The sequence below is a fragment of the Aquarana catesbeiana genome, linkage group LG10 (assembly GCF_042186555.1).
Source record: "Aquarana catesbeiana isolate 2022-GZ linkage group LG10, ASM4218655v1, whole genome shotgun sequence".
Lineage (NCBI taxonomy): Eukaryota > Metazoa > Chordata > Amphibia > Anura > Ranidae > Aquarana > Aquarana catesbeiana.
The window spans coordinates 57,852,501-57,924,589 of record NC_133333.1 but is presented as its reverse complement, the minus strand read 5'-3'; positions in this window follow the sequence as shown (position 1 = coordinate 57,924,589).

Genomic DNA, 72,089 nt, shown 5'->3' with positions numbered 1-72,089 from the left:
TGTCATGCTCTGGAGAAAAGGCTGGGGATGGGGGGGGGGGAAGGAGGGAGACTGGTAACAAGATTTGCCTGAACGGCTATCTTCAGAGATGGTGGCCATTAGGCCACAGAGCCCGGGTGGTATAACCACTTTCTAGACCCCTGTGGCCCCTCTCTAGCCTGGGGGGGGGAACATTCAAACATGAGAAATCCCCCCATCCACCTTACCTGCTTGCAGCTTGCTTGATACGCTGGGACATACACAGCGATTACAACACCTGAGACAATCAGTCAGCATGTGTAGGTTTGTGCTCTTGGCAGCCCCCGGTGGTCACAATAGGCATAGCATGCATTTACCTTAAAGGAGAAAAGCCACTAGAACTCAAAAATTCTGTGGAATCTCCTCTTACCTTATCCAGCCGCAGGGTGCCGTTTACACAGACCCAATCTTCACCTCTCACGGTGGGCTCCGTTTGAAAAAACCGTCAGAGACTGGGGCCCCCATCAGTAGGGGGATCCAACAGTTCTGGGACCGTAAAGCACCTCGCCAGAAATTAGGAAGTTTAAAGCCATTTTCTGATCTGCGGGGTCCAGCTCTCTAAAAAGAGAAGCATTACGGGTAAAACCTCGTTTCTTCGGACACGAGGCCCGGGTACCATTCAATTCGGCCATGAAAAGACACTTTGAATGGATCCGGTTCGCCTGGCTTGCCCCAGTATAGGATCTTAGGATATTCCCTTTGGAGCTCAGCACAGGACATCTTTACACGTCCATCACCTAAGACACTGGCGTAAAAACTGAGGTATCCCTGCAAGGGGGAGGGATTATATAGGGGGTTGAACTTCCTGATAGGGTGTGCCAGTGTCCAATCACCAGTGATACCTATATAACCCATCAGTAATTACTGTGGCTCTGTGTCCCGTGATGTTCGAGAAAGAAATAGTGTTTATTCTAATGTTGTGCTTCCTTATCTAAGTCGAGATTGGTTTCTCCCACCCTGGCTCTTGAGCCTCCTTATTGTTCCTTTATTGTAATGGGTAGCCTCAATGACCAATAAGAATTGGCTGGATTTGCATGGTGTGAATGCGCCCTTAAGTGTACTGAATCTCTATTGAAGTTTTTAGTTGTCTGTACTTCCTGTTACTGTAAGCTACTGTATTTTTCATGTTTCTGCATTCTGTTTTACTAAAGGTTTTATCCCTCACTATCGCAACGCTAACACACCAAAATAAGCAACTGTTTTTCTAAAAAAATATAACAGTTATTTTTAGTTGCATAAGAATAGGAAATTACATTCACACAACTAAACATAGGCCTTAGGCTAGCTTTAAAGATTTGTAAATCGAGACTTGAGATCTTCATGCTTCTCCACAAAAGATGCTACCTCTATAAGGGGTTATGGGACCAGATTTAAAAAATGCAGTGGATGGACTGGGATGAAGAATTCTTCTAGATGTGCTGTGATCTGCAGAGTAAGAAATCCACTTTTCTTCTACATTCAGAACAGCAAAATGAACAGCAGTGGAGCAGATCAGAAAGGCAAATGCAATGATATAGGTAGCCATACTTGCATAAATTCCTTTTGTTTAGCCCAGCCTTTTTCAATCACGGTGCCTTGGAAAAATGCCTAAAAATTGCCCAAAAATGTATACAAGCCAGCAGGTGGATAAAGCTTGCCTTTTGGTTAAACAAAGTCACAGGATTTTATTGTGCACCAGTTCAACCTTCCAGCCACTGGCATCCTAAAAACCAGCGATGTCATCAGTGTTGATAAGAAGGGTGTTGATCACCTGCACAGCATCCTTGTTTGACCCCGCCCCTCTCCGTCAATACTGGGGTGACATTAGCTGAGTGATGGAGAGAAAGGGAGAGGAGAAACACTGGAATACTAGTTGATACTAGTGTGCAAAAGTGTATGTGCTTTTGAAGAATAAATCACCTCTTAGGTTACATATACAGTACATAGTTACATAGCAGGTGAGGTTGAAAAAAGACACAAGTCCATCAAGTCCAACCTATGTGTGTGATTATATGTCAGTATTATATTGTATATCCCTGTATGTTGCGGTCGTTCAGGTACTTATCTAATAGTTTCTTGAAACTATCAATGCCCCCTGCTGAGACCACGGCCTGTGTAAGGGAATTCCACATCCTTGCCGCTCTTACAATAAAGAACCCTCTACGTAGTTTAAGGTTAAATCTCTTTTCTTCTAATTTTAATGAGTGGCCACGAGTCTTGTTAAACTCCCTTCTGCGAAAAAGTTTTATCCCTATTGTGGGGTCACCAGTATGGTATTTGTATATTGAAATCATATCCCCTCTCAAGCGTCTCTTCTCCAGGGTGGACAACGTAACTCTATTACGAAACGCGTAGGGCTGAGCGACACGCTTGCGTCACCTCTCATCACTGTTGTTGTTACCAGCAGGACGTTTTGTTTATCAGGGTGTTGCCAACAGGACAAAGCACAGAGTGAATTTAAGCCGATTCACCAAGAATCAGCCAAAATTTGATGTTTGGCCAGATTTAGTTTAGTAGTGAAAGATAGTAATAGTAATTCACATAACACATCAAAATACAACAAAGGGTAAGAAAGCTTATGCAAATGCTGCATAAACATGTTGACTTTAAACAGTAAGTTATATTTACTAAGAAAACTATAATAAATGACACTTGGCAAAAACTAGGAAATGCAGGAGGATCTGCACTGGTTTTGACTTAAAGCTTTTCTATGATCTGTATGATGTCATTTGGTTTGAGTCACTGCTGAGATTGTGAGTTATATCTATCTTGCCATAACTGGATAAGTTATAGAGATTACACTTACAATGTTTAAACTGGGGAGGCAGAACAGATACAAAGTTGCCCAATAAAGAATTCAGAGCATGCCTGAGATGACTTTGACAACTTTGGTTTCAAAACCCATCGCTGTTGTCAGAATTTGATGATTGCACTCTCAGCCTCTCAGGAGCAACACATTTCAGGGTCTGTACCCTATTCTCAAGCCACAGGCTTGAGAAAGGGGCACAGACACCAAAACACATTGACTAGTTACACTTTGTTTATTTCCAAGGCCATCAGGACACCCAAGGGATGCCTCTTGTTGTCCTCTCCAAGCCAGTCCTGGGCTGTCTCAGTCACTTGCTGGCTATCATTCTCTGCTGTGACCCACTGCCTCTCTGCTGGAGCTCACATCTACAGCTGCAGCACAGCCTTACTGTTGTTCAAACTTCACCCCACAACCATCTGGATTCCTCCACCATGTGGGCTCTGGACTGCAGAAGGTGCTTCTATTCCATTGCTGTTAGTCACCACTTTCCACTGCTGGATTCCACGTCTGTTGCTGACCCCCCGATTGCATTGTGACAAGTGCCTGATTGCATTCCTAAAAAAATGTTATTTTATGCTATTGATACCATTAAACACTAATTTTAATACTCAATACCTGAACCCTTCTCTCTGCTAGTCCCTCCTGATCACTATCATGAACTGTGAGGACTTGAACCTGTTTGGCAAGTCATTTTTGCCACTTTTTATTATCCTTTGCATTACAAGTGAAACATATATAATCTGCTTCTTGATTTCTGTGCAGTCCAGTGCAATTCACTCATAGTATGTCTGATAGAGTCACTGGCTCTCTTACAAATTACTTTTCCAATATCCTTAGCATTTCCAATATCAAATAGGAGCTCACAAGCTGCAGATGCAGCCATCTTTTCTGGTTCCTAAGTTTGGTGTTTACAGAAATTACGCGATCAAAGGGTCTGAGGCGTGTGCTGAGGGAATGTTGAAGTGTTTTATGATATTTCAGCAGACACTCTCTTGAAGACAATTTTACTAACTATATCAATATTGTCCTACGTGGCAATACACTTAAACCATTACATTTGATCATTGACCCCAAACCTGCCTCATTTCTAGACAAATGGAGATACTATCAACTACAATGTTTCTTAAGCTCTCTTCCTCATCCGCTTAGAGGTTTACAAGATCTAAATCGAATAGAAGATATATTCTACCCAAAAGATCCTCCCTTACATAGTATTTCTCTATTTTATAGAGCTATTATTGCCCTTCAAAATCCTGAGTTTCCACCCTTTTTAGCAAAATGGGAAGCTGATCTGGGTTCTCCCATCTCAGACAATCTAAGGGATAGGATCTTACAATTGGCCCACACCTCCTCCCTAGCTTCTAAGATGGCAGAGGTCAATTATAAACTACTCACTAGGTGGCATTATACCCCCGTTAGACTTCACCAAATGTTCCCCGCCAGCTCCCCATTGTGCTGGAGGAACTGTGGGAACGAAGCCACACATGCACATATCTGGTGGTTTTGCCCACTCATTCGCCCCTACTGGATGGCCATCTGCAACTTGATTTCACAGATTTCGGAGGTCAATTTACCCATGGACCCGTGGACTGTCCTTTTTCATGCCTCTGCAGCCTCCATAGGCCCATATAAGCGTTCACTCATTCCTCATCTTTTGAATACAGCCAAAGCTTTAATACCCGCCTTCTGGGGCCAAGCGGCAATTCCGCCTATTAAGACCTGGTTGCAGAGGGTTGATGAAGTTCAACTCATGGAGAGTATTACCCATAACAGCAAAGGGACTTCAGAAAAACACTCAGCCACTTGGGCTCCTTGGGTAAATTTTCAGTCCACCTCTACATACAAAGATATTATTGTACAGATCTCATAAATTTACTACTTATATATTGTCATAAAAAAAAAAAAAAAAAAAAAAAAATGTTTTGATCACTCAACATTTCACACATGTATGCCAGCACTCCCCCTCACCCTCTTCCCTCCCATCTTACCCCCTATCCTATTTACTATCCCCCCTTTTTCTCCTTTCATTTTCTCTTCTATTATCAAGTTTTCTGCATCTTATGCTTTCTGTTCGCTACATTACATCTCTTTTACCTACCTGAAGCAAGGTTTTTCATCTTGTTTTTACATTTTGATTACTATGTTTATAATGACAGAAGCCTTCTTTTCTACCCAATTGATACATTGACTCTCATCCTCCTTTCTGAATATACAGAATTGTTTAATGTATCTCAGGCTTCTTGAAATTGTTTGTATATATCCGAGCATTGAAACTGACTTTGCTTCCCTTAATGTTTGAATCCAGTTTGTGACATAACTGTTTCTTTTTGTAATTATTTTCTTTCATAAAAATTCAATAAAAATTTATTAAACAAAAAAAAACTATATCAATATTTCCAGAGGGCCATGCTTTCCAGCTGACAGCCGACATATTGTTGCACAGAATGAAATCATTATTTGATAGAGATCATGATAAACATGATATAAATCAGATGCCTATATCACTTAGAAGAATTAATATGACTATTTTGTCTGGCGAACATCCTACTATAATGCTCCAGTACACCCGATCAGAAAATCGCATAAAAAGTACCGCTTTCGAAGCGATCGCACGATAATCGGATCATTAGTACAGGGCTTTCGAGAGTTGATCAGGACAGTTCATCAGCTGTCGTTCAAAAATGCAATACAAATGCATTACAACACATGACATCACTTCCAAATTTTTATTCTGTCGTACGAGAATTTTTAGTAAACTCATCAGATTCGATCTGAGATTTGCATGCAAAAAAAAAAAAAATCATGCGTTCAATAATCTCATTGTGTGTACCAGGCTTAAGCATATTTGGTATCTAACTTCTAAACAAAATTCTCCACTACGCCAAAAGTTGTTATCCTCAAACTTTTATTAAATGTTAATAGCAAAACATAGCTTGTGTAAAAAAAGCCCTGATATGTTGGAGACACAAGAGTCCCCTTTCCCAAGAATTTTCTTATACATTTAGGTAGATGCTTGATATGAATGTATTTTATCATAACAGAGTCAATAAACATGTGTGAAGTTTGAGGGCTGGGTTGTATGAGAAGGGCAGTCTCAGGTCAAGTAGAGCCAGACTCACATGGTGTTCCTTCTAAATGGCTTTACATTGGACAATTATGACACAATAGGTTTTATGACATGTTCATATTGTTGCTCCTTCTTCCTCTACTGATGAACAGCATGGAGCAATGGGTGGGATCAGCTTCTACTGCTCAAGACAATCATGCATGAAAAGTACTTGGAAAGTTAATCTGGTTCTTGGTTCAAGTGCAGAATTCATCTCTTAGAGCAGCGGTCGCCAACCAGTGGTCCGTGAACCACTGATGGTCAACGAGAAAATTTTGGTGGTCTCCAAGAGTTCTGCCACAAATTAACATTAATGTTGTTTCCAGTGTTGTCCTCAATGCACGCTGACATCATTGACTATCGTTTACACCCGACGTCTCCTCTGTAGGTCCGGCTCTTTTGAACTCAGAGGGAGGCACCGGGACTAGTGCAGAGAGTGGGATGTGAACAAAGATGGTAACAATGGCAGCGCTGATCACAGACTGTGACAGGGGGTACGGAGCTCGAGCATATGGCTAGACAAGGAGGTGAGATCCAATGATGAGTTTCTGTAAGGCAGCAGTGTGATGCAGAGTGCTGGGGGGGGGAGTGGCAGAGAGCCGGAGCATTGTGTGTTAAAGGCATGTAAAATTCATGTTACTTATTGTGAGTTTAGTGGCCCTCAAGGTCCTAAAGGTTGGCGACCACCTACTTAGAGTACGTCTAATCTGATAAAGTCACTGGCTCTCTCATAATCCTTAGCAGTTTTATTGACAAAGGAGAGATCACAGGATATATATACAGTCATCTTTTCTGGTACCAGAGGAGGGCATTTATAGAAATGAAATGTCCAACAAAAGGGTCACAGGAGTGTGCTTAGAGTGTGTTAGCGTTTTATGATAGTCTGGGAACCATTCCCTCTATCTAGTTTTTCAAACTGTATCGATATTTCCAGGTGCCCATTTTTTCCTGTCCATAAACCTATATATCATTACAAGAACAAAATCATGATTTGATAGAGATTAAACATGTTATAAATTGGATGCCTATATCGCTTATGAGAGTTAATGTGACCAACTTGCTTGCTGTTTATATAGCATAAGCATGTTTGATATTAACCACTTGCTGACCAGCCGCCAGATTTCTTCATCAGTTTAGGCCAATTTGTATTCTGCTACATATTTTTGGTAAAAAAAAAAACAATAAGTGTATATTGATTGGTTTGCGCAAAAGTTATAGCATTTATAAACTATGGGATAGATATATGGACTTTTTGTTTTTGCATTGTTTTTACTAGTAATGGCGACAATCAGCGATTTTTAGCGGGACTGCAACATTGCAGCAGACAAATCTGACACTAAGTGACACTTTTTGGGGACCAGTGACACCAATACAGTGATCAATGCTAAAAAAAAAAATGCAGTGACACTGTATAAATGACACTGGCAGGGAAGAGGTTAACATCTGGGCACTCAAAGGGTTAACTGTGTTCCATGGGTGTGCTTTCTTACTGTGTGGGGGGATGGACTGACTCGAGGAAGAGACACATCTGTGTGTCTGATTAGCAGGAATCACAGATCTTTCTCTTCCTGTCTGACAGAACTACATAAACAAGGCAGACCGCCGTTCTGTCTCTCCAGCAGACAATTGCAGGTGGCCGGCAGCCATGGTGGCATCCAGACCACTGATTGGCTCTCACTGTGTCCAATCACAGCGGGAGCATGGCTCCGGTGATGCGCATGCGTGCCCCAGAGCCGATGGAAGAAATCATGTACAGATACGTGATTTTGCGCTTAAGGGCTGCCCTGCCGCAGTATATGTACGTGGGGCGGTCCTTAAGTGGTTAAATAGGATTTGGCTATAGTGTTCCAAAAGTTCGGACACCTTCATATACAATAATAACAGTACACACCATTAGTGTACAACAAGGAGAATACACTGTTATACACAGACTCGTGACCCTAGTGTCAAGGAAAATCTACTCGATTTGATTGACAGATCATCCATGAGAATGGTCTCCACATAATTAGATTATGCTTTGGTCAATATACTTTTATGGAGCTTAGAAGAGAAAGGGGCGTTTTTTTTAATATTACCCCTTGGGTTGTTCCACTTTGTCAATATAAACACGTGTTATTTTCGCATATAAGGATCAACTTGTGGATGAAGCATGGACAAAATCATTGAGTTTGGCTGATTTGCTTGTGTAATTATATGTCGTATGCTATTGAACCAATAGATATTTTTTTGGTGTAGAAACTGTGATTATATGGAATACCCACATAGTCAGAAGGTTCAGAATCAGTGTAATTTAATCAGGAGGTCCTGTAGCAGGTGTGACATTCACTTAATTATTGTTTTACCAAGTTGTACAGTACTGACATTACAAAGCAGATTCTTTGGTGGAATCTTATAATTGCATACTTTGGTTTTTAAATTATTTCAATTATTATGATAAAGCAGGTTCACTTTTGGTTGTTGCTATTTATTTTTATCATTCCCATATAAACTAGTGAGGTAACCTGTAGAGCATATAACCAGGTATCTTGGTGTAGGATGTGATTGTGTACAACTGGGGCTCCTTGTCTTGATAGTAATGTAGCACACCCCCCTACAGAGCCACTGGTGAATCCGGTCCTATTTCCCCCTTTATATTTTTAGCATACACAGCCAGGCACACAACATTTTCTTAATTGTTTCACTGGTTCAGAAAACAGTCTAGGAGTTCTTTTTAGGTTTTTAATTGGAACAGGAACTTGGAGGGGGATACGCAGCATACGATAGCCCCATGCACTGTAACTGAAACAAAGTGAGGACTCCTCAACTTCTGGCTGTGCTTTATACACTGCTGGCTGCACTTGAGACTCCTCATCTCACGCTGCTGGCTGCTTTTGATTGTCCCACAGGATTCCTAATATTGGTAGTGACTTTTACTCCCACAGGAGGTTATAAGCTGCACACTGTCGCTTCTCTTTAGTATAGGGGGGTCATTTACTCACTTAGCGACAGTGTCACTGGTAGCCTCCTGCTGATATCTACAGGCTGTTTTTAGTGAGGGAGATGTAGACTTAAACCACCACAGGACAGTTTGACTACATCCCACCGACTTCCTCCTGGCTTTCTCCAATGAGCTTTCTCCTGACCCAGCTCAATCCCTGGACCATGGATCTTTGGTAGGCCCCCAAGCTAAGCCTAGCTGGGACCTCAATGTTTTTACACTTGCTTCTCAGCTCTCCTGTCTCAGGGCAGAGCTGAGAAGACAGGGGTCTTCTCCTGCAGGACTGGACCCAGGAACATTTAACACTGCTACCCAGGCCTAAGACTACTTATGGGTTCTCCCTCCACCTTATGGGTTCTCAGACCAGACCACTTATGGATTCTCCAGCTCCACCTCCCAAGGGATTGGCTGAAGTTCCATAAATATTCAGGCTGCCTGTCCTGCCTCTAGAAGACAGGAGGAAGTAGTAGAACAGCAGTCTGTGAAACACAGAGTGGTCCAAAGCAATCAACCTCTGCTTCACTGTTTACAGAGGAGCTAAACTATATTTCCCTAAGCAGCCTACTACTAACTAGGAAGGCGCTACAGTTTACATATTTACTGACTACGTTGTTTGGAGCAACTTCATCAATTTGTAGATATGAGTCTTGCCACTAACAATTAATTTGGTTATGAATGGGCTTAGTTGCTGACTTCCTAAATATCTCTCGGGGGCTTCAAATGAGAAATCGTACAGAGCTTCTGTCTCTGACCACCATGTCTCAGGATATCCCACTCACTGTTGCATGCTACATCATGTAAGGTAAACCCCACAGGGAGAATTAAACTTCCTTTTAATACAAAAGGCAGGTGGGAAGATTTGGGAACACAAAAAAAATCTGAATTTATGAGTAACAGTAAGAAGTGATCCTGGGTTGCTAGCCAACATTGCAAAACTCATTGCATATCCCTTATTTTGTGTGGTATACAACATATTCATCCACAGATTTTGATACATTTACTCTAGTTAGATTGTAAATAAGGTTTACCAAAAGTGGTGCACACAGAATCTGGTGCAGCTAGCTGCGCGTAGTAATCATTCAGCTTCCAGGATTTATTGTCAAAGTTTAATTGAACAAACTGAAGTTAGAAGCTGATTGGTTACTATGCACAGCTGCACCAGATTCTGTATGCACCAGTTTTAGTAAATCTCCGCCAATAACTCTTTCAGAAGGTTAAATAACCAAAATAAGTATGAGTCACAATCCATCAAGAGGGTGATTTGGGGTCTCATACCATCAATGAATTTTGTGTCTGCTACTTTTGATATGTTGTTGAGGGGATAGCAGTATTAGATAACATTCCCATAATCATTTGGAATAGTTAAGACTCCAGCCTTAATATCCTGCGAGAACTATGCAGACAACAGACCTGTCTGTCTCCCCCATAAACCCTTTCAATGCCAGAGGCCTGAAGTGAACAATTTAGCTGAGTTGCCCAGCCTTATATAGCAGTGCGACGGTTAAAGTAAAATTCAGGCTTTTCACAAAAATGAATAGAAATTCTTCTTAAATAAATATAAATTTTATCTAAAGACCTTAAGTTAAAATTATAATTTTAAGTTCTTATATGATTCTTTACCTGTTTTGCAAGGTTCTAGTGTTACGTGGGCAAAAATGCCCTGCATATCTCCTGTGGCTAGCAGCAAAATTTCAAATTACAGGGCTTCATAGCAAACTTTTTAAAACCTCCATCCTTCTGTTCAGGTTCCCATTACCCCTTTTCAGTATATCTCTGTTGTGCTCAGCATTTTGCACATCTAATAACACACGTCTTTATCACTAGTAGCCAGTGGCCTATATTACCCATATTTTTGCCTCATATTGGTTGTTCTGTGGTATCTGATGCACCTCTTATTTTCACCCCTTTAAAGAGTCACTCCACTTTTTTGAAAAAAAAATATAGGATATAAAAAAACAATGTAGCCTATACAATTACTACAAAGCTATGCTGTTATTAAAAATCGCCTTTCCTTTTCAAACTGCAACTGCTGTAATTTTTGGGAAAATTCAATGCAATATGGCACAACTCCAATAGGAATTTCAGTTTTGGTGAGGTACACCCCAAAGTTAGATGATTCCGAAGGGGTGCAGACCCTGTAGCTTTTCTTGTTAGAACACTGAAAGTGCACCAAGCGATTATAATGAACTAGTTCCTCCCATTCAGATTCAGTGCGCAAAGGACATGGTGAGACCAACAGCAACCAAAGGTAGGAATCTGCTACCCTGCAATGTACATTGATCACCCACAGGGGAATGTTTTTTTCTTAACAAAAGTAGAGTTACTCTTTTACATTCAAAATCAGTGAACAACCCACTTCCTTTAAAAAAGCTCCCTTGCACTGCTGATTATTGTAAATGCCCCCTTTACATTGGGGGTCAGTGTAATGCCCCCTTACATTATTAGTCAGTGGATAAGTGTCCCTTAATATTGTTGCTCAGAGCAGAAGTACCCCTTCAAAATGGAGGTCACTTCCTTTTCTCTCTTTAATTTATATGTATTACTCTATATGCTACAAGATGAATGAGATCCTTGGCATGTCATCTATAACCTTGCTATTTGTTAACATTTCAATAAAAAATTTGTGAAATCAAAATGGAGGACAAAGTGAAAGAATATCTCCCTGACATTGGTGGTCACTGGAAGAAAGACATAGCTAAAGCAAAATCATTTATGTTAGTGGTGACTTACCTGAAAGTGGAGGTAACTGGTAATTACAATCAACTGATGGTGATTACAGGAGCCATTTTATGCATAGAGAAACTTGTACAGTGGAACCTCGGATTACGAGCATAATCCGTTCCAGGAGTATGCTCGAAATCCAATGTACTTGCATATCAGTGCGAGTTTTCCCATTGAAGTCAATGGAAACTAAAATAATTTGTTCCGCATTGACTTCAATGGGATGCAATACCGCATGCAGCCAGAGGTGGGGGGGCGCCGGAGAGCCTCTGAATCGGCTGAAAAGGCCCGAGGGACACTTCGGCGGACCTCGGCAAACCTCGGAAAGACCCCGTTCACGAGCCTTTCCTAGGTTTGCCAAGGTCAGCCGAACTGTCCTCGGGCCTTTCCGTGCATTTCCGAATGGCGACGATCGGCGACTTTTGGCTCTGCTCGGCTCCGGTGCCCCCCACCTCAGGCCAAAAGCGGTACTGCACACCGCTTTTAGCCTGAATCCTGCTCTTTTGCAAGACAACACTCGCAAACCGAGTTAGGAATTTTAGAAATACAGTGCTCGGTTTGCGAAATGCTCGTTAACCACGTTACTCGCAAACCGAGGTTCCACTGTACTTTAATGGTTCTGTTTTTCTAAATGTCAGTAAAGAGGTAATGTAACTTCACTGATACTTGAAATGGTTAAAAATTTCCAGGAGCGGAGGGCAGGAGGCGGAGCCTAGCAGAGCAGACATGCATTGTTAGAGCTCCACACCGCTGAGGAGAGAAGAGAAGGACAAAGCGGAGCCTGCAGGCTCAAAAGGTATCCATTTGAACCTTTTTGCCCCAGGGAACAAACTGTGAAAGTTTGGGCAGGAAATATGGTACTGGGAGGAAACCGTGGCAGAAATAAAAATCACCTCACAAAGAGCTCACAGGCACTCACTGCAGCTGAAGCAGCTCCAGTCACCTCACAAGATAAAGCATCAGGGCGCTCTCACAGACAGAAAATGTCACAGCAAGACTCTCCATTTGAGTCAGATACAGAACAAATCCTCTCACAAACTTCTCCACAAGCCTCCTCAGTATCCCCAGTAATATTATTACAATTTGAAAAGATGCTTCATAAGGCTTTAAAACAAACCTCAGACCAAATAACAAAAAGCCTAACCAAAGAAATAAGAGAGCTGGGAAACCGCACCGCAGCCTTAGAAATAAAAATGGATGAATTGAAATTACAACCCAAGAAAATATAACAGAATTGGAACAATTAAAAAAAGAGAATTTAATACTTCAAACTAAGCTCGAAGATTACGAAAATAGAGCCAGACGCTCAAACTTGCGCATAAGGGGAATACCTGAAACTGTGACAGACCTGCAATCTACTATTACTGCTCTATTACAAGAACTAAAGCCAGATATCCCTATTGAACGTTTAGAACTGGACAGAGTACACAGAGCCCTCACAGCCAAAAAGAAAGATGGACCCCCACGTGATATAATCACAAAATTTCATTATTACAGAACGAAAGAACAAATACTAATTGCTGCAAGAGAAAAAAAGGAACTTAATTTTCAAGGACACAATTATCAAATTTTTGCTGACCTATCCCAACTTACTATTACTAAAAGACGATCCATGAAACCCCAACTAATGGAACTGCAACGCCACAACATTATGTATCAATGGGGCTTCCCCTTTTCAGTCAGATTTAACTACCAAGGTACAATTTACAGAAGCAGATCAGCAGATGAACTACAACAAACCCTTTTAAAATTAAATCTGACAGAACCCACAAGCAGCAACACTCCCACACGCAGAAGAATAGCGTCATCTTCACCTTCAGGCAGCACCCAGAAAATTTCAGAACAAAATGGGAATCATCATTCTCACAAAAGGGGCCGTTATGCCACATCATCCATGGACCAAGAAGATTCAATGAACTGACATCCTAATTCCTGATATCTCTTCATATATTATACTAAGAGATGGTTCTCTATAAAAAACCTATATTTATAACTGAATGTAACTGCATTCTGATAGTCACACACTGTGTGGGATCATGTTACATTCCAGTTATATTTCTTATTACTTCTGATTCATATAGCCTTAGAATATATAAGTGAAATAAGGAAATTCTTGTTCAGTTATATATTATCAGGTAATAACAATAGATTTATTACTTTTTAGGACAAATATGTTCAATAATCCAGAAGTAATGGAAGCTTTTTCTTTCTTTTCTTAAAACAAATATATTATTACCTAACTAGTTCCTAGAATTATGTTTTTGTTTATTCTAATCTGAAGCAATACAACCTCAATTTTATGAGTTAACATATCTAAACAGTTACTGTACATATGAATAAAATATGTAATTGTTTACTCTAAAAGGGTTAAAATCCCAAAATAATTCAAACTATCTTCATCAATACCAAAGTTATTAACAGTACCTTTCTAACTGAATTATTTAGCCTAGGGCAAGACTAACCATATACAACCACCCTGGAATAAATAATTTCAACAAAAACTATATTCTGCACTCCAATTAATGAAACATCATTTTGATGTCTTTTGACATAGCACTTCTCTCCTGTAAGCGGAAGATCCGTGTACCCCCATTAGCCCTCCTCATTCTCCCAACCATATTATGTGGGAGTGTGACGAAGGCACTTATTCCCCTGAGAGAGATATTTATTCTCTTTCACGGGTAAATTGTGATTACTTGCAAAAAATAATTTATACAATGTATCATCTAATCTCATATGTTTTTTGTTTACTCTTTACTCCAGAATTCACTGGTTTCTTTTCTATCTATTCATCTCTTCAGTCCACACAGGTTGATCTGCGCAGTCAGCTCTGCATAACAAAAAGTAAGTCAAAACTATTTGATCTATTGCCATGGCACCACTGAATATACTTTCCCTGAATGTTCAGGGAATAAATGTCCTTCAAAAAAGGACCAAAGCCTTCCGTACTTTCCATAACAAGAAGGCTCACATAGTATGCCTCCAAGAAACACACTTCACCAAAGATTCTACTCCAAAATATATTTCTCCTTTTTATCAACAAATTTACACGGCTTCTGCCTGTACCAAGCAAAGGGGAACTCTAATTGCATTTCACCGATCCACACCATTCACCTTATCATCAGAAATTAAAGACCCAGAAGGTAGATACCTGATACTCATGGGTTATATAATGGATACAGCAATCACGGTGATTTCCTACTACGCTCCTAACAAACAACCTACACCATTCCTCTCACATATATTACAAGTGATTAATACACACAAAATAGGAACAGTGATAATGTGTGGGGATTCGAACCAGGTCCTCCTCCCATTTCTAGATAAATCACCTTTTACACCATCCAAAATAACCTCTAGATTACCTTTTTCTCAACTTCTTTCCAAATACAATCTGGTAGATTCATGGAGAGAAAGTAACCCAATGAAAAAGAAATTCATGAGGGGGGCGTGGCCTGGACATGGCTGGATAGAGACGTGCTTTCCTTGAGCTCCTGGCCGTCTCACCCTTAACCCAGCTAATCCAGCTTTTATTACAAACTATGCACACTTCCAGAAAGAGAACGGTGAAGAAGAGTGGAAAATCATCCAAATCTACTCCGCAGCCGCCCTCCTCCAGCGAGCTAAGAAGGAGATTTCAGCTCGCACTCCTCGGCTCCCCGGAGCTAAAGATGGCGGCGTCCCATGGAGAACACGGAGAGGAACAGGCGGCGCGCGCCTCCTCATCACCGCACAGAGACACACAACGGGCGGACTCTTATGCCGGATTCCCCCCGGACCTCCGCCCCAGCCACAGTGAGTCTTTTTACTGTCTCTCCCATACACTTGGAGGAGATGCAGAGCTGCGTTCTATACTAATGGCTCTGCCTACTAAAACTGACATTGCTGCTCTAATAGCGACGGTGGAAGCAACCCACCGCAAGGAAATGCAGGCAGTGAGAGCAGAGGTTAACACATTAACCACCAGAATGGAGGTAGGGGAGAACTCCCTGGCTGCACTGGAGCGCCGAGTGATAGTGGTGGAAGGGAAACAGGACGCACAGACAGAGGCACTACAAGAACAAGCGCTGCGTTTAGAGGAGATGGAAGACCGCAGTCGCAGGAACAATCTGCGCCTCACGGGTCTACCAGAAGCCACAGGGCCTGAAGACCTGGAGGATACAGCAGTAGCCATCTTCCGTAGCCTGCCAGGTACAGACCTCCCAGAACATGTAGAAATTGACAGGATTCACCGTGCTCTAGGCCCTAAACCAACTGACCCTCTGAGGCCCAGAGATGTGATCTGCAGAATCCACCACTACATACAGAAAGAACAGATCCTGCGCAAGGCCTGGGCAGCAGAGGACCCAGAAATAGATGGAGCGACAGTTAAGATTCTCCCAGATCTTTCCCGTGTAACTCTGCAACGCCGTGCGATTTTGAAGCCGCTATTAGACCTGGCTAGGCGGAAAGGCGCTACCTATCGGTGGGGTTACCCCTTTTCGGTTACATTTAGAAAAGACCAAAGGTCTTTCACACTACGCAAGCCAGACGCACTGCCAGCTTTGTTTGCCTTCCTAGACGCAGAACCCATTGACGTCCCAGATTGGTTGGGCCCTCTTCCGAAACCGACAGGACGACCGTTTATGCCAAGAATGGGAAACAATTCCCAACCAAGACAGCAACGAAGTCGCCGCCGATCCAGAGCACCTTCCCAGGAGGACGCACGTGAGTCATGAGACTTCTGTATCGCTAATACGCGAAGTTTACCACATTTTATTTGTTTACGTTTTCGCTTGTCTCTTTTTGGTTTTCTCCTCTGGAATATTCAGAGAAAAAGTTGACTCCACAGACTGTTTCTAACTGTGTAATTGTGATCGATACCGGACTGCTGATCGAAACAAATCAATCCCTCCGCACCACTCTTGCACTGTCTCAGCAATACTGGAGACAAATTGAAGTTTCTCCTAACGTCGAAGGGAGACGCAGTGCTCTGTAGAAGTCATAAAGACAGGGAACCACCAGATACGATTCTGGAAACCTCCAGGCGAGGAACTCACACACCTTCATTTCCTAAGAGACTACCTTCTCGACTATACAAGACTGCCAGAGGGTTCCTTGAATGCCTACATAACTTACCATTTGCCAGAGCAGACTACGGCTCTAGGAAAGATGCATATAAGGGGTACTTATGTCAATCTTCTGTTGCAGGATAGTGTAGGAGATGTTCGGCAGAGTCTATTTTTGATGGCTTTAGGGGCAGACACCTCGGCTCCCACTAAGTGGAGGGAGAGGGTGTTTAGCCAACCGTCATGACACTGCACCTTATACGGTAGCATTCCCCTAAGAATAGGCGGAATACACGCATAGTATAAAGACCAATTATTGCCAGTGACCACACATGCCTAACCGGGTAGGTCAAGGCAGCGCAAACCAAGTTAGAGGGCATTAGATTGGTACTCTTAACAGGCAACGTCATGGTGGCGAGATTGTTCTAGTAGACGTTATACATTGCTGCACAGCAGTAATTGATATATATATCTGTTTAGCATTATGGAGTTTATCAGGTTATATGTTTATAGAGATGCATAGTACTTTTACAACTTAATATACCAGCCAAGCTGGGTTGGGGGAGCGGCCGGGAGGCTCTCCTTTTGAGCCTTGTCCTTCCTCCCTCCCGATTAGGTTAACATATACCCCTGGGGTGCAGATTCTGTGCCCTACGGGAGTTATATGCAAAATACAACCCCGTAATTCAAGGGGAACGTTGCAGGCAAGACACTAGGCCTTGTCTGACTCTTATTACTTGCTGCCTATTTCTTCTCTATCTTTTCTACTCTCTCTCCCCTATCTATACTTACCTCTCCCACCCTCTCTCTTCTCCCAACCCACACCTAACCCTCCTCTCCCTCCCTCCCCCGACAGAAGATACCATGGCGGTCAGTAAAATCAATGTGATGTCTCTTAACGTAAAAGGGCTTAACATACCAGAAAAACGACGTATGTTATTAGAAGGTTTAAAAAGGAACCACACAGATATAGCCTTCCTTCAGGAGACACACTTCAAAGCTAATAAATTACCATACCTACAAAATAGACATTTCCCTGTAGCCTTCCATTCTATGAACCCAGACTCCAAATCTAAAGGAGTCTCCATTCTCATATCAAATAAGATACCCTGGCAACACCAAAGCGTTCTGATAGACCCGACAGGAAGATATCTTTTCCTTAAAGGCACAATAGGAAGTGTACAGATAACACTAGCAACCATGTATGCCCCTAATGAACAACAAGCTACATTCATACGAGAGACACTAGAGAAACTAAATGAATTCCAAGAAGGTCAACTGATTGTAGGAGGAGACTTCAACACCCCCTTGATCCCTTCGGTGGATACGTCGTCGGGCAAAACGTCGATCCCACCGAAACAACTTAAACAAATAGCAAAAACATTCCATAAATCGCAATTGATAGACATATGGCGCTTACAACACTCAGGGGAAAAAGACTTCACATTCTATTCCAACGTACATCAATTATTCACTAGAATTGACTATTTCATGATCCCACACTCACAGCTACACGCAGTTGAACAGACCTCAATTGGCAACAGGACTTGGTCAGACCATGCTCCAATATTTTTAAGATACCGCTTAACAGACACTTCCTCGCCCAGACACCGATTTTGGCGACTTAATGAAAGCCTCTTACAAACCCCGGAAGTACTAGCAGATGTGACAAAGGCCCTAAACCTTTACTTCCAAGAGAATGATCAACCTGGCTGTGACCCAGGAATATTATGGGAAGCCCACAAAGTAGTTCTAAGGGGGATCCTCATCTCCCATGGTGCCCGTATCAAAAAAGAGAGAAATAAAACACTGACACAGCTTTTGCAGGAACTTGCTACATTAGAGGCCAAACATAAACATGCCCCTACTCAGTCGTCTGAAACACAACTGTCAACCCTCCGAAGGCAGATCACTGATCTCCTACATTATAGAGCAAAAGCAGCCCTGCAACGCTGCCGCAAAACGACATATGAGTCAGGGGATAAATGTGGGAAATTATTAGCCAACACCGTGAGAAGTCACAAATTAGCGTCCTATATCCCACATATCAACACGTCGAAGGGGAAACAAGTAACCCTACCTGCGCACATAACTGAAGAATTCAAACAGTTCTACTCTAAGCTATACAATCTACCGCAGGGAACCCCCTCCGAGAACATGATAGAGGAATACATTACATCCTCCCAAAGGTCAAACCTCACCCAGGAAATTAGAACAGAATTAGACTCACCCATTACCCTAACAGAAATTCAGAGTGCCATAAAGACAATGAAACCAGGTAAAGCCCCAGGCCCGGATGGCTACACGCTACAATATTACAAAACTCTATTTCCAATACTGGGGCCCCGTATGGTTACACTGTTTAACAAAACTGGAGCGGGTGCAGTCTTTGCTAGGGAAACACTGAGTGCACATATTTCTGTAATCCATAAAGAGGGAAAGGATCCGGCGGCATGTAGCAGCTACAGACCCATATCCCTGTTAAATCTAGACCTTAAAATATTCACTAAAGCCCTGTCTGTCCGACTAGCGCAACACCTCCAACAACTCATTCATCTGGACCAAGTGGGGTTCATCCCCTGTAGAGAAGCTAGAGACAGCACTACTAAAGTCCTGAATCTGTTATATATCACTAGATCCAAGAGGACCCCTTGTGTCTTTCTCAACACTGACGCAGAAAAGGCCTTTGACCGGGTCAGCTGGCCATTCATGAATGCAGTCCTCAGACATATAGGCCTAGGAGAGGTGATGCTCAACCGGATAGCTAGTATCTACTCCACTCCCACAGCGCAAGTTAAAGCGAACGGAGTCCTGTCAGATTCCTTCCCGATCACTAACGGGACAAGACAGGGATGCCCCCTATCTCCTCTCCTGTTTGCCCTTACTCTTGAACCATTTTTGTCCAAAATTAGACTAAACCCTGACATACAAGGAATCCCACTAGGCCCCTTACAACACAAGGTGTCTGCCTACGCTGACGACTTACTCTTTTCACTGACCAACCCAGTAGTGTCCCTACCCAACCTTCTAAAAGAATTCGAACTATATGGGAAGCTGTCAAATTTAAAAATCAACTTTTCAAAATCAGAAGCTATGGGTATCTCTATTCCAACCAATGACCTCACAAATTTACAATCCAACTTCAGGTTTAAGTGGACGACCTCCGCCCTGACTTACTTAGGTACGAAGATCCCAATAGACCCGACACTAATTTTTGACAGCAATTTTCCCCCTTTACTAATTAAAACCAGATTACTACTAGAGGATTGGAATACGGGCCTACACTCCTGGTTCGGGAGGTGTAATCTAATCAAAATGTGTATATTACCTAAATTCTTGTACCTCTTCCAAGCCCTGCCAATCAAAATACCCCCCACATACCTCAAACGAGTACAAACTCTTTTCACCCGCTTTGTCTGGGCACATAAGAAACCCCGAATCCCCAGATCACAATTAACTAAGCCTAAACATTACGGAGGGATAGCACTCCCAGACGTTCGAAAATATTATCTCGCAACTCATTTAGGCAGAATGATAGACTGGCACAAACATAAGGAATACAAACTATGGGCACAAATGGAGCAACATCAAACACAAATACCGTTACACTCGGCAATGTGGTGCTATGACTCACTTCCGTCGGAATTGAAAGCCCACCCTTTCATAGGTAACACCATAAAACAATGCCTTCAAGCCACGTTGCAGACCTCATTGACGACCACAGATTCACCCCTAACTCCGATATTAGGAAACCCCAAATTTCCCCCCGGGATAAGGCCAGGACCATTTCAGACACTAAGAGACTCTAACTGTGTTAGGGCTCCGCAGTTCGTAAAACATGACAGATGGCCCTCCATAGTAGAACTAATGGACCCAACAGGCCCGTTCACTCTGACATTCTGGAATGCAGTTCAAATTCATCACTTCCTCCAAACAATTGCGAACCCTCAATCATATACTAGGTCCTTAACTTCATTTGAAGAAATATGCTCAGACACAGAACCAATCACACAAATACTTTCCAGGATGTATACTCTATTAAACACACCTATGCAGCCACCTTCCCTCCCATGCATTACAAAGTGGGAAACAGACCTTCATTGTACCTTTACTGCAGTCCAGAAACAGAACATGATAGTTCTCTCCCTTAAATCATCCATCTGCACTAAAATACAGGAGACAAATTTCAAAATTTTGACGAGATGGTATTTAACCCCTAGTCGTTTACACACGATGTTCACTGACTCCTCTGATCAATGCTGGCGATGCCAAAGGGAGGTTGGTACGATGTTACACATGTTCTGGTCTTGTCCCCGTCTGACAAATTTCTGGTCTGCAGTAAGATCCATCTCCCAGAAATTCACAGACTTCCAGATCCCAAATGACCCAGCATTTTTTCTACTACACGTTTCCTCCATACCACTCAAATCTTATAAAAAATCCATATTAAGACACCTCACAAATGCAGCCAAGTCCTGCATACCCATGCTTTGGAAACAACAATCCCCACCTACTACATCAATGTGGCTACGAAAAGTGGAAGACATCAATAAAATGGAAGACTTAATAATGACAGCCCAAAACAGACAGACAGTTTATCAGAAAACTTGGACACTCTGGAATATGTTCAAATATTCAGAAGAAGGCAAAACCCTTTTTGAGAACCCAAATTAACAAGACCCAGTGTGAGGAAGTAAGCTTGCGGAACGGAATGACACCTGTTCATCACTATAATACACTAATGACCAGTCCCCTCCTCCCCCCCTGCTTTCCCCCCAACCCTCCCTTCCCCATTTCTCTCTTTCCCCCCCTTTTCTTTTTTTTTCCTCTATATACTTTTCTATTTTTCTGTGTTATACTCAGGTTGCTGCTCTCCGAGTGAATTATTTCAATCTGTATTCTATTGTATTGACAGAAAACGAAATTCTCAATTGCAGATCGATTTACATACTCACAGTAATTGAGTAGTGAGAAGTAGCACTATGAGAACTATGTATAGACTGATAATGATACCCTAGAACAACATTTACATGTTTAAGATGTATTATGTATGGATATGAGGCAATATCGGGAGGCGGCAACCCCCCCCCCCTACTGTTATGTATTTTTTCGGGCTTTGCCCTATTCCTTTGAAAATAATAAAATATATATTTGAAAAAAAAAAAAAAGAAATTCACTTATTTCTCGCACCCTCATCAAACCTTCACCAGAATAGATCATATTTTTCTAACAATAGGAATGATACCAGAAATTATTGCATCAGATATAACTCCAATTCCGTGGTCTGACCATAATGCAGTATACACTACTATAGCCTCAGCCATACCAAAAGCGCATGACCCAACGTGGTACTTACCGGACATAATGCTCAAACACCCACTACATCAGATGGCCATTGAACAAGCTTTAAAGGAATACATATCAATTAATAATATAACAGACATCTCCCCAATAACACTGTGTGAAGCTCATAAGCCTGTCTTGCGTGGTACAATACAAAGACAAATGGCACTATTTAAACGGGAACGCAAAAATCTAGCAAAAAAACTAGAGCTCAATTTTAATGCAGCCTACATATCATTTCAAGATAATCCATCTCAGAGTACAAAATCTCATCTGGAAAAATCTAGATTGGAATACGATCTATTTCTCACTGAGTCAGTTGATAAATCCCTCAAACGCTCCAAACACAATTTCTACATGAATACAAACAAACCAGGTACATATTTGGCTCGGGCATTAAATTCAACTAACAAATCTTTCAAACCAATACGTTTGAAATTATCAAAAAATGTTTACACTTGTAATCCAGTTAAAATAGTCCATAAATTTCACTCACATCTCGCAACTTTATACAAGACAAACAATGAATTTAATCCTACAGAAGCTGAATCCTTCTTCTCAAAAATAACCTTACCTGAGTTATCTCAGAATCAAAAAAGCAGTTTGGATGAGCCTATAACTATAGATGAAGTTGCTAACGCCATAAAAGACCTAAAACTTAACAAAAGACCAGGCCCAGACGGCTACTCGGCTTTATACTATAAAACATTCTCAGAAATACTCTCTCCCATTCTCACTGAAACTTTTAACAAACTTCTAGATGGACATTCTTTTCGGCAAGAAACACTAATGGCAATTGTTTGTATGATCCCAAAACCCCTTTCTGATGATACTTCCTGTGTGAATTATCGGCCTATCTCTCTGTTAAACCTCGATATTAAATTATTAGCAAAAATAATAGCAAAACGCCTCAATAGCATTATAGGAAAATTAATACATAGAGATCAAGTAGGCTTCATGCCAAATAGACAGGCCGGCGATAATATACGCAGGGCAGTGTTATTGGCACATATTGCTAAAAAACGGAAAATCCCTTTATGTTTTCTATCTCTCGATATTAAGAGGGCATTTGACACAGTATCCTGGCAATATATGCAATATTCATTACAAAAATGGGGTTTTGGACCCCACTTTTTAACATGGATCAAAGCATTATATAATAAACCCAAAGCCTATATAAAATATGCTGGATACAAATCTGAAGCCTTTAATATCGAAAGAGGTACCCGACAGGGTTGCCCATTATCTCCCTTATTATTTGCCCTTGTACTCGAACCCATGGCCCAATACATCAGAACAAACCAAACTATAACTGGCATTGAAGTAGGAGGTATTACACACAAATTATGTATATTTGCAGACGATATATTACTTTTTCTATCATCACCACAGGTCTCTGGTCCTAACTTAATACCAGCTCTTGATGGATTTGCAGCCCTATCCGGCCTTATGATTAATCCTAAGAAATGCCTAGTGCTTAATATTTCACTCACAAACATGGAATTGATCCCGGCTAGGGCTGCACTCCCATTCACATGGGCAGAAAAATCAATCCCATATCTTGGAATTCATTTAACAGCATCTCATTCTGACTTATTCTCAACCAATTATCCTCCTGTATTAAGACAGATCACAAATCTAATAAAACAATGGTCGCAACTTCCTTTATCCTGGATAGGGAAGATTAATGCAATCAAAATGACTATTCTACCCAAATTGCTTTATCTATTCAGAGTCCTCCCTATTCCAATTCCTTCCTATTTTTTGAGAATAGTACAAAAAAGAGCAACTTCGTTTATATGGGGATCTTCTAAACCACGTATACCTATACACACACTACATCTTCCCAAAAATAAAGGAGGCCTGGGATACCCTAATTTTACTAACTACTACAGAGCAGCACATTTGGCCAGTCTGTCCAAATACCATGCAAAACCGGAAATCCCATTATGGGTATTTATAGAGGCTTCAGAAAATGACCCTCTATTAATATCAAATTTATTATGGCTTGATCCTAAAGACCGCTTTAAAATTCATAATCCCATAACTAAACACTTCTTATCTCTCTGGGATAAACTAAAAACCAAATATCAGTTACAATCTCCACACAATCCTCTCCTTTCTTTTATCAGAAATCCGGCCTTTTATTCGGCATGGATCTACCCAAATTCTTTTAAAGCTTGAACAACATCAGGCATTCAGACACTAAATGACTTCATAGCATCTAAATCATTCCTTTCATTCCCATCGCTTAGAGAAAAATATGATCTACCAAACTCTGAGATATTTAGATATCTCCAAATCAAAAATTTCTATACACCATTCCTAAAGGGGGATACACCATTATCCCAATTATCCATTTTTGAATCAATCTGTACAAAAGATCCATTTGCTAAAGGTACAATTTCATCACTTTATAATCAATTATATGGAGTAGCAAATCTTAATAGACCCTCTTACGTTCAGAGGTGGGAGGAGGACCTGGGACGAACTTTAGAAGACACGGACTGGTCTAATATATGGCTCACATCTAAGTCATCTTCACCCAACATCTTGGCACTGGAGACAAATTATAAAGTCCTAACTCGCTGGTACCTTGTACCCGCTAGAGTGGCAAAATATTCACCTAATACCTCAGCTCTTTGTTTTCGAGGATGCCCAGAAATAGGCACATATTTACACATATGGTGGACGTGCCCAGTAATCCAAACCTTCTGGAAGGAAGTCTTCGTGATTGCATCTAAAATATTTAAAAAAATAATACAACCAGATCCATATTTAACTTTACTTAATCTAAAACCGGAATGGTTAACACTCTCTCAATTCAAACTTATGATCCAACTAATAACGGCTGCAAAACAAACAGTGGCCAAGGCATGGAAATCTCCTACATTGGTACTAGCAGAAACAATTCACAGAATGAATAATACAATGTCCCATGCTAAGATGGTAGCCATCGATCAAAATCAAATTCCAAAATTTGAAAAACTTTGGCATCCTTGGATAAAACAACAGTTCCTGTCAAATTTCAATGACTCTGTCCTGTTGCCATGGTAACAGATTAAATGACTTACAGAGACACCCATTCTAAGGCTTCAAAGAGAACTAAAAAGAATAATAAACTGACGAGCGGGACAACCTTGTGGACCATACCTCTACCTTTCAACCCTTTTTCTTCTTTCTCTTTCCTTTTCTCCACCTTACGATTAAAGCTCATTATCAGAATTTATTTGACCTATATACACTTTACTTGTAAACAATATGTATAGTAGGTATAAATCATTTAAATACCTACAAAAGTAACTAAGGAAATGATATATATCTTTAATTTAGGTTTACGTGAACCCAATGTTTAATATTTGAAATTTCATGATATTTACCTATATAAACCCTACTGTAAAACAATGAGCTTACTTTATAGATCCTTGTAAACTTACTTTATGTATCTTTATGTATCTTTATAACATTGTATACTCAATAAACTTCTTTTGACAAGGAAAAATTTCCAGGAGCAGTGGTAAAATACTTCTGATTAGTAAAATGCTAATCCTCAACTAATCTGTAAGTTCTAAAGTGCTACAGAAGGAGTTAGTTACCTAGGCCAATTCAACAGTTTTGTCCTTGCATCTAGACTTTGATATGCCTTACAGAAAATGTTTTCTTTGCACATCAGTCCTGTACTGCATTATTAACAAAGAAAAATAGATAATTAGTTGAACATCTTGCCCATTTGAACCATATGGATATTAAACCTTTGACACTGGACATTACCTGGGGAGATGATCAGCAGTGTCAAGATGCTCTCCATAAAAGCTTTATATAAATATCCTCAAACAAATATTAAATAAACTTTTATTATTTGTCTAAATTAAGCTTTTCTTTTTAAGGTATTCACTTCTTCAAGACAAATTGTGTCCTTTTTAAACCATAGAAAATCATTAGCAACATGGTAGAGAGGCACCAATATCTGTTTCCTTTCCTCTAAATGAACCTAGGAGGCCACATTAATATAGTGACTTATGGCGTATCTATGGTCAAAATGTAAAATCATATATTCATTTCTGCATTGTATTTCAATTATTTTTTATCTTACTCCTATTAATCTGAATGATCTTAAAGTTTCTGCACTTTGTGAAGATTCACTGTCCTGTGAAGAGGCAATGCTGTGTCACACAGTTTACAGAGCCTGCTTTCTGAACTACAGAGGTGCTGAGAGGAGGAGTTTCAGGAGGTGGAGTCAGTACTGGGATCACCGCTTACAGGCAGCAAGGTACCATGGCAGGGGCGGATCCAGGGGGGGCAACGGGGCAATTGCCCCCTCCGAGAAATGCGGGTGACTGTGAGAGCAGGGTGTGAGAGAAAGCCCGCCGGCGGGCGGCTCCGTAAGTGAGAGAGAGAGCCGCTGGGCGGCTCCGTGAGTGAAAGAGGAGCCGGGCGGCTCCGTGACTGAGAGAGCCGCTGGGCGGCTCCGTGAGTGAGAGAGCCGCTGGGCGGCTCCGTGAGTGAAAGAGGAGCCGGGCGGCTCCGTGACTGAGAGAGCCGCTGGGCGGCTCCGTGAGCGAGGGAGCCACTGGGCGGCTCCGTGAGCGAGGGAGCCGCTGGGCGGCTCCGTGAGTGATGGAGCCGCTGGGTGGCTCCATAGGTGAGAGAGAGCCGCCGCTGACATGTGCCGCTCAATGTGTTTGTGGGCAGGCTGCTGCCTGCTGGCCAATCAGGGAGCCGGCGGGCGGGGGAGCAGAGAGTTGACATGATCTCTCACCGCCCAGCACCCGCCCTGCATCCCTGCAGTTCAACTTCCCCCCCTCCATGCAGGCAGCTGCGGCAGCAGAGAGATTACATCATCTCTCTGCTGCCTGTCTCTGGGACACAAGAGACCACCTTAGCAGGTGGCAAGTGACAATCCGCAACATGTGGCAGGCGACGTGGCAAGTGACAATCTTAATCTGGTGACAGGCGACGTGGCAAGTGACAATCTGCATCTGGTGACAGGTGACGTGACAAGTGACAATCCGCAACATGTGGCAGGCGACGTGGCAAGTGACAATCTTCATCTGGTGACAGGCGACGTGGCAAGTAACAATCTGCATCTGGTGACAGGTGATGTGGCAAGTGACAATACGCAACATGTGGCAGGCGACGTGGCAAGTGACATGGCAAGTGACAATCCGCAACATGGCAGGCGACGTGGCAAGTGACATGGTAAGTGACAATCCGTAATGTGGCAGGCGACGTGGCAAGTGACAATCTGCATCTGGTGACAGGTGACGTGGCAAGTGACACACTCGGGGCTCCCACTGATTCTGCATTATGGTGAGTTAAACTATTTAATTTTTTATAACAATGTAATTATAGTAATAATGAGCTTCAGTCATCCTGACACCATAACAACCATGGTGCCGTGATGATTTCCCCGATAGATGTACCCCAAAAAAATATATTTTCTGGCAGTGCCCCTCCCGAGACTAGCCCCTGTACCATGGTTTATGTAGTTCTTTGAAATTGAAAATAAACAGCAGAGGAAAAGCTGCAAAGCATGCAGGGAGTCCTGGAAGATGTGGAAAGAGAAGGCCACCAACAGGCAGCAATCACAGCATGAAAGGAGTTTTTTCTTTCAGCTTATATTGGATATAACTTTTGGTTGTTTTGTTATTACAATGTTGATATTTTAAATGTAAAGACCATTCTGTGACCATTGAGTCGGTACTTGCATCACCCATCTCATGTGGTACTTGCATCACCCATCTTTTTGAAATTTGCCTGACTGTTATGCTGACTATGTAACTATGTAACTCAAAGTTTTAAAGCCTGAGTATCACCATGACAGCTAGGCTTCTAAAGTTTTCATGAGAGTTCAGTAATGGTAGCATACACATTTCTATTAGTCCTGGTATCCTTTAAGGCTTGGAATTCACACAGGGATCAAAGTCTGCTGTCTGTACTTCAGCTTTTCACAAATGCATATCTGTATTGCACTAGTCTACTCCATTACCTTCTCATGGTAATCTCAGATTCTGGGTACCCCCTTCTGCTTACCTATTGTAACACAAGTGAGGCATTTTTCCCAAATACACCATATACAGGCTTTTTGCTGTCTCCTAAATACAGAAAAACTGATGCAAATTGTATTTACTAAGAAGGATCTCACAGACACCAGTCACATTCAAACCTACCCTGGAAGCCTGAATCAGGGTAGTGATACAAAAAAAACAAGAGAGAGAAGAAATTATGAAGTATAGCTTCAGGATGTACCCTCCCATGTCACATGTGTGAAAAAAATCTGGCTGCAGTGAACCACATAGATTTTTAACTTATTATTTAGAACCATATTTATGGTCAGTCCACCCAAAAAGAATATTGGTGGATGCCAAACAGTAAAAGCATGAGCTGGACACACGCTACTACGCTCGAGGGAACAGTGGCTGTCCTTGTTGCTGGAATCCCATACTACTGTGTTCAAAGACATGTGGTGTTACTTCTGGCGTTTGTAAGTTTTTAAACCTTAATAAATGTCCTTTTATCAGCGGTTTTACACTATGTGGAGCATCTTTTCTATTATATCCACATCGGTCTTGCTGAGGGTATTCCTAGTGGAGTACTGGCTCCCTGTGGGCTGTGGGTGCATGTGATGGCAGTTAACCAGCTAAATTTCTGGCATTTTCTGTGGAAGAGGGGAGGTTGGAAGAGTGCCCTTTCCTTGGATGATTTCCTACTATGCGCTTTTGATCACTCTTTTGAGGCTTACAAAATCTGGTAAGCCTTGTGTATGACCATAGACTGGGAGACCTTTTAAGCATCTGATGGTGAAGAAGTCCATCCTAATTTTTTTCAACGCTGCTTGTGGGACTTATTTATTTTCTCCTTTATACCCTGTTCTGGGGTTATATACCTCCATATGAACTCTCATCTTTTTACTCTGTTGTTTTTTATATATTGCTCATGTGTATATTATCACATTTTTTTGCACTTATATTGTCACAGTATTGAGTTTATGTATATTTATTGCTTACACATTTGTCACAGTATGCAATTGATGTTTAGTGTTTTACACAATTTTAGTGTTGTTTGGATGAGATCCTGATGATATTAGGAACTAAAACATATATTTCTTGACACTTATTAAAGAGGATGTAAACACTGCCTCTTTTTTTTTGTGACCTGCAAAGTAAAGGTATAATGTGATAGTATGCATTGCATACTAGCACATTATGTGAAACTTACCTGCAAACAAAGCCCTCGTCGTCCCCGCTAGGGGCCACATCCATCTTCGCCCGTCTTCTTTCCGGGTCCGCGAACTCCGGCTGTGTGACTGGCCGGAGCATGTGATTTCACTCCCGTGCATGCGTGCGGGAGCCGCCGGTCACGGCACAGGGCTCTGAAGAATCGACACGGGCGGCCGTTCCTTCAGAGCGCATGCGCCTATGACATCATCGGCAGTGTATACAGTAAATATCTCCTAAATGGTGCAACTTTAGGAGATATTTACAGTACCTATAGATAAGCCATAGTATAGGCTTACCTATAGGTATGTACAATCAAGGGAAGTTTACTTAGTAAAAGCATTTTCTTATATCTCTCAAGGACTGTTTCTTCCTTCAGTTTGTAAAAAACTGCTACCAACTGCATGTGTGGAGCTATGCAGAAGCCAAGGAAGGACTGTAACAGAGGAAGTAAGATTAAACTGAATTACAAGTGGAACATTTTAAATTGGTATGAGACTGCTTGTGAATTTTCAATAAAAAGGGCCATGGAAGGGCCCGGCATGCTGTTGTATCTGTGACTACCACACTTCATCCATTCTGTGCCCTCAATCTCCACCTGCAGTACACCATTAACACAAAATATATCTCTCTACCTTCTCCTTTTCCATGGTACTTAGAATTTGTGTATATTACACATGGTTTCACTCCATAGCAATACACAAGGCCTTCATTTGTAACAATGTGTGTAGATGGTGATACGAATAGTCTCTTTGTGGAGAAACTCATGTTGTGAGGTTTCACCACTAATCTCCTCCCCTTTGTGCTCTTGCTGTTTCTACCTGTCAAAATACAGTATCTGTTGACTTCCACGAAAAATCGTTAAACACCAAGACAATGACCAGGAACAACCAGGGGAGATATCCAGAGGACTTACTTGTGCTGCAATAGAATGTTTTCTACATCCTACCTCCATTACATTTCACCAAGCATAAACAATTTTCAATGGAGGTTTTCTTTTTTTTTTAATAATATTTATTTTATTTCAGTTTTGACTTTAGATACACTTTTATATATTTTTTTAAGAAAAAAGCAACAGGAAAAAAGCAACAGGAATGAAAAGAATAAATGAAAAAATAAAATAAAAAGCAAGTGAAAACAAAATTACATTTCCTATCTACTTTTTTCTTAGATTTCCAAAGAGAATAAAAGTGAAAAGGAAATAATAGTTAAAAGGGAAAGGAAAGAAAAAATGGACAGTTTTTAAGAACAACACCACTTTCTAATCTTTGGTTTTGAATTTATTGCCTATAAAATGTATCCACTTAACGATAGCTGTACTTTACGAATCACAAAGTTATTTAGTTCTCCCATGAGGTGAGACGGCTGTGATGGAACCATAAAGTCACATACAGTGCAAGGGTGGGTCTGTAACCTTTCTTTCACTGTCTGTTTAGGATTAATTTGATATCCTCCTGTCTGTGCCTTAAGGAGATTCCCAATCTATTCCACCGAAAGAATTACTGGCATTATGATCTGTCTTGTGCCCCGGCCATTAGTACATTGCAGGAACAGGTTTCGTATAAGGATGCTGCAGACATGTTTAGTAGGGGACTACCCTGCTTGTCCGGCTGGCGTCCTTCATCCCCCAGGACGTTTAGATTGTCCCAGTTTAAGTTGCAGCTTGGCATTTGAATTGCATTTTTAATGGGCATGAGATTTACAGACTGATAGTAAAAATCTAAAAATGATTGAAGTGCTTCAATACAATTGCTTCTGCATTCATTCAAAGCTTTGTGTTTTTATTGTATCTAAAAAAATATGAACTTTAGCTATGGCTATACTGAACATCCTAATATCATTTATAGTTTGTCTGATGGTATATGTTCAATATAAATTTAAGTAAAAGATTGACAGCTTATATTTTTTTAACACGTGACGCAAGATAAATAGAGAAAATTGAATATTCATAAAACATTTTTAGCTTTTACATTTTTGCTGCCATTGCCAAGTAAACAAATACAGAAAATCAGTTTTGGTGCTGTTTGTGTCAATTTCAAACTCCTTGGCAAGATCAGCCGTCAGGTTATGGTTGGGCAGACCACAAGATAACAAACTAAAATATCCTAGGTTTTCAATGTATTTATTCATGGAATATTTTTTTGTTAATCTGACTATGTAACTATGTAAAGCTTTGCAAAGTACATTATGACATCCTAGAACAGAAGATATTTATTTGTCACTGCTCCTAACACAAATCCCAAAAATGGAAGGTTTATAATTCATTTTAGGATACAGGATGATAGAACCGTAATGTCTTTATGCCCTTGTAGCTAACCATCCAATCAATCCAAAACTGCTGGTATATAGCACACATAATTTTCAATCATTTATTCCTATTTTCAGAGGATATTTTAAGCTTATTGAACTTATCCAGTACAAGGCATGGTACACATGACTCTAAAATTAGGAGTTCAACTTAACCTTGTCTTAAAAGCCCAACTCAGTGAAATTTGAAAACTCTCCCATGCTGTCAGGAAAGGTTTCACCGGCTGGTGGCGCTGTCAGTTCTTTCGGCTGCAGTACTGGTGTCCACCAGCGGGTGTCTTCCGGCAGTCTGGAGCCGACCTCATCTCCTGCAATCAGGCGTCACCTGAGACTGATTGCAGGAGGTGTGTGTATATATATATATATGCAGATGCTCACACATTTGCCTTGGTATTTTCCTTGAGCCCTGACCTGTATTCGCGAATCCTGTACCTTGTGACCTGTATTCCTGAATCCTGTACCTTTACCTTGATTCCTGTGTTCCTGAACCCTTCATCCATCCCTGGACCCATGTCTTGCAGACTTATCCCTTCCTCCTGTTGTCCTCTCCCTGTCTTGTCCTGCTCCCTTTTCTATCTGATTGATTGCTCGTGTATGACCCTGGCTTGATTACGTTTATGATTATATCTTACTCCTGTATTCATGTTTGGTTTAGAGAGCTATTATTGTGTGTCACAGTGGTTGTTTGCTAGTTTGCTTTATTGTTTATGACTTATCCTTTTAATAAATCTTACTATTATCACTTTACATGCGTTTTGGTGTTCCCTACAGCAGTCCAGACATTTCTGACATTTATGACACATGCAGTAGGGCTGTGTCCACACTGCAAGGGTTAATTGCCTATTTAGTTCAAAAAATGACTTCCTGCGCTTGAGCGTTGGTGCTTTAGGGTTTGATAGACTCTCCACTCATCCAGGTTTCCAGTTGTAGCACAAAGTGCCTTGCCTCAGGACTTTGGGTATCCCTTCATATAACACTATAAAACAAAAAAGAGAGAGTGAACCTACCTAGCGCATTACCACTATATAATTTTTATTGAATAAACAGAACAAGTTATATACTCACAAACGCATGTCATTGACAAGCATATTATAGAATGCAAACAAGACTGCCTCCAGATCAACATCGCCCAGCTGATGACATGGGAAGACTTTTTATCATCCTATATAGTTATTGCATTTCAAGGGACAATCCCTTATCTTCAGACGCCTTCACTCCTGTTATTTACTTCCCCTATTTGTTTTTTTTTTTTTGCTATGGTCCTGCCTCTCACTGCCATTCTCACCTAGGACATTGACGTGTCTAGGGGAGCCACCTCATCCCTTTAAACCCAAACACATATTCATTACAGTTAAAGGCTAACTTAATGCAGATAAGGCACCGGGTGAGTTTAATTACCACCTTAACCACTTGCCAACCAGCCGCTGCAGTTGTACTGCGGCAGAATGGTACGGCTGGGTGAAACAACGTTATGTAATGTCGTTTTGCCCTGTGGCCACCAGGGGTACGCCCCCTGCTCGCCCATGGAGCCGATGTGAGTGCCCGGCAGTCGCGATCACCTGTGGGAATTAGTGGGAAAGAAGGGACGTCAATTTTGTTTGGGTGCATCGTCAAACGACCGCACAATTGTCATTTAAAGCGACGCAGTGCCGAATCGCAAAAAGTGCTCTGGTCAGGAAGGGGGTAAAATCTTCCGGGGCTGAAGTGGTTAATCAGCCACAGAACCTTTGTAATTAATATTTGTTCAGTTTCAAAGGGATGAGTTGGCAACCCTAGACGTGTTCCTTCTCCTGCAGCCTCCTGGGATATCCCCATCACATACGCCAAGAGGCTTCAGGAGCAGGGACTCTTTGCGGCCGGTGGGCGGATCTGACGTATGTCAATGGACCAGCTGCCTGAATCCTGAATCCAGAAAGGGCAGCTGGACTTCTAATGACATCAGAGAAGAAAATAGTAGCACAGGGTCAGTCATTTGATCTGTTTGGTCCCCTGTTCCTGTGCCCACAACTTTGCACTGTGACACACTTGGCTGAGTGGGGAATATTTAATGCAGATGTATAGGAAATATCCCAATAGTAAAAGCGTAAAAGCGTAATAGTAAAAAGAAGACTATGTACAGTATGTACAATACGTGAGCAGTAGAAATAAATATGCTCTAACAGAAACACTCTAATGGTGTAGAGAGCAATGCCTATTAAACACTATACTAGCCAATCCTAACTAGAACGTACAGTCCAGCAGTAGGCATGTGCAATTCGTTTCAGTTTTTGGTTACTCAGAGATTCAGATGTATATCCAAATGAAATAGCAAAGAATATAGTTGAAATTCATTTAATTTTGTTTTGCATATAAACTTTCTAATGAATTCCAAATGTTTGGAACTATTCAAATTCAGATTGGTCGAAATGAACAAACTCTGCGTAAAGAATAGCTGGTTGTTAAGGTGCGGGCCGGGAAGCCGGCTATCGCATCCTTAACAACTGATGACAGCATAGCCACATGCCAATGTTGAAGGCCTAGTATGGTTCATGAGGGGGCCGCACGCTCCCTCCCCTCCTGGCATGACAGGCTGTATGCTTGGATAAGGGTCTGGTATAGATTTTGTGGAGACCCTACGCTGTTTTTTTTTAATTTTGCCTCTCTCCCCCAATCCATACCAGGCCCTTGGGGTCTGGTATGGATTTTATGGGAAAGACAATGCTGTTTTTTTTCTGCATTTTTCTTTGGTGGCATTTTTTTGTTTACATTTCAGCTGTCAGCGGAGGTGAGTCATCAGTTGTTAAGGACGCGATGGATGGCTTCCCGGCCCGCTCCTCATTCTTCACAAAGAATTCGAATCAGTCAATAATTTTTCGACTGATCCAAAATCGAATAGTTCCAAAAATGTGGAATTTGTTAGAAAATTTATGAACGAAGAGTAATTAAATGAAACAAAACAAAACTAAATGAATTCTTAAACAAATCAAGAAACTAAATTAGTAACATAATGAATCCATCCAAAATAGCAGCAAGTAATCACCTCTCCCCTTTTGCCCATCGGGCTCACCAAGCCAGCTCAGTCTGTCAGAACTATACTTCCCACAATCCTTGCAGTCCACGTCTTTTGTATCTTCCTATTGGGTAGAGGGTGAGCTCAGCACCAACTGTACACAGCTCTACAATAAAAGTAGTAGTGACTGTGTAAAAGCCTCATCTACAGCCAGACACAGAATCCTTTTCCTGTCAGTGCTGCAGACTGGGCTACATGTGAATCAAGGACAACACTGGATAATACGTAAAAAGGAGGGGGGGGGGCTGAGAGTAGGGGGGGTCTTCATAAACAGAACCTGTCACCCAACCTTGTGTTATCAATGAAGTTAAATAATTTAAAAAATAGTCAAAAAAAATTTTACTAAAATAAATAAAAATAAATCATTTAAAAAAATGTAACAGTACCCCTGTTCCATCTTCGCATACATGTAAATGCGAAACACCTGTGTAGGTACAACGTGTATATGTAAACAGCGATTTTGCCACACATGCAAGGTATCTCCACAAATGTTGGAGTGAGAGCAACAATACTATGGCCAACATTCATGGTCAACTCTAAACTCATAACGTAAAGGTTTTCACCTATTAAAAATTTTAGTTACCATAGTTTATCACCATTTCATGGCAGCACACAATTTTGAGTCTAGATATGTTTGGTATCTAATATATATACTCGATGCAACCCCATCTTTTATATTTTACCAAAAATTGTGTAACTGGGTGACCACCAGCTGTGTGAATCCTCCTCCCAGTTACCCCTCCCACTGCTTCTTTTCTGTTGCTTCTTCAGCCACCTGTCTTCTCTCACTTCCCTGTTGTTCAGAGCAGCTGTGGCTGTCAGGAAGTGCCCAATGGAAAACACAATGCTGCTGCCCAAGCTGGTGCACGTCTGTGTGCACCGACACTCATGTGTACATGTGATTCTTGGCGCCAAATAGCCTATTTAACCTCTTCCCGACCGGCGCACGCCGATGTACGTCGGCAGAATGGCACGGCTGGGCAAATGGACTTATAAAAATCGCAGAGGCGATCAAATACCACCAAAAGAAAGCTCTCTTTGTGGGAAAAAAAGGACGTCAATTTTGTTTGGGAGACACGTTGCACGACTGCGCAATTGTCAGTTAAAGCGACGCAGTGCCAAATCGCAAAAAACGCTCTGGTCAGGAAGGGGGTAAAATCTTCCGGGGCTGAAGCGGTTAAATAGGATATGCAGACAGTACCAGTGCTGTCTGATCTGCAGCTTCCTGTGACCCCTGCTCCTGTTAATCTGCTCCTTTAATCTACTTCCTGAATGACCCGGCTTACCTTTGGACTTCCCTTGCTTTTTGCCTGCACCTGACCCGGGCTCGCCTCTGACTGTGATCTTGCCTGCTCCTTTAAACACCACACTGTCCGCCAGTTACCGACCCAGCCTGTGACCCGACCTGCTTGCCTTTTGCACCTGCTCCAGCATCCCCTGCCAGTGCAAAGATCCAGTCTGCCTGCACCTGCCTGTATCCACACCCCTCTGGACCGATCCACTGTCTGCCAGCCCCTGCATCTGGGCGTGTGTGTGTCCGGATATTGGGTGATCCAGTCTCCAGCCTGTCTGCTGTTCTGATCCTCCTCCCTGCTGGTCCTCATCCCTGCAGCATCAGAAATCTCAGTGCGGACCTTTTAACAGCTGACCCACCAGGCACTCATACCATTCTGCACTCCCGTGCCACCTGTTTGCTCTACCAGGGGCCACGAGTCAGATACGTAAGGGAGGCCTTCTTCTGCACTATTGGGCTCATTAGTCAGGTACGTAGGAACGTGACAGTGGCCTCCCCTATGCCGCCACTGCTGTAATGTAGATCGGAGCGGATTGAGTGTACAGTCCCCTGCTCTTGCTTCTTCTCCTCCCTTCTGGCAGCAGCCAATCAACAGTGGTGCAATGGACTTGCTGTGCAGCACTGAGGATCATAGGAGGTGTAGTCCAAAAAGGAGCGCTGTGCAATGGAGGCTATGGAGCACGAATTCCAATTCTCACAAATCTCCTATAAAACTAAACTAACACAGACACCACAACCAAAGAGTGGTAAACTGCAATACATTACATATTTTTTCTTGGATTTAAATGCTTTAAACGTGGTACAAAGGTGATGGATTCGCAGTCAGCATCACAATTGCTAAAACCACAGCAATGAAATGACTCACTTCATATGCATTTACAAGAAACCGCATTCCTTTGGGTTGATGGAATATATGAGATTCAGAGGTTAGTGTAATAAATAGGTTAAACCACTGCTAAAGTCAAACTGGCCTTCAGCAGTCGCTTTGAGGTTGAGATGTTAAAAAAGGCTGCTACAGTATTAGGTAGGCAACAGGCTGCCCCTTGTTTCACCTTTACAACTCTGAATTAATACATTCCTGTTATCTCACAACATTCAGTAACAGCATCATTGTTTTTAAATCAGTACTTTTTCTCATTTAAAAGCAGCCATTGTGTTTTGGTCTGAAATTATGTCATCAGTCTTCTGCAGGCAAGAAAAAGCATTTCCTTAGTCTCCTTCATTTTAGTGATCAGACTGCAATAGTGTAGCTTTGTAGAAAGTTACAATTAATGATGAACTAAATTTTACTTGGGAAGCTGTCACAAGACATTGTCCAAATATGGCCATATTAGGTTAATGATGTCATCAGCATCCCCGCCCCTTTGTTACACGTGGTTGTGGGTCAGGGAATTTCCTGACAGAAGCTGATTAGCCCGGTGTTCTGCCGAGAAAGTTCAGCTCGGCGGATAAGTTCCCCCCTCTACTGCGCAGGCGATGCGCCTGCGCACTAGGATCCGGCGGAAATAGCCGAAGCGGAATAGCTGAAAATCAGCTGTACACGGTGCCTGTAAGAGGGCCCCTCGCGGGCTCGCTTCGCTCGCCACGCTTCGGGCACGGCCTCGCTTCGCTCAGCTCTTTTAGATTCCCCCTCTAGGTCCACTTGGATGGTGGGGAAGGAACCTGGACCTAGGGCGCAGGCGCCGTGTACAGCTGATTGAAGAGTTTGAGCTTCGGCTATCTCCGGCGGCTGACAGTAGTTCGTACTGCGCAGGCGCTGCGCCTGCGCAATACAGGGGGGGAACTTATCCGCCGAGGGAACTTTCTCGGCAAGACACCGGCAGCCTGTTATCATGTGACAGCTTCTCATGGGTTCAGGCCAAATTATGTTCAGCTTAAACCTTAGCTCACCAGCAGTCACAAGGCGAGATACTGCAGAATAGGGTTGATCCGTGTCAGATATTTGTAAGCACAGCAAGAACTGCACATGCACCAGCAGTGATTGCGTCATTTCTAGGTAAGCATCTCAGTCCAAGAAGTAAATGCTCCTTGTGCCCCTTTCCTATTTGTTAAATTAAACCTAGTATCAGATATTTTTCATGTTAAGTGTATGAAAGAGAATTATTGTGTATTCGTAATTCTTACAGGTATTTACACCATCTCAAAGGATTATACTGCTTTCTCTGACAATGCATTCATATCACCTTTTCATCATATGAACTTTTCAGGCATTATCTATGGTCAGCATCTATCTCTTGGATTGACATGTTGGTTCAGGGATGAAACAATCATGGAAATCCTGATGCCTGTGTAATTCTTGGTTGTGTTCAGAAATGTCTCACACCGATCGGCCTCCTACAAACTTACAAAGATACATTTTGATTGCTGAGAGACTGAAGAAATGTTCCCTCATGCTTGCAGCAGTCTAATGATATCACCTCATCCCAGGCATGTACTGGCCATTGGGACTACAGGGAGTTTCCCGGTGGGCCGATGGCTCAGTGGGCCGATTTCAGTGACAGTGGACCGCTGCCTCCCTCCAGTCCTCTGTCCCCTCCGCAGTGCTCACCTCCTCTCCCTGGCTAGTTATGCAGTGCGCCTGACTACAGACATGATGCTCAGGAGTCAACACTTAGAAGCTCATCATACGATCTGGAAGGAGGGCGGCCTCACTTTCCTGCCTAATTTTGTTCCATTGGGGGGGTGGGCGTCAAACTGATTCTTTGCCCCAGGTGAAATAATGTCTAGCTTCCCCACTGGTACTGCCTATAAGAGAAATAATGTAGAACGGCTAATAGCTAGTGGGGGGGGGGCTTGGGTGGCAAGCCGGCATGGGAGAGACCTGTCAAAGTGGGCCAGTCTGGGTGAAGTCCAGGGCCAAATTTTTGTCCCAGTCCAGCCCTGCCTCATCCTTGTCACTTTACTGGACCTCAGTGATTACTTTTAGTTGATAAATTATGTTGGTGACCAAGGGGAGCAGTGACATCACTCCCTCAGACACATGACAGTGCTTTGGTGCAGAGATTAAAACAAACAAAAAACAGGGCGCTGAACTCGGATTTTCCAAGCGTCACTGAAACTGTCACTGGGTACACTGGCTCCAGTTTGCCAGCACACAACAAAATGGGATCACCCAATGAGAGCACCAAAAAAATGTCCAAGGGTCCAAGGTAATTTAATGGTACAACTAAAACTGATTCATAGCAAAATAGGGTCAATGCATGTCGGGGGGGGGGGGGGGGGGGGGCAAAGACACACCCTCTTCATCAGGGCTACAAAAGAAGTACAAATCCAAACGTAATTGCAACTACATTCATATTTGTACACGTTTTGTAGCCCTAATGAAGGGGGAATGTGTTTGACTCCTGAAATGTGTTGGCTCTATTCTGCTAAGAATCAATTTCATCATTAAATTACCTTGGACTCTTGGATGTTTGTTTGTTGTGCTCACTGGAATGTATGTGTGTTGTTCTTGAGACTGACTGATTGACCCAAGCACTGTCACAGTGGAGGAGGTTTCATACTCCCCCATACCTGGTTGTTGTGGAGCAATGGGGGAGCACTAGTAAAGTGAGTATAACTGGCTCTGGGAGGGCCCTTTGAGTAGAAACTGTTAATTTGCCTTGCCTGGTTCCCTCCTGCATTATGTTTTCTGGATGACTGACATAAAGAATGCATTCAGCAGGTCAAGACAACTTCATACTCATACCGAGTCAATAACTTATAAAGTTTTGAAGCCCTTGTATTAGTATGGTTGCTAGGCAAGTAGCATTTTGAGAAGCAGAAATCAGTAATGTTAGCCTTCATACTTCCCATGGGTTCCTATTAAAATGTGACTCATTTTGATCAAGATAAAGAAATAGAAAAACATAACTTTTTCCTCAAATCTACAGAAGAAGTCACTCGGTATGCATTAATCACTGGGTGCAGATACTGTGAGGATGGGACAGAGAGCCCTATATTGTGAAATGTCCACATTTTCCTCTTTACCTTGCAGTGGTTCGGTACCTGTTAGCTAGTGTTTTTCTTTATCCTTCCTGGTATGATCATGCCTATTAAGTTTCCATATTTGTTTTCCATCACAGTACCAGACCCGATACAGGATATATTTGTAGTAGAGGCCCACAGTTTACATATACTTTATATTGTGGTGGTGGAACCTTGTCTGTTATCTCATTTATATCCATTGATACCTGTTGTGGTTGCATTATGCCGCGTACACACGATCGCACATTCCGACAACAAAATCCATGTTTTTTTTTTCCGACGGATGTTGGCTCAAACTTGTCTTGCATACACACGGTCACACAAATGTTTTTGGAAATTCCGATTGGCAAGAACACGCTGACATACAACACGTACGACGGGACTAGAAAAAGGAGGTTCAATAGCCAGTGCGCCACCCTGCTAATCTAGTGTTAGTAGAAGTTTGGTGAGAGACGATTCACGCTTTTCTGCCTCGTGCTTTTTAGATCGTTACTGCTCTTCAGTTTGTGCTTGTGGGTTCATATCTGGTTTTCAGTGCATGTAGTCAGTTCGCATTTGTTTTTCAGTGCGTTCTTGTCTGCTCGTTTCTGATTTTCAGCTCGCTCTTCTCAGGCCTTTCTGATTTTCAGTGCGTTCTGTTAGTTCATTCTGACCGTTTTCTAGCCATGTTGCAAGTACGTACTCATCGTAGAGTTCATGCTATGCAGGGGCTTGGTGTTGGGGTTCTTACTTTGACCCAAGCCCAGTCCATGAACAGGGCGGGGAGGAGTTCATGGGCGAAGAATTAATTGCTCCAGCATGACCAATTCTCTCATATGTCTTTGTTGCGGATGATCCGTGATAATAATCCTGATGATTTCAGGAATTATATCCGGGTGACAGACTCCGTTTTTCACCGTTTGTTGGCTTTGCTGTCCCCTTATATTACGAAACAGGACACCTGCATGCAGCTGCATACGGCAAGCCATCACTCCCAAGCAGAGGCTTGTCGCCACCTTGCGGTACTTGGCGATGGGGAAAAATCTGCAGGACATCAAGTTCTCTACAGGCATCTCCCCCCAGGCTCTGGGGATCATTATTCCAGAGACCTGTTCTGCCATCATTCAGGTCCTGCAGAAGGACTATATTAGGTTAAGATTTCTCCTTTAACATCACATTCTATGTATTTAATGTTTGCTAATGTATTGTATTTCTTTCATCATTCCCTAATTAACATGATTGGAATATGCTGTGAATGTCCCCTTTGTTCTCGTGCATGCTGGAAGTTTTTAAACTTCCTTTTTTTATTATTGTTATTATTATTTAGGATTTATATAGCGCCAACAGTTTACATAGCACTTTACAACTTGAGGGTAGACAGTATAAATACAATATACTTTAATACAGTAGGAATCAGAGGGCCCTGCTCCTTAGAGCTTACAACCTAAGAGGGAAGGTCAGGGGATACAAGAGGTAATAACTGTGGGTGATGTGCTGATTGAGAAGATAAATGTACAGTTGTTAGGTGGGGGCCAGATAGGCTTCTCTGAAGAGATGAGTTTTCAGGGATCGTCTGAAAGTGGATAAAGTAGGAGAAAATCGTACGGATTGGGGTAGAGCATTCCAGAGGATGGGAGAGGCTCTGGAGACGTCCTGAAGGCGAGCATGGGATGAGGTGACAAGGGAGTTTGAGAGCAGGAGGTCTTGGGAGGAGCGAAGAGAACAATTAGATTGGTATTTTGAGACTAGGTTAGAGATGTAGCTGGAGGCCAGGTTGTGGAGGGCTTTGTGAGTTATAGTTAGTATCTTGAATTTAATTTGGTGACTGAGTGGCAGCCAATGGAGGGATTGGCAGAGGGTTATAGCAGACGCTGAGCGATTTGTGAGGTGGATGAGCCTGGCAAGCGCGTTCTTAATGGACTGAAGTGGGGATAACCTATTTAGAGGTAAGCCAATGAGGAGGGAGTTGCAGTAGTCGAGGCGGGAGATGACCAGGGAGTGGATTAGAAGCTTTGTGGTGACATTGGTTAGGAAGGGCCGTATCTTGGAGATGTTGCGGAGGTTGAGGCGGCAAATTTTGGATAGTGATAGAATGTAGGGCCGAAAGGTTAGTTCAGAGTACAGGATTACACCTAGGACTTTGGCGTGGGGAGATGGGTTGATAGTTGAGCCGTTGATATTGACAGAGAAATCAGGAGAAGTGGCACCTGAGGGAGGAAATATCATGAGCTTGGTTTTGGATAGGTTGAGTTTGAGGAAGTGATGTGATATCCAGGCTGATATGTCTGTTTTTTTGTCCTTCATGCATATTTTCCTTTACTAACCTCCCCAGCATGCTATCCTGGGCCCATACACACCTAGCCTAGTCACTTAACAATGTATTTTGTCAGCTCCATAGTAGTGTTTTACCCTAAACACCCCCTAAAATATGTTCAAATGTTATTTTTGTCCTTAAATTCAGGCAGAGTGCAAGAGGCTTTTTTTTGGATTCCCAAAATCATTTTGAACCCTTTCTCCCCCCCAACCGCTAAGTCAACCGGTATCAATCCTCTATCTGCTGACTTTGCCAAACCCATACACACTATACCTACCTCTTTTGTGGTCATATTTCTGTATGAATTCACCAAAGCTTGTAGTGAAAGGTCTTGCCTGAATACTTTCAAATGGTACTGTTTAAAGTTTTGTTCTCCGATTATCTTGATAGGTAATTGCAGAATGTAAAAAAGTGCTTCAATTTGTACAGTGTGTATTTATATTTTTGTATTATGACATTTCTTACCTGTCCAGTGGGCTGCCAATAGTGTAAGTAATGAGGGGCTGGCCAAAGTTAAACACATTATTTATGCATTCAGCTCTCAATGAAGTGGAGAGGGTTACCTGTCCAAAACATCCCCCCCCCCTAAATTTTTTACAATGGGCCATCAGAGAGGGTGAGGAATCTGATAAGTGGACTTTATATATTTGTCTTTAAATACTCCTCCAAATAAATGTTAATACTGATGTTGGCCAAGAATTTTTGTGTCTAATCTGCTTGTTTATGAGCAAAATTACTAATTTTTATTTTCTTGTTTGACTCCACAGTTTCCTTCAACGCCACAGGAATGGCAGACTGTGGTATCCCAATTTGCCCAGCGGTGGGACTTTCCCAACTGCAGAGGGGCAATTGATGGGAAACACGCCCACATAGTCCCACCCCCCAACTCGGGGTCAACTATAAGGGGTTTAATAGTATTGTAATGTTGGCGATGGTGTCGGCAACATATGAGTTTCTCTATGTGGACGTGGGGAAGAATGGCCGGATGTCGGATGGTGGAGTCATCACCCAGACCGAGTTCTACAGACAGCTCCAGAATGGTGGCTTGGGAGGGATTGCCACCTGCTGAAGATAACGTGGAAGGACTCCTGTTTGTCTTTGTCGCTGATGAAGCATTTGGGCTAGGTGATCACATGATGCGGCCGTTCCCGATGAGGACCCTCACCCTGGACCAGAGGGTTTTTAACTACCGGCTGGCCAGAGCAGAAGAGTGGTGGAGAATGCTTTTGGGATAATGGCCAGCCGGCTCCTTCTATTCCTTACGGTAGTCAACATGGTGGAATATAAACTTAACCATATAATCCTTGCATGCTGCATTCTCCACAACTATTTAAGTTGGGCCTGAGGCCGGACTTCAAGAAGAAACCTCGACGGCGCTTGAAGCTGGCCGTCCTGGCTTGCCCCCCCAAAGTGCCCGCGAGGTCCGTATCAAATATATGGAGTACTTTGCGGGTAGGGGGGGCCATTGATATGCCAGAAAATGTTTAATAAACATTTTTAATAACATTTTTTAGTTAAACTGAAATAAGATTTCCTTTGATTTACTCCTTGTGTTACTTTAGCTGTCTCCTAGGTTATCCAATGGGCTTTTCTTTTTGGCCATTTTCTTCAATAGTGCAAACATAATTTATTTGATACATGAGGTGACAATCTCTTCTTTTAACAAACTATTATGTTGTGGGTCTGCTACACACAAACACCTTGTTTATTTTGTCAATGTATGGAATGCATTACTGATAAAAATATTCATAATTTTCAGCACCATAAATTAATTTTTGTGAGTCACGAAAATGGCCTGATTGTCGCAAATTAAAAAGCACTGTGGGAGTTATTTACTAAATGAAAATCCACTTTGCACTCCAAGTGCACTGCAAAAGTGCACTTGAAACTGCACTTGTAGTGCACTAAAAGTGCACTTGTAGTGCAAAGTGGATTTGCCTTTAGTAAATAACCCCCATTATCCCTGTAAACACCAACTTAGTCCAAAAACTGCTATTGAGCATTGAAAGAATAATCCACACATTGTTGAGTAGAAAATGTTTTACTCTGTGCACATTCACATGTGCGTTAGAAAAGGGTTTTTGAACAAACCAACATACTTTAGGAATAACATTTTTGGTTTTGACAGTACAAATAGCCTTTTTAGTGTTAAACAGGTTTGTTTAAAACCATAAAACAATACACAACTCAGGAACTTACAAAGTTCAACTTTGATAAAATCAAGGCAATATCAGACATTAGTATGTCCAAACTGTGTTGATTTTGCCTATATCAGATGGGGTGATGTCACCCCTGTGAAAACCAAATTTTGAAGATGCACACAAATTGAGAGTCAAAATGGGGATTTCCCTCCTGATCCCATGTCTAATGTCAACATGTGCTAGCTCCCATCATGGGGGATTAATGGACATGTTTCGGGGGTGCAACCCCTTCCTCTCACCTACTCGAGTTGCGAGGAAGGGGTTGCACCCACAAAATGCGTACATTGATATCTCGTGATGGCAAATAGCACATGTTGACACACTGTGTGCATCTTCAAAATTTGGCTTTCAATATACTTTAAAAAAGATTCTAAAATCTTCAATATATAATCAAATTGAAGAATTTTGCTGTGTTTTCGATTCTGCCTAAAACATCAATGATGTTTTTCAACATCATTGATGTCTTCCTTGATCTTCTGTAAATCACGATTGCACACCATGATCTCCCCGATGAGGATCTGTGCACTTGCACTTGTGAAATGAGTTTCTTCTTCCACAACATCCACATCACCTAAAATTAAAAAACACACCATGTATTAAAAATATGCAGGCATACATCTATTACCTGAAGCTGTGGTCTCAGACACTCACCTGTTGGGGTCACTATTTTGCCCACTTCATAAACCTCTCCTTCCTCCACATCCTCTGGTTGTGGTGTTGGTATTTCCCCTTCTTTATGAGATTGGGGGTCCCTGGTGTCCTCAGATGTCCCGAGTCTTTTCTCCCCTATGTGAATAAAAAAAAGGTATACTTAGCACACAGATATTTGAGGCCAGAAATAGGAATTGGAAACATTGCTTGGAAGTGTCATACAATTGTCTTTTTGGGCAGAGTTCCATGCTGAAGACTTTTTTTTCCCTTTCTAAAGCTGGAATACTTACCTTTTTTGTACAATTTTCACACATGAAGAGACCCCTAGTATCCACTGGAGCACCTGTATGGGACACCCTAAAAAGGGTGTTCTGGTGTCCCACACTAGTGCTCCTACGTCCAGATGCGTAAACGGCTGCTGAGTGTCCTCTCCTTACACTGAATCAAGTTTACATTTCATTCTAGTTGCAAACCCATCTAGAGAACAATGTACTAAACTTCTTTTAATACAAATAGGCCTGAACAAATGTAGTTAACCTGGATCTGCCAAAAACATTGTATTAGTGGGCGAACGAACGATGTTTACTACGAACGATTACTGTGCCCACGAACCAGAAAGTTGCCATTTTAAACTGTACAACAGTAAAGAAAAACAGAAAGTATGTGGCCTCGTAGAGCAACAAAATTATTTATGGTATAAATCGATAAAATGTACCATCATCCAAATTGATTTGAGAAGGATCATTTGGGAGTATGGGACCCACCCCAAACTCACCGATGGAAGAAGAGGCAAGTGGAATATTGCGGAACATACAAAAGAGATATACATATATAGTACGACTCACTGATAAAAATTCACAAGATTTATTTATACAAAAATAGCAAAAAAACAAGACATTAAAAAGGTTCAGATGATATGATATTTCAATATGTTTCGTGGATTTACCACTTCATCAGGACAATACATCTGCGGACATAGATGGAAATACAATAATAGGTTACATATAGAGAATTTTTACAAGTTTAAGGAATGGGGAGGGTAGAGTAAGGTAATAGGGACTGCTTACCTGAGCCTCAGAGAGTGTGCAACAGCAAGGCGGCCCAGCTAGGTCTCCCCCGGCGATTGGGAAGGGGATATGAAACACCAGCAAACATCTAAGTGGAACAATATCAAGACGTATATTCGGGTAATCAAGTCAAGCGGGTGCCAAACATAAGGGTGATGTGGTTGTGAAAAGACACACCAACACATGTGAACACATAAACGTGAAAGATATGGTGAGGTATGGGAGGAAGAACAAAAGAAGGCAAGGAAAAGAGAAGAAGATCATGCATGATTGGGAAAGGAAAGGGAAAGAAAATGAAGATAAGAAACATGAAAGAAAGATAAAGGAGGAGAGAGGGAAGAGAGAGTAAAATATGGAAAGAACAAAAGAAAGAAGGGGAAAACAAAAAATACCACCTTTATGGTTTTCTCACCTTACCTTTAGATTATTTTTTGTTTTCCCCTTCTTTCTTTTGTTCTTTCCATATTTTACTACGGCGTGTGTGTCCACCTTTTGCGGTAAGCGTACCCAATCTTCCTTTATTTCACATGTATATCTGCGAATGACATATGCAGAAGCCTATGCAATTTCACCTATCATCTGTGGAAAGGACATCACTCTATTATTTCCCTTACATGGGACTATATCACACTCTATAGAGGAGCATTGCAGTTGATATTTTTGTTCACCACGGACTGTCTGTTTGTTTTTTTTGGTCACAAAAACCTTATATGTTTTTTATTGGTATTTATTTCTTTTTTGTCATTCACTGCACACTGATTTTGCAATTTATTTTATGTTATACTTACTAGCCATTGGCTTCTCATCTATGAACGGCCATTGGTCCTGTACTTATTCCTGTGGGCCACTCTGGGGATTGTGTATATCACATTAGCGCTGCATTTTTTTATGTCTTTTGGTCATTACACAGTTCACTACACTGTTGATGCTGGCTGCTGATCTACTGTTTCACAGATTCACTAGTAGCGCAACTTTTTTCACTTATACCTACCAATAATCATTGACATGTTCAGGCAGCTGACCTGTCTGTGGCAGGTGAACCACCAATTTTTTAATAAGCTAAGAAAGAGGAAGGCAGCTCTGGAGAAACTGCTTGAATTTGTGAAGCCGATAATCCCCATGGAATACATCACCTATTTGAAGGCCAAAATTGATGGCATGAGGAGTACTTATCTTAGGGAGCGAAAGAAGGTCCAGAATTCCCAGAGATCAGGAGCAGCAGATGACGTTTATGTCCCCAGGCTGTGGTACTATGACAGACTGCATTTTCTGTCAGACCAGAGTGAACCCAGGCAATCACTATCCACTCTTCCTTCAAGGCTTACTTCCACCTCAGCTGAGGCTTCCGTTGTCCAACCTGGGCATTCTAGGCAGGAAGATGTGGAGGAGCCCAGCTTGAGTCAGGTATAGCATTGTTTAACATATTTCTTGTCGTAAAATTAATGATGTTAACTAGATGTTATTATTGATCACTAATTTCTGATTTAACAAAGTGGTTTACATATCAATAGACAGCAGTGGCCAAAAAGGATTGGGACAAGAAAGAAAAATGCTGGGGTCAGAATGATAGTCTTTTCTATTTGTTAACATTCAATTTGCAACAGTCATGAGCTGAAAATTGTGTGTGATTGATGAACAAAAAACTAAAGCTATGTCCCTTTTTCATACACAGGAAAGCCTCAGCCAGGAGGTGGCGGGGGTAAGTGGCAGCCAAGAGGTCGATCATCATCCTCCTCCTCCACCCCTTGCCACAACTCCAACACCAGAGCCACAGCCTGGAAGGAAGCATCTAAGGAAGACAAGAGTGTGATGGTCTGGGTTCAGTCTGGTCTAGCAAAAGATGCAGGCTGCTGTATGACCACAGCCTGGGAACATATATATGTCATCTGCTGCTGTTCATGATCTCTTGGAGTCCTGGACTGGATTGTGCTCACTATTATATGGGTGCCCCAACGTGTGAGGAAGCTTCACGTTTGAGTGATTTTGCGGGTGGAGGACAAGTCTAACTCCAAAAACGGTAAGCATTTTTATGTCTTTTTTTGTATGTCTGTCTCCCCTGTATGAACACCCAAACTAGCAAGCTTCTTTGAACATTGTTTATATATATATAACCTTTTGTCTGTACTAATACTTTGATGAGACTGATATGAACAGTATAAGTGAAATAAAATTGTACTGAGAGTGTATGAGAAGGCATCCTGCTCGGTTGGGCCAAAACTGCAGCAGGGTGTCTGCGTGAATGATAAGGGGTTCTGATTGGACGTTTGAAGGCAGTGGAAAGAAGTAGGATCTGGGCCTTTCTGCCAACAAGCGCTTCTGGTTGACCCTTGCATGAGTCTAGGTCAAGACGCTTCCCGGTCTTTGAGATCGAATTGCACCTGTGGGCCTAGTACACACTGAATGATCTTCGATGTATGTATCTATCTTTCTGTGTAAACTACTAACGGGGGATTGTAAGCTTTGTGATTAGATCTGTAATGTTGTAACTCCTACAAATCGTATTGTAATTAGGTGTGCATCAGTTAACTACCTCCTGTACTACAAGCACGCATAGGGTCCTAATTATCCAAGTTCGTGTTAATAATTCTTGATATAACAGAAGTAAAAGCCTTTCGTTAAGCATTTCTTTTAGAGTACTTCAGAAAAGTCCACGGGGGGGATTAAACTATTAGTTTGGGAAATATCCAGGCTAATTTTTTGAAGGACTATAGCCAGGACAGGAATTTGGCCTGGCAAGTAGTGAAAAAAAATCGGCAACGGTGACAGGGGCGGTACCTGTCAACCCAATTCTTGGTCAGAGAGTAGCTACCTCTGAGGTAAAGGCAACCTATAGAAAGGTTGGGGGAATCAGTTCAAGGTCCGTAAAGGATGGGTAATCTAATCGCTTCAAAGAGGGCGTCTAACCGTGGGGAACCCTACCACTTGACCCTAAGGGAAGAGATGATAGATAAATATGGGCCTTGGGTTGTGAAATATTTGCAAGATTGGGATCGTTGGACTGGGAAGAAGTATTTTAAAAGAGGTACTTTTAAGCCAAAAGCTTGGGAAGATCTGTACCGTGCTCACCACAGAAAGATGACATGACCATATGAAAAAGATACGTTATTTATATGGATGCTGGAGTCAGCAAATAAAACAGAGGAAGTGAATGTTATTACTATGGGATTTAAGGAAAAATCATTCCAAACAATGTTTGAACGTAGGGACAAGCGGAAACCATCACAACCCCCAACAAGGGGTGACAGCGATTGTCAGGGAGACAAGGAGCAGTTGTCAGGACTCGGGCCTTATGCAGTTGCCCAGTCCTTGTCAGCTGAATGCTCATGGGCTATCATGAATTGTCACCTTTCAGTGGTGGACAAAAAGGTAGAGCCACAACACAAGTCTGATACCTCAGTAAAATGTGGATTACAGGGGGATGGGGAGGTACAGGAAGAAGAAGGCAGAGTAGCAAGACAAGGAGACGAAATGGCCATGCTGGCATTAAGGGAGGAAGGTCTCCAGGCAGAAGGGACACTTTCTGTCCCGCTGACAGGAGAGGATGTGAAATTAAATCTCACTGAAAGAAGCTGTAGTAAGCGCACGGGAAAACCGCAGCTAATCTTTGCGGCCAGGTGGTTAGCAAAACAGTATGAACATTTGAAAGTGCAAAACACATCCCTAAAAGAAGAGCTAGAAATCACCAAAGGTAACATCAGTAGTTTAGAAGCTTCTAGGTCAAATTCTGAGGCTATCCACCAGCAATTAGTACTAGAAAACAAAAGATTACAGGAGGACGTTCATCAGTTGGGAAAGAGACTGAAGGATGCAGAAGGTGGGGTAAAACCATTATCTGTCAGCTGCCAGGAGCCGTTGGATCAGTTTTCAGATAGAGAAGATAACAAGGTAACTGATTTGGGTAGGTCTGAATTCAGGGGGACGTCCTCCACACCTAAGGTATGTATCAACAAGAATAAATCCCAAGAAGGTAAGAGCTCTTTAAAAATTGCCCCTTCTTTCTTTTTGTAAGCTGCAGGTAAAAACTACTAATCCAGAAGAGGCCATCCCATATTCTCAGTCGTCTAAAACAAAGCCTTTTGTTAAGAGATGTTGTACCACTTTAACTAAGATAAAATGTCATTTATGTGGCCTAGTGGGCCATATCGCGAGATTTTGTCTATCCAGTTCCAGTCAAAAAGTCGGTAAGCATAATCCATACAGGACCACAAGACGTGATTTTGAAGTGTACTCTGCACGCTTTGCCACATGGCCTAGGTGTAGGAAGTATGGACCACCTGGGTCAGGGGTCCCATTCCAAACTCCTGAGAATGCATCCATACAGGCTGAGAAGGGGCTAACAAAATGGGATGGATCTCTGAAAGAATTTCAACCTTACCAAACAGATGTTATGGGTTTAAGAAGAAGTACAGGGTATTATAGAAAACTGATATGTGTGATGTCTAGAGGTCATCTTTAACCTAGCCAATCGTGTGAGTGTGTGTGGAGTATGCAATATATGTCGTGTTGGGTGACGTTTGTTCTCAGCTGCTGACAGCCCACCCAAATGACCCCCCTTCTTTCTCACCAGGTCTGTGAAAAGGTACAGCGAACTGTATTGACATGCAAATGACCTGAGCCAAGATAATTATCTGTACTAGTAAATTGAAAGATACATATACTAAAATGACTTTGTTTTTCAGGAAAACAGTACTGGAGAGGTTCTTTGTGGTGAGGTATTATGATCTGTTCATAAATGGTACTGCTAAAAGGTTTATTACGGATTGCAAATTTTTTTCAACCATGGTGAATAAAATTTTTTTTTCTTTTTGGGGAATTATTGGTATACCATAAAACAAAATCCACGTGGTATTAATGTATTAAGTAATACATATTAATGATAAGTTGAGCTCAACATTTTTTTTGGTATCTTAAAAAAAAAAATGCACAGTTTATGTAATATAATGTAATGTATATTTGTGTTTCATATGCTAATGTCTTGTTACAGGTATATAACCATTGGATTATTTTGTTTCTAGGAGGAAAATGGAATATTTATTACTAAATTTTATTGGTGTTTTATTCCTCAGATTCGATAATTGGGTTTCCTGGCATTAAAGGGCACATCGGTCGGCTCGTGTACCCACTACTGTTCAGTGATCCCGGTGCCTCAGTGCTGCAAGGGATTTTTTCTTTGCCCTTTGGCCAGTTGTGTTTGGTAGCAGAAGTTCCTTGAGTTGGATACACATTATGCAATTTTTGTTTTCCAATTTTCTTCAGATTTACCTTCAGATGTGTAGTATGAGGGCCTGCCTGATGGCATACAAGTTGAGAGTGTATAGGTCTGGCCTCGTATTGTATAGTTTTGGGAGAGCCTGTAGAAGAGTTGTGCAGGAAGATGGTGTGGGGTGTTACCAGCTCGTGGCTGTTCTTCACCACATGGCGCTGCAAAATCTCGCAGTGGTTGATAAAAACCTATTACCCTATATGTGCTGAGTATACACTGAATCAAGTGCGGTCATTGTACCAGTGACTTACTCCCAGAGATGTGCAGACACAGAATGAGGTTCATGCAGGACGCGTATGTCTGAGGAGTAACCGGAAGAGGAGGGATGTATTCAGCACTATATTGCTGGAATAGGAGCTGGGATGGGAGTTGTTAATGGAGTGGACATCGGCCTCCTGAGGAACAAACTCGCAGCCATAGCTTCAGACAGTAAGCTTTGTTACTCAGAGAGATTGGTGGCATCCTTGATAACATTCAACAAAGTCACATAAATACCCAGGGTAAAGTGGCTCCAGATTTTCTCAACCGTGTTGAGAGGTTGGTAGAGAGTGTGATGGAATAGGACAGAAATCTGTCATTGGCTCTGGCGCGCACGCAGCGGCAGGCGGAATTATCAACCAGCATTAAGCTGATTATACAGTCTCTGTATGAGGGGCAGTGGCCTGATGAGTTAGCATCACCGCCCAGTAAGACTTTGCCAAAACACGTTGCTTACACTAATCCAAAGTGGTGGTCGAATGCCTGGATGGGCTGTACTAGTTTGGATTGTGAAAGGTGTTATGCTGTATGATCCCATATACAGAACTGCAGACTCAGTCTGTATATTTGGTGGCATCAATGGGCTTACTGACTGAGGATTCTATCTTGTTGCATTTGAGGCTAAATTACCCACATGGGATCAGAGAAGATGGAAGCTGGAGACAGGTTGATACTTCCCTCTGTTGGAAGCATGACCATGATGTCCTTTATAGGCCAGGTCAATACATGGTGGTGAGCGAAAATTGTTGGGAAGATATTTCACTCTGTGTTCTGGATGGAGAGGTCATTGCTGGGAAGGAAGCACCTGGGTATTATTTGGGACATAGACGAGTTTGTTTCTGTGTCCTAAGGAATACCAATGTAACGTTAATGAGGGAACTAGAGGGTTCCTTGAACCTAACCATAGGTAGAGGTGCATTGTATACCTTGGGCATGGTCTCTGAAATCCAGGCACAGGGATGGAGTTGTGTGGGCACGCTGTATTCTCCTCAGTGGATACCCATAGTTGTCCCTCCTGTCCTAGACTCCTTGCGTACCTTAACTAGTGGTCTGTGGCTGGCATGACAGGAAGACCAGTGCCCCATAAGGTGTGCAGCCTCTATAAAGAAACTAGTGTACCTGGTAGCAGGTGGTTTTTAACCTGGGTATTCTGACTATTTCCCATCCTTAGGAAAGAGAGGCTTAATGGAGACTGTCTTTGGAGCTGGAGGTGGGGCACTGGGTACCTTAAAACACTATGGAGCTGGAGATATTCAGGATCACATTGGGGGGGTCTTGTGCTACATATCAGGGAAGGGGTTAGGAAAGCCAACTTGTTCTGTCCAGCATCACTTTTTAGGGACAGACAGGTGGGGGTAGTATCCAGGTTGCCTATGAGTCGTAATAGATTGGTGGATGACTCAGTTCCAGGATCGTCAAAAATCTTACTTGAACTGTTCTCATCCCTAATGGCAGGGATGGAACATTGTGCAGATATCACGGTCAATCTGGGTACTATCCTATCAAACTCTACTGGATTACACCCTGGAGTCCATCTTGTTCTGATGGTTGGAGTATGGACAGCCTCGGATGACTGGTACTGATGAGTGCTAGAGAAAGGTAGGGGTTGTGCTATGGGATAAGGCAACAATGCTGGCACAGGGGGGGGTCATGTCTAATGGATGCCGGGGTAGTGTCCCAACTGGTCCTAAACAAAGTTAAAACTACTTGAGACTGGAGACCAGGGTACTGGTGCTAGTATCACATGTCTAATGATGCACTGTTTTCAGCATCAGGTTAAATGGTACTCAACAGGGTACACTACCTCGGGGAGTCTATGATACACCTCCTCTGGCTCGTGGCATGGATATAGCAGGAACACCGGGTTGTACCCCGATCACCCCTGAAGAAAGGCTTGATATCAAACCTGATACCCCCATACATTTACAGAAACTTCCTCTGGGATTTGGGGCTGAGTTAAAAGCTTGGCTGATGGATTTCGGACAACAGGATGAAATATTAAATGTACTAAGAGATGCTGAGAAACAAGCCACCATACGACTCACCCATGATCAAAATAGATTGATCCAAGTATCCCACGCTTTAGACGCAGACCCTAAGATTTCCTGGTGGGAAAGTTTATTTGGGTACAGTCCTAACGCTACAGCTTTCCTAAACATTTTGCTACACCCTGTTGTTGTCCTAACCTGTGCAGCCTTATTGCTTTTCCTGATGCAGGTAATAATGTGCGTTACTATCAGGAGAATGAATGCCAAAGCTATGAGAATGTGCACCTCAACAAGGTATCTTCTCTCAAGGAACAGAAAGGCCACTAACTCAGAAACAAATCTCTGAGGAAGCCATATCCAATCCAGACCAGTACAAAGAAGTTGCGCATTTAAGAGAGGACCCTAGAACTATATTTTTCTTGTTGTAGGGATAAGCCTCTTCAATTTTTAGTAATAAAGTGCAGTCAGGTTTACCTAAATTCCAAAAGTTTTAATCATTTTTTTTTTTTTCTCTCCCTTTTGTTGTTAATATCTGTGTACCTGACCTGCAAAAATACTGTTAATGGGAGAGGAGTTTTTTTTTAAAAACATTTGTTTTGTTTTTTGTTTTTTTATTTTTTATTATGTTTTTTTAACCAATGTATTCGTTTTTTTATACAGATTCAAGGCTCTTTAACAGTCTTGATTGGAGCAGCGTTCAATCTGTAGTTTTTTTTCATTTTTTGTTCTTTTTTTTCATTATTATTCCCACTATTTTTCCTGTTCATTTTCATTACTCACCTCTCTTCCATTCCTTTTTCTTCTTTAATATTATTCTCTCTGAGTTTTTCCTTTGGTTTCTATCATCTATCTTCTCAAGATAATGTAACTAAGACATCAGTCATATCATTTTTGTTTAAAAAAGACTTTGCCTGCCCGCAAGTACCATATTTTAACTAAAGTATCCCTGGACATCCAGTTTTATTACTTAATGTAATTTCACCTCCTCTAGTCTACCTACTGCTTTAATCTGAGCCCCGTGAGCAGGTGTGGTGAACCCAGGGATCTGGCAATAACAGACAGTATTGTCTATCCCTACCATCAAGGGCCATGGATGATACTGGCTGTTGCTCAGACTCTGTACCCTGTGGGGAACCCACTCTACTCGTCCACATTACACCCTTTAGGAGTATTTAGTCTTACTGGCTAACACTCTGCTCCTGTCCAGCATTTCTCCAATATCTGTACACTAACGTTCTCCTCTCTCTGTTTGTATTCATGCACGACTGTCTGGAGGCCCGCCCGACCCCACCTGAAGAAGCAACGACCACCAAGTTATTTCTTGAGATAAATGTGTCACGAATAAGACTTTCCTGGACTTTCCTTCACCATGCTGAAAAGTGCTGTCTCGCGGTCCGATCCAATCGATGCAACCATTACATGGTCTTACAAAGATACAGGACTAGATATGTCAGGATCCCGCCATCAATGTTGGAGTTCCGCTCTTCCAAGGCAGAGGGGCGATGAAACATTGCAGTACAGACACTCATGGTTTGGATGTGAAGTCTCAAAGGCACCAGGATTTCTTTGCTATCTTAAGCCTACCTTGAGGAGTTCCGGCGTGTTCAAGAAAGGAAGAGGAGGCCGCAGTGGTGGTGGGGAAGGGTCGGGGCTTCTGGGCTGTTGTGGGTGGGTGCAAGATCATTGAAGGAGGACATAAGTTCAAGAATGAACTTCAGGGGGAAATGTGATGGAGATATTGGATATCATATTTATATCAATGAGATTCAAGTGGACCATTGCAAGGACTCCAATTTAAACTGCCTTGCCCCATAGGATGTATGTATGTGTATATATATATATATATATATATATATCTACGTGTATATGTGTGTATCTATGTGTGGGTATATATATTTTATATATGGATATATGTTTCTTAATATCATGATAGAATATAGCTCAACTTAAGGAATGTAGTTACATTGATGTGAACCCGAGAAGCCCTACAGGTGTTGATTGGATCAAAGGGTATTGGCAGACCTTAAGGCATTCATTCTTCAGGGGGCCATTAACATGCTTCCAATACACGGGTGGAAACCAGGAAAGGTCCCCAGGTGGTAATCAACTCACCAGGGGGCCATTAACATACTACTGTCGGGACTGTTTGGGCTGGGAGATCAAAGGAGGTTGTTCATTAATTCATAGACTGTTAGGCACTGAGGGGGTCGCAATGTAACAGCAATGTCCGAGCATGAACTTTCAGACAGCTTCAGATTTGACCAATCAGAATTTAAGGCATCTGTAAACCAATTAGCAAAGAGGCTTTAAAATGTAGCCAACCAGACTTTGAGACATCTCTGACCCAATCAATATGTTGCATCTGTTGATTGGTGGAGAATGCATATAAAAGAGAGAGGACTAAATGGTTTTGAAACTGTCCAGCCCAAGACCATCTAGGAGACAAGCTGTCTGCGTAATGTATACTGGAATCTCTGTTCTTTTCTTTCTTTCTAACCTTTTTGTATCCTAGGATTTGTCTTATGACTTTGTATATCTTGTATATGTCCATTGCAAATATTTATGAGTTTATGCCTAAATTAACTTTGTAGCCTAGAGCAAACACTGTAGAGATATATGATAAATTCTAATCATTCTAACTTTCTTTTTCTGTGTAAATAAATGTAATTGTTTATCTTTTTTTTTTCCCTGTTATCGCTCGTTTTTATTTTTATATAGACAAAGGTTTAATCACTTATATTTGTATCGTTAATCGTTTAAGTGAGGTATAAATATTTCCGAAACACTCCTCAGGCCACCAATTTTGCCTGTAAAATAGTTGATGTGTGCCCTGGGGTACAAAGTACAAAGGCTTCGCATATTTCACCAGTTTCTCCAGTGTTGCCTTCCTCTTTATTTTCTTATGACCCCCTAATAAATGTCTATTTTTGATTCACAACTACTTGCCTATGTGTTTTACTTCAAAAAAGGACAGTTTGTTTGTGAGTAGGCAGGTACATTTCCTAAATACAATGTCAAATTAACAAGGAACACCAACCAACCTCCTTGAGGTTAAAAAACACAAGATAATAATGGTGTTGTGGTAACTTGACACACAAAACGAAAAAAAAATATTATGGAGATCACTAGAAAAAAAAAAAAAAAACAGGAGCTCTTGATAAAAAAAAAAAAAAAAACACTATAAAAATAAATACAAGACATTATTATGGAGATCTGACGAAAAAAATAACTAATATTATTCAGGAGATCACGAGAAATAATAAAGAAATCAGTTTGTCAGAACTGTATGTGAATATCAGCAGCAAAACAACTTCATTATTCTAGCATTATAAAGAAGAAGAGAATGCGCTGCATTAAAAGATTTTAAAATTTGCACCGCGACGAATGTGCTATCTCCATTATGAACGCTAGTTTTACCAGAATGAGCGCTTCGGTCTTGTACTTGATTCAGAGCATGCGTGGAAATTTGTGAATCGGAATTGTCTCCACACGCTTGGAATTTACGAGAACGGATTTTGTTGTCAGAAAATTTGAGATCCAGATCTCAAATTTTGTTTGTCGGAAATTCTGACGGAAAATGTCCTATGGAGCCTACACACGGTCGGAATTTCCGACAACAAGCTCCCAACAAACATATGTTGTTGGAAATTCCGACCGTGTGTACGCGGCATTACTGTTTATTTTTGAATTTCATCAACTGTGATTTCTCATGTCACATTGTTATGTTCTATTGCGTAACTAATTAAAAAAAAAAAATATATATATATATATATATATATATATATATATATACAGTGGCTTGCGAAAGTATTCGGCCCCCTTGAACTTTTTAACCTTTTGCCACATTTCAGGCTTCAAACATAAAGATATAACATTTTTGTTTTTTGTGAAGAATCACCAACAAGTGGGACACAATTGTGAAGTGGAACGAAATCTTTTGGATTTTTGAAACTTTTTTAACTAATAAAAAAATGAAAAGTGGGGCGTGCAAAATTATTCGGCCCCCTTGCGTTAATACTTTGTAGAGCCACCTTTTGTATATACTGTATATACATTCAGCAGGTCAAGTGATTATATACTGTATATAGGAATAAAACCAACTAGCACCTCTCCCTCAATGCCATCCTTTGGCAAAAAACAATGCAACAATTGCATGACCCTCCACCAGGGAGACAGGAAGACTGACCTCTTCACATTTTCCCTTTTTGTATGTTAATGATGCCCTGTTATGTGCATTCAAGCTGGTCTCCAAAAAGCCTTGTACAAATTACTTTATATTTATGCATTTAGATTACTGACTTGAGGTATAAGCAAATAGTAGTTATTGCATGGTGTACTTAATGTTTTTAAAAAGTTGTGTCCATATGGCCTTTCAAGTGCTTTCCATTTCTGATGTGGTCATAAATGGCTTACCTCATGGACAGTGCATTTTCCAAGAAGCATTTAACTTGGAGTAAACATTTAAACAAGCACTTAATGGTATAATGGTTTACTGATTTAATTGCCTATATGTTCTTTACTGTTTGTTTTGTTCACTGGAACATGATATGTGGACTGATGTAAATGGTACATATATATATGAGATTGTCTAAATTTGGAAAAGATTAAAACTGATAAATCGGTGCATTTACTAGGGACATGAATAACACAGATAAATTGTACAACACATTGCTTAGGGAAAGTGGCCTGTATTTGAAATATTCTTTTTACATGTTCCATTTACTCAGCACCTCATACTATGGGCTATATAAATTGGAAGGTTGGGCTCATTTGAAGAAATAGCTAGCAGTAGTTAGTCATATTCAGCTGGACTTGTTCTGTAATGTTGACGATATTGCGTAGCTTTTCCAAGCCCTTCAGTTCTAATGGGTGTCAGGAAGCTACCCCACCATTTATATCTACACAGGTAGCACAGACACCCTAACCTAATGACCATGGAATGTGTAGATGTTGAGTGTCCAAGAGCAGGATGGGAGGTATGAAAGCTGTGGCATGGAAACTGGACACTGCCATGGAGACATGTACCAATACCAATGTTTTGTTTTAAATAACATACAGCAGAGAGAGTATCCTTTTAATGTGGCTTCATAAGTGACACAAAAAAAAATAGAAATTCAATTTTAACTTCACAGAATGCCTTAAAACTCCACATTTGGTACACTCTAGCAGCACATAATTTGCCTGTGGAATTGCTACTTTTCTTTTACAATTACCTTGGCTTAGTGCAACAGCAGCACCCCAATATGATTTACTTCAGCTTGCAAACAAGGCTTTCAGGGGCTTTTAGCAGCAACACTTGCTTTTTCATCAAATAGTTGTGAACCCACTTTGACCAGTGGATATAAATAGTTGGATCGCTGAGACTGTCCTCGCTGATGCCAAACTGTCCTTTTCCTGGCCAGCTGGAAGCTGATTGGTTTCTATGCAGAGCAGCACCCAATTTTGCACTCTACCAGCTTTGGTAAATTAAACCCACAGTCTCTGCATGCCCCTCCGAATGCAACATACTTGTACATCAGTACAAGTGTGTAGTTACATGGGACAAAACATCTTTAGGAGAAACTCTATACATTATTGCTGCACACAAGCGGCTCATCTCTAACTCGGGAGATTACCTCGTTTGATTCTTCACATGACCGCAGCCTCCACCCGGTTCTACTATAAGAGCCGCTAGCAATGATTGCATGTAAAATCCAGCAGGCTGCCCATACATGGCTCAAATCTCGTCCAGTTCCTGATAAACTGGCTGTGATTCATGGTCGGCCTAATATATCCCACCAACTTTAAGGTGCCATTGTAATGCGATAATCCATGTTATTCCCTTAAGCCGGCCATACACAGAGCAGATTTCTTTCCTGTAACCATGGGTTGCAGGAAAGAAATTTGCTTGATTCCCCCATCAACACAGGCAGTGCTGACTGGGGAATCCCTCCTGCCCTAGTCATTGTGTGCTCCCACCAGGAGAAGACAGTGATTATTACTAGCGGCTATAGCAGCCACTATCGATAGTCACAGGTAAAATCCAGCATGCTGGTTGTACCCAAGTTGATTGATCGATTGATCAACTTGGCGCATTCAGCCTGCCCATATGGCCTGCCTTGACCTGTCAGTGGTCCTAAAGTTATGGCTGATTGGTGTTTATCAGCATATTTTATATGCTTACAGAACAGTTGTCAGCCTCTTAGCTATGCTATTTATATATTGGACATCCTAGAAGCAGAGTCAGGTTTATAATTCTTAACCCCTAAGCCAAGCATTATGTGATGCCCTGCTCAATCAACTGGTTAGCTTTAGAGCTTTAGTATCACACAACAAGATATAAACTCACAGCCACACAAGACACGCCAAGATTGATGTTGGAAAGACTGGAAGAGTACAGTTTGTGCATGTGAGTGAGTTTACCTACAACTGACCTGAAGAGTAATGCCCCATACACACGGTTGGATTTTCCGATGGAAAATGTCCGATCGGAGCGTGTTGTCGGAAATTCCGACCATGTGTGGGCTCCATCGGACATTTTCCATCGGATTTTCCGACACACAAAGTTGGAGAGCAGGAGATAAAATTTTCCGACAACAAAATCCGTTGTCGGAAATACCGATCGTGTGTACACAAATCCGACGGACAAGGTGCCACGCATGCTCAGAATAAATAAAGAGATGAAAGCTATTGGCCACTGCCCCGTTTATAGTCCCGACGTACATGTTTTACGTCCCGCGTTTAAAACGATCAGATTTTCCGACAACTTTGTGTGACCGTGTGTATGCAAGACAAGTTTGAGCCAACATCCGTCGGAAAAAATCCTAGGATTTTGTTGTCGGAATGTCCGAACAAAGTCCGACCGTGTGTACGGGGCATAAGAGAAACCCAATGCAGGTGAAATGCAATTTTGCAATTCCATGAACACCTGGAAATTCAGCCTTGCCTAAATTGTAACTGGATGAGCCATGAAAGGAAGAAAAGAAATGCAGAAGCCCGGATTTGTTATGCACAAAAGTCCAATAATTAACAAAATGTAATCTCTGAAAAAAAAAATGTCTGCTGCACATTTTAGAATTATTGTAGATGTGAAATATCCCAACAAACCAACTTATTAGGAGGGAGCAAGAACCTTTAATCATACCCGGGATTAAAGCACGTAGATCTTCAGGGGGACTATGTATATAATCCTGACAACACAGTGTTAAGATGGAAAACATTTCTTGTACTTTTGCATAATCCATTTATTAAATACGTAATACATACTGTATATATTGCTGAGACAAATTCTTCAAGGTGCTAAGCTCAAGATGTGCAGGTGGAAGGTGTTTATACCTAGATACGGGAGCACAAGTCACTTTACTTTACTAGGACTTCTACGATAAATATTTGAAGCACATCCCCCTAAGTAATCTAGAGGAGCTGGAAATTTGGGGAATTGGGACTGACAAGTTTCGTATAATGGATATATTCCCATAAAAATCTCCTTTGGGCCAGCAGCCACAGGAAAGATGGAGACATTCGACACATTGGCTGTAGTGTGCCCCAGACCTCCTGGAGCTGAACAGAATTCCCTTTTGATTGGGACTAACATTGATTTAGTGAGAAGGCTGCTAGCATCTTCCCTGTTCCGAAGTGGGAAGAAGGTGTCCATCAGCCTCCCGAATGTCACAGATCACGCTGTGGTGTTAGGGGCTTGAATGCTGGAGGGGCAACCACCCCAGTTCCTCCAGCAGAAATTGTTAGAGGAGCAAAGTACAAGGGGCTGTAGAAGGAAATGTAAAAGTGTGCTGAGGTGTTACACCCTGCATGGCAGAAAAGAATGAAGTTACAGTTGTCTCACTGGGAGAAGATCTTTTCTGACAATGATTTTGATGTAGGTTGTGCTCACATATGTTCATCCGGCTACAGGAAGACAAACCCTTCCAGGAGAGAGCTCGGAGGATACTCCTCAGTGACCTGGAAGGGAGCAATTGGCTGAGTTGAAGATGTCAGGAGTATTTCATGAGTCCAGAAGTCCTTATGCTTCCCCCATTGTGGTGGTACAGAAGAAAAATGGAACATTGCTCATATGTATAGACTTTCGAACCTTGAATCAATGGACTGTCCCTGATCAGTATACAACTCCCTGTATTGAGGATGCTCTCCAGTGCCTTGCCAGGGCCAAATGGTTTAGTGTGCTGGCTTTGAAAAGTGGGTATTACGAAATACGGATGCCCCCTGAAGACAAAGAGAAGATAGAGATAGCCTTCTTCTGCCTGCTTGGGTTTTTTTAATTTAATCAGATGCTACAAGGAGTTTCAGGGGCACCAGCGACATTTCAACGATTAATGGAGACAACTGTGGGAGACATGAATTTGATTGAAGTTCTAGTATACCTGGATGACATCATAGTGTTTGGAAAGAATCTAGAAGAACATTAGGCGCGGTTGGAGAAAGTCTTTGAAAGGCTACATGAGGAGGGGCTTAAACTATCACTGGAAAAATGTCAGTTTTTTTTTTCAAATATAAATGTTTTTTTATTAACGCCCCACGTGGGCAAAGACAATGCAGTACAAGCACACAGCATCACCGTAATTAACAACTACATGAGTAGAAGGAGCAACAGGTGTCATATATACATGTGATTGAACATTTTCATTACCGATATTGCATCTCTGTTAGGTTGATATGAGATGATGAAGTATACAGTGATATAAACCTTACATATTTATAAATATTTATCCAAGGGATAAGGTAAAGAGCCATAGAATCCCTATTTCTACATACAAATTACACATTTTACTAACCTATTCCCTCCTCCTTTTTCCATCTCCATCCTCCAGTTGGTGTACTATTTGTGCGCTTGCATTAACAACCAAGGAAAAGGAAAGTAAGAAAGGGGGGGTATGAATAGAGGGAAGCAGAGGGTAGGTTATAAGAGTGAAACAGGCTAGGGCCCTGGTTGATTCAAGACTGCCCCGAAGTCTGATGCACTAAGGTGTCTGTTCTCTTAGGAAGCTCTGAGAGCAATGCCCTCTGGGGAGAGGATGAATTGTTTCCATATTGCCCATGTCTTGTTATATTTTTCCTGTTGCTGTCTCTACCACTAGGTCTTCTAGCCTACTGATATCTTCTACCTTCTGAATCCAGTTTGCTACTGTTGGCGGTGTTTGGTTTTTCCAACAAAGTGGAATACATGCTTTGGCAGCATTTAATAGGTGACGCACAATCGACTTCTTGTATAGTTTTGCCGACATGGTATAGACATGTAATAAGAAGAAGGCCGGATCATCCGGGATATTGTATTCTGTAAATTTCTGAATGATTTCTCTAATTTTGGCCCAGAAAAACGTAAGCTTAGGGTAGGACCAAAACACATGCAGTATTGTGCCTCTATGTCTCAGACATCTCCAGCAGATTTCCGACGTCTCTGGGTATCGGATATGTAGAGCATGTGGGGTGCGATACCACCTTGTTAGGAGCTTGTAATTTGTCTCCTGTATTTTGGTACAGGTGGAGGATTTGGAGGTGAACATAATTATGCGTTAAACTTGGGCCGACGTAAAAGTACGGTCCAGGTCCTTTTCCCACTACTAATGAAGTTCAACGTCATGTCCTCTGCCAGAGAGATCAATAGACTATACATCAGGGACAGCACCTTCGGGAGGGTGTCCTCTGTCGCACAAAGTTCCTCAAATGTTGTTAATGGCTTATTAAAACATTGTGGATTAGGTATAGACGTGAGGAAATGTCTTAATTAGAGAGCGGTCCAGAATGGCAGTTTAAATGGTCCTGTGGCATCCGTAAGTGTTGCTATCGATGCCCAAGATCCGTTTATCAAAAAGTGTTGTGCCCTTGTGCATTTAGCTGTGGAAAGCCTGTCCCCGACTTGGGGGTCCATCCCGGGAGGGAATTGAGGGTTTCCTATAATGGGAAATAATGGTGATTTGGTCGTGGAGAGCAAGTGTGTAAAACAGGCTTGGGAGCCAACGTGGATTGTTATATCTATAGTTGGGTGTTTCTTTAAATTTGGTGGCAAGTGTTCACGGCACCAAATCACACTTCCTAACGGGATTTGTGTTTGGGCTTGTTCCAAACGTGTCCATAATTTAGATTCCTGGTGACGGCACCAATCAATGATCCTGCCCAAATGGGTGGCCTGATAATATTTCCTCACATCAGGAACCGCCAAGCCCCCATTTAACTTGGGGAGGCATAAAAGGGTACGGGGTAAACGTGGTTTCTTATTTCACAAATAAAAGTATTAAATTGCGCATGTACTTTTTTAAAGAACTGCGAGGGGATTAAGATTGGCAGTGTTTGTAGTAAATATAAAAATTTGGGTAGGATACACATTTTAATCAAGTTATTTCTGCCAAACCATGAATGCAGGCCTTTTTGCCACGAGTCTAGCAGGGCCTGAGTCTTGAGCAGCAGGGGAGGAAAGTTTAGGTTGAAAGCGCGAGTTAAATCAGCTGGGACCACGGTACCTAGGTATGTGAGGGAGGAGGATGTCCATTTAAAATTAAAACTAGATTGAAGAGTGGATAAGAGGGTAGGTGGTATCCCAACCCCCATTGCCTCTGATTTAGTATAATTCATTTTCAAATTAGATATAGTTCCATAATATCATAATTCCATAATATAGTTCCATTTAATCATAGTTTCCCCTAATAGGATGTGTCTGAGGACCGCAAACATGTAGGGCCAGTGGACTCGGTCGAACGCCTTTTCGGCGTCGGTGTTGACAAAAATAGATGGTATATGAGTCTGATTAGCTATATGAATGAGGTTCAGTACTTTTGATGTGCTGTCCCTGGCTTCCCTTGTGGGGATAAACCCCACTTGATCTAGATGAATTAATTTTTGCATATGTCGGGCTAATCATAGTTACATAGTTACATAGTAGGTGAGGTTGAAAAAAGACACAAGTCCATCAAGTCCAACCTATGTGTGTGATTATGTGTCAGTATTACATTACATATCCCTGTATGTTGCGGTCATTCAGGTGATTATCTAATAGTTTCTTGAAGCTATCAATGCTCCCCGCTGAGACCACCGCCTGTGGAGGGGAATTCCACATCCTTGCCGCTCTTACAGTAAAGAACCCTCTACGTAGTTTAAGGTTAAACCTCTTTTCTTCTAATTGTAATGAGTGGCCATGAGTCCCATTAAACTCTCTTCTAGTCGAGTCGCCAAAATTTTAGTGAACAGTTTAAGATCAATGTTTAGAAGGGAGATGGGCCTATAGTTACTACACATGGTCGGGTCCTTACCGTCTTTCGGTATTACAGTAATATGTGCCCCTAAAGTGTCTCTGGTGAGGGTCGCTGTCTGTCCCAGGTCATTATAAAAAGTTACCATATGGGGGCTAAGAGTCAGGAGAAGGGTCTTATAATATTGGAGGGTGAACCCGTCTGGGCCAGGGGCTTTACCCGGTTTGGTTGAGCTGATTGCTAATATCAGCTCTTCTGAAGTGATCGGGGTATCTAAGTTGACTTTGTCCTCGGAAGTCAATGTGGGCATTTGAGCGGAGGTTATATAGTCCTCCATTATTGAAGAGGTACTTGATGGGGTCGGTAAATTGTACAAGGTTTCATAATAATCTCTAAACACTTTCAATATTTGGTTTGGTAAGCTGACTTTGGATCCATTTGGGGTCCTCATGTGGGGTATTTATGTTTGTGTTGTAGCGTCTCTAACTCCTCTTGCTAACACCTTCCCACATTTGTTCCCCGATTCGTATGCCGTAAGGCGGCATCTTTGTAGCGCCGCTTTGGCTCTATAGCCAAGGATGTCGTTAATTTGGTTGCGGAGCAAAGCCAGTTCCGCTTCTAGGAGGGGGCTAGCAGAGATTTTATGTTGTAATTCTACTGTACTTAGTGTGGATAGAAGCCGCCCTAATTGTCCTTCTCTTTCCCTCTTAATACGAGCCCCGTGCTTTATAAGGATTCCCCTAATTACCGCTTTATGGGCCTCCCATATTATTCCTGGGCTACTGTCTACAGTGGTATTTGTTTGACAGTAACAGATTAATTCCCTATTAACTTCTTCCAATACGTCTGGCCTTTGTAGGAGACTTTCATTTCATCGCCAAATGTGTGTTTTATGTGAGGGGGTATTGGATAGTTCATATGTCAGAAAGATGGGGGCATGATCAGACCACGTCCGCAGGCCAATAGAGGAATTCCGTAATTCATGGAGTTGGCTGTGAGGGATTAGAAAGTAATCTATTCTTGTATAGATTTTGTGAGGGGGGGAGTAGAAGGTATAGTCCCTTTCTCCTGAGTGTTGAAGACGCCACACGTCATTCAGCTGGGACCCATGTAAAGTTTGGGCAATGCGTTTTCGAGAACTCGTCGGGATGGAAGAGGTACCTGAGGAAGTGTCTACCGCTGGGATTTGAGGGATGTTAAAGTCTCCCCAAAGTATCAGAAGACCTTCTCTGAAGTCAGAGAGTTTGGATAGGGTGCGTCTTAAAAAAGTGTCTTGATGTTCGTTAGGGACATATATAGTCGCTAATGTCAATTGTACGTCACCTATAAGACCCTTGATAAATGCAAAGCGTCCCTCCTTGTCTAGCATGGAGTTTTGCAAGGTCCAAGGAATTCCTCCGGACAACAAGATGGAAACTCCTCTGGATTTAGTTTTGTTGGTAGAATGGTATGCTAAAGGGAAAAATTTATTTTTGAGGATTGGGAGTTTGTCTTCCTTAAAATTAGTTTCTTGAATGAAGGCCACGTCTACCTTTGCCTGTCTTAAATCATTCATGAGCATGCGTCATTTCTCTGGTATATTTAGGCCTTTTGCATTGATGGAATAAACTTTTAGGCTGTCCATCGTCAACCAGGGCTACCCCAGAATACAAAGAGAGGGAGGGGGAGGAATTAGTAGGAAAGGACCGGTAGGGAGGAGGGATGGGAGAGGGTACAGGTGGGAAAATATAACGAGGCGTCCACTTAATAGAGGCCCTCAGCCCCGTCTCTATTTATGTGTCTTTTGTGTGGGTGCCGCTATACCACCGCAAAAAGTTGTTTAACAAGAGCTGAAAAACCAAACAGGTTAAAAATAAAGTAAGTAAGAACTAACCAAACTGTGGGGGGATAGGGGGACAATAATACTACTAGTATTAGCAAGTATCACACTTGCATGTGCACAACTCGTCCGTTGCTGGACTAAAGTTGTGCCGGCCTATTTGGGGGAGTGACTGGTCTAAGCCGCAAGGAGGTGCTCCCACCCCTGCCCGTCCAGCTCAGTCTTACGATCTACAGTTTCAGGGCTGTGGTAATCCCCCCAATAATGGGGCTCCACCCTCCATACCACTAACCCCAGATCAGGTCCACTCCAATCCTCTCTTCCAAATTCTTTAAGAGGGGGAGGCATGAAATCAAAAGCATTTCTTAGCTGCATTTTTGTTCCACCGGCCTACAGGGGCCCGGCCCTCTGTGCCTGGTACCGTCCAGAAGAGAGTGCCCAAACGCCCCGCTGGCTGAAGGATACAGGAACAATAGACACTTAAACCATTTCTAACATTTCTGGACTGTCAGTTGGTCCCACTAAGCTTCCTCTGTAGGTCATAACTGACAGGAAGTCGGGAAAGTCTGTACCAACAATCATTTATCATTTCAACAAGGCTTAGGTTTAGAGGTACTTAGTTACATTCAAAAAAAAAAAAAAAAAGACAAAACATAGCAACACTTTTTCAAACTTAGGCAAAGAAACTTAGGAACAAGAGACCCGCTCCCCTCCTTAATATACAGGGAGTCGGGTCCCCCGTCCCCACCCCCACACCGTCCAGGGCCGCCCGAGCCACACCGGTCAGAGGCACTGGTCTCTCTCACTTCTATGGGTCTCCTATCTTTCATAGATACAGTCATATCACTGAGGCCTCTCCACCAACCTAACCTCAATGTGTGTGGTTCTCAATGACCCTTCTTTCTCTTGTCGTCTGTGTAAGAGACGGAGAGGGTACCGCATGCAAGAGTCCTTTAGGCGGTAAATGCAATAACTCTGTTCTCGGCCATCATTGTATAGTGTCTATCTACAGTGCCCCAACCAGCATCCGAGGGATCACTTTTTGAAGTTTACATGCGGCAGGGACGTCACATGGTGGGGGGGGAGAGCAGAGATGGAGGGTCGAAACCCAGCCCATCAGGTTCTTTGCTACAAATGCCCTCAGGAAAAATCCTGGAAGCTGCTAAAGTGACAAGGAGAAGTTGTTCCGAAACAAATGTTATTTAAGGAGTAAAAGTTTGTAGTTACCTTTGGGTAAGAGGGGTTCTTTTTAGGATTCACATGTGCCATCCAGTGTGAGTGCCCTGAATCTTCGGCGCTGCCTCTGTGGTCTGGATTGGGTGTTGCTTCACGAAGTCACCGGTCCCGAACGGCCGCCCTGTTGTGGGATGAAGAGGAGCCAGTTCTGGATTCTAACAGGTGGCGCCCCCAAGAAATCAAAGAGGGCCAGTAAGTCCCTTGGAGAGCGTAGGGTAAAGGTGTGCTGGTCTTTCTTAAAGAAGACTGACAGTGGGTACCCCCAGCGATAAGTAGATGCATGTTGGTGGGCCAGATCTAGGACCAGGCGGAGCATAGACCTTCTTTGCAGCGTAGCCCGGGAAACATCTGGTAGAATTTTAATCCAGTCGCCATCAAAGTCTATCTCCCTGGCCTCCCATGCCCTGCGGATTATGCTTTCTTTATGGGAGTAGTGATGCAGGCGGCAGATAACGTCCCTTGGTCTGTTGGGGTCTGCTGAACAAGGGCCTAATGCTCTATGAATGCGGTCAAATTCTAGCCTTTGGGGGAGCATATCACCCGGGAGTCGATGAAAGATGTCCACCGCGGTAGCCGCGAGGTCCTCAGAGCCTGTCGCCTCAGGAAGGCCTCTGAGGCACAAGTTGTTCCGCCTACTCCTGTCCTCCATTTCTTCCATGTGTAGCTGGAGCATGGTTGCTGCATCTATACGGGCCTCTTGTAGGTGTTCCAGATCTGCCACTCTATGCTCTAGGTCTGCTACTGAGGTCTCCCCTGCTGACAGCCTAGTAGATAGTGTCTGCAGCTCCCCTCTTACCTCCTGTATCTCCTTGCGGTGCTGTGTCTCAATCCGTGTTATAAGGGATTCAATGTCCTTTTTAGTTGGAAGGGCTTTTAACAGTACCCACAGCTCTGCCTCTCCACCTGTGTCCCGTAGATCGAGCAGCGCTGTCTGTGTCCCCGACTGCAGAGCCGCTGGAGTTCTTGGCCTTGAAATGGGCAGTAGTTGACAAGCTGAAGGATTATTTATATGGGGCCAAGTTCATAGTGAAGACAGACAATAATCCTTTGACCTACCTTTTGACTTCTGCTAAGCTGGATGCCAGTAAACATCAATGGTTAGTGCACTGGCTGGATTTCAGTTCAGTTTGAAGTATCGGTCTGGAGCTGGCAACAGGGATGCGGACGCACTGTTCCGTAGGCCTCATCGGCTGGAAGAAGAACCCAGAGAATGAACTTTTGTGCCTACAGAAGGAGTGCAATCTTTTTGCGGAGGCCTGGTCCAAAGGCTGAAAGGAACTATAGGAGCTGAATCCATAGGCGTTCCTCCTTCTGGAGTGCCTCAGTTTTACTGTGGGATGAAACAAGTACGAGGGTCTTCCTTGGCTATCAAAAAAAGACTTAAAAACTGATCAGGATCCCCAATGCCACTTAGTCATTGAAGCTTTTGCTAAGCAGGATCCAGTGTTGCTGTTGTAGAGTCCTGTGGTTGGTGCTAGGATACTACACAGATAGTGGAATAGGCTGCAACTGAGAGACAGTCTGCTGTATAGGAGGGGCCCTGCTGAGGAGTCAGAGGAAACATGGCAACTTTTCCTTCCTGAAAAGTATTGCACATCAGTGTTGGTAGCCCTTGCCGAGGAACATGGACATTTAGGCATAGAAAGGACCTTTTGCTTAGTCAGAGACAGGTTTTATTGGCCTGACATGAGAAGGGAGGTAGAAAGCTATTGTCATTCCTGTTTACCCTGCATTCAGAGAAAAACTCTTCCAGTGCGAGCTGCTCCCATGGGACATCTGTAGAGTCAGGGGCCCATGGAGTTGGTGTGTATTGACTTCCTGTGCCTGGAACCGGATACAGGTGGAATAAGTAATATTCTTGTGGTGACTGACCATTTCACTCGGTATGCCCAGGCTTACCCTACCAAAGATCAACAGGCTACTACTGTGGAAAATGTTCTTGTGGAAAAGTTCTTCATCCATTGCAGACTACCTGTCAGGAGTCACTCTGATCAAGGAATAGATTTTGAACGCTGACTAATACATGAGTTGTGCAAGTTGCTGGGCATCAAAAAGTCTCAAACCACACCATACCATCCTCAGGGAGACCCTCAATCTGAAAGGTTCAACCGGACTTTACTGAACATGCTGGGAACTTTACCCACTGAAAAGAAACAACATTGGGGAAATTATATTGCTACAATAGTACACTGGGTGATGCCACAGGATATGATGCGCCATACAGACTTATGTTTGGGTGAGAAGCTTGACTTCGGATTAATCTGGTTTTTGGAACGTCTGTGGAAGATAACTCTCTGACTTCCCACAGGTGATATGTAGAATGTCTACGAAAAAATTTGAAGCAAGCTTATGAGAAAGCTATGGAATATGCTGCCACCCGAGAGTTGAGAAATAAGAAGAATTTTGATCTCAAGGTGAAGGTGCAAGATTTACAGCCAGGAGATCGAGTGCTGCTAAAGAATTTGTGTGTGCCGGGAAAACATAAATTGGCTGACCGCTGGAGGCCTCAACCATATGTCATCTGCATGCAGCTTCCAAGGTTACCAGTGTACCAAATTAAACCTGAAGTAAAGCTAAGGCCTCTCAAAATGTGGCATCATAATCATCTGCTTCCCTTATCAGATGCTGTTCGAGTGCCTCCTGTTTCTCCTCCACCTTCATTGGAACCAAATCCCCCCAGAACTCATTCTCGTCGAAGACTTCCCATTCGCTCTGTGCTGCCACTACAAGAGGAGAGTGAGGATGAGGAGATAGTGCCTTGCTGGTTGTGGCCCTCAACTGCTGATGTTGATGTAGGAATCAGTAATTGGACTAGAGAGAGAAGACCATCAAAAGAGGTGGAAAAGTGACCTGATCGGGATGTGAATACTTCATCAGGAGGATAGATGCTATTGAAACTAGGTGTACTAGTCCAATTCTGAATCAGGCTGAAGATTTGATCAGTTTTACTGATGGATATTTACCTGTGCTGGAGCCAAAAAGCCACATGGAGAAGGAATCGTCATTGTTAGATGAAGAAGGAGCAATGTGCTAAACTCCACGCTGTTGATGAGGCTGGTCTTACCATTCTTAAACCAGGTCCCTCCACCCCAGACACAGACTTACTGTCAGTGACTCATGACCTTACCAATATGAAAAGTCCTAAAAGGAACTCCACACCCATGAAAAAGCCCTGAAAGGAACCCTTTACCAGTAGTAAGCCCTGAAAGGAATTCTACACCAATAAAAAGCCCTGAAAGTAATTTTACATCAGTGAAAAGTCCTGAAAGAAACCTTACACCAAGTTCAGAAGCTCATTCTGGTGACCTTGCTGTGACCTCTGACACCACTGGGTGGGACATGGCTATTGCCCTAGCCTGTCAGAAAACTGATTATGAGTTAACTGAAAATGTACACAAGTGGTTTCCGCAGAATCCAAAAGTGTCAACATTTGTTGAATTTGAATAATGGTTAGTTTTGACTAATCCGCTTTCTTTCTAGCAATTGTTGACAAAATATTCCTGCCTCTTTGGGGACCAAAGACTTTAAGTGGAGGGAGGGTGTAGCCAGGAGCTGGATATATACATATTCCTGCAATCAGGAGACACTGTGTAGCATTGCTGCAGGGGGAGCCATTTCCCACTAATGCTGAGCGTGATGCTGACCTGTTACCTTCTTATTCAAAGACAAGGCAGAGCAAGGCATCTTGGGATATGTAGTCCACATGGATGGGATTTTCCCTCCGGCTGAATCATCAGGAACTACAACTACCAGCTGGCTGATAGGGAAGAGCAGATCCCTGGGAGAGACTATAAGAGGGATCGGTTGAGACCTAGCACGCTTTCTTGGGACCCGGCGTGGATATGTGTGCAGGTATTCTGTGATAGTGTGAGTTTCGGCCTGCACCAGCAGAACTATCCAGTGGATATCCGGAGAGACATCTGTGGGCAGCTCCCTTTAGCTGTTCCGCGGCAGCCTGGAGGTCGCTCCCATTCCATTCATCCTGCAGTGATATCAGATTCGGGTGAGCCGTTGTGTGGTGCGGCGGAGGCCGGACACTATACGCTGAGCCACATTCCTGAGAGCCAGCCATCATCACCATCAACATCATCACCATCATCTCTTGTTCCAGTGTGGTGAGCGGCAATAGCCCAACCTTAGACACTGTAAATAGACAACATTGTCTCCTGCACAGCTTAACATCTTTAGTGCCAAGGATCTAGACCAAACATCATAGACACTATATACAGACATCTTTACTTTCTATTGCCCTGCTGCTACTTGTAGTTCCACAGAGTGTAACATCTTTAAGTCAGTGATCAC